At 42.4% G+C, this 71,794-nt stretch overlaps 4 protein-coding genes and 1 long non-coding RNA gene across 9 annotated transcripts in view; 2 read left to right on the top strand and 3 right to left on the bottom strand.

Moving 5' to 3' along the window:
* LOC8082203 (thiamine phosphate phosphatase-like protein) lies at positions 36,348–38,111 on the top strand. Of its 2 annotated transcripts, XM_002458059.2 has the most exons (4): positions 36,364–36,629; positions 36,762–36,886; positions 37,006–37,207; positions 37,524–38,098. In XM_002458059.2, exons 1-4 carry the CDS (start codon positions 36,471–36,473, stop codon positions 37,866–37,868), a joined length of 831 nt encoding a protein of 276 aa, XP_002458104.1. In that variant the 5' UTR covers positions 36,364–36,470; the 3' UTR covers positions 37,869–38,098. The 2 variants fall into 2 exon arrangements, with proteins under 2 accessions (XP_021311309.1, XP_002458104.1); XM_021455634.1 differs by having other exon boundaries at positions 36,348–36,886; positions 37,524–38,111.
* Positions 38,507–40,385, bottom strand: LOC110433462. 3 transcript variants are annotated; one of them, XR_002450888.1, is made up of 4 exons: positions 39,537–40,385; positions 39,370–39,441; positions 39,046–39,224; positions 38,507–38,944 (listed from the first exon to the last, which is right to left on the bottom strand). It is a non-coding gene; the product is annotated as an uncharacterized LOC110433462 (long non-coding RNA). The 3 variants fall into 3 exon arrangements; XR_002450887.1 differs by having other exon boundaries at positions 39,370–40,385; XR_002450886.1 differs by having other exon boundaries at positions 38,507–39,224; positions 39,370–40,385.
* Positions 42,503–45,714, bottom strand: LOC8082202. Its single transcript, XM_002455855.2, has 5 exons — positions 44,810–45,714; positions 44,663–44,715; positions 43,637–43,788; positions 43,416–43,564; positions 42,503–43,320 (listed from the first exon to the last, which is right to left on the bottom strand). Exons 1-5 carry the CDS (start codon positions 45,573–45,575, stop codon positions 42,884–42,886), a joined length of 1,557 nt encoding a protein of 518 aa, XP_002455900.1. The 5' UTR covers positions 45,576–45,714; the 3' UTR covers positions 42,503–42,883.
* On the bottom strand, positions 52,898–60,300 carry LOC8082494 (serine/threonine protein phosphatase 2A 55 kDa regulatory subunit B beta isoform). 2 transcript variants are annotated; one of them, XM_002455854.2, is made up of 14 exons: positions 59,930–60,300; positions 58,065–58,168; positions 57,877–57,972; positions 57,671–57,790; positions 57,145–57,306; positions 56,888–56,979; positions 56,019–56,137; positions 55,279–55,402; positions 55,019–55,142; positions 54,295–54,363; positions 54,095–54,186; positions 53,939–54,016; positions 53,681–53,748; positions 52,898–53,601 (listed from the first exon to the last, which is right to left on the bottom strand). In XM_002455854.2, the coding sequence occupies exons 1-14, from the start codon at positions 60,090–60,092 to the stop codon at positions 53,465–53,467; spliced, it is 1,548 nt and encodes a 515-aa protein (XP_002455899.1). In that variant the 5' UTR covers positions 60,093–60,300; the 3' UTR covers positions 52,898–53,464. The 2 variants fall into 2 exon arrangements, with proteins under 2 accessions (XP_002455899.1, XP_021313038.1); XM_021457363.1 differs by having other exon boundaries at positions 57,148–57,306.
* The window catches only part of LOC8082201, a 2,837-nt gene continuing 2,503 nt past the window's right edge, over positions 71,461–71,794 (top strand). The window contains exons 1-2 of the mRNA XM_002458057.2: positions 71,461–71,619; positions 71,751–71,794. The exon at positions 71,751–71,794 is cut by the window's right edge and continues 156 nt beyond it. Of these exons, the coding sequence (XP_002458102.1) occupies positions 71,769–71,794 (26 nt within the window). The 5' untranslated portion in view covers positions 71,461–71,619; positions 71,751–71,768. The remainder of the gene's footprint in view (positions 71,620–71,750) is intronic.

Here is a 71,794-nt window from a genome sequence, read left to right as displayed (position 1 = left end):
GTACCATCTCCCAGCAGCAAGCTACAACCTCAACATAGATGAGAAACATGCGATGTGTGAGTCGTTGAAGAAATTGAAAGTCCCATCTGGATTCTGCTCTAGCATACGGAGTTTTGTGTCAATGAAAGACCTAGCACTCACCAACTACAACTCACATGATTGTCATGTCATGCTGACTACTTTCCTCCCTATTGCAATAAGGGCTATAAATCCAGTATTCTTAAAGATGGCAGTCACACGATTGTGCTACTTTTTCAACAAGATCACACAAAAGGTAATTGACCGTGATGAGTTAGAATCCCTTCAGGAATTCGCAGTGGAAACAGTGTCACAGTTTGAGATGTGTTTCCCCCCATCATTCTTTGATATCATGGTGCACCTTGTGGTGCACTTGGTTCCACAAATACAGGCACTGGGTCCCATGTACCTGCATGAAATGTGGACTTACGAGCGTTTTATGTCAATACTAAATGGCTATGTATCAACTTGTGCTCGTCCCGAGGCGTCCATGATAGAGGGGTATTGTACCGAAGAGGCGATTGAGTCCGGTGGACCATTCTGTAATAATGTCCTAAAAGACCAGGTTGCAATAGGTTTGCCTCCGTCAAGACATGAGGGTAGGCTACATGGATGTGGGAGGATTGGACGAAAATCATTCATCCCACCAGATTATAATACAATACTTGAGACACATCACAGCATCTTACATCAGCTCTCGATAATGGAGCATTTGATTGAACAACACATGGATGAGCTTCGAGAACATAATCCTAGGCAAACAGAGGATTGGGTAATGAAGGAACACAAGAAACAGTTGTACACATGGCTAAGGGAGCAGGACATTCCATATGGGGAAACAATTGAGAAACAAACCATCAAGGCTTTGGCATCTGGACCATCACGCCAAGTCATAACATGGCAAACCTATGACATTAGTGGATTCACATTTCATACCAAGTCTAAGGACCAAAAGAGCATGACACAAAATAGTGGTGTTCGATGCGAGGCCGTAGATGACAAAACTGGTGATATTATTACATACTTTGGCTTCATCGAGGACATATGGGAACTAGACTATGGTACATTTCAGATCCCTGTGTTTCGATGTCAATGGGTTGAAGATAAACATGTTACAGTGGATAATTATGGGGTTAGAGTTCTTGATCTAAGTAAGGTGGGATATAAAGATGACCCATGGATCCTTGCTAATCGTGCTGCACAGGTTTTCTATGCTGAGCAGATCCTTTCTAAGAATGAGAAGAAAAGTACCGACAAACCGAAGCATGTAGTTTTTCTAGGAAAGCAACAAGCAGTTGGAGTTGACGGTGTATCGGATCTAGAGGATTTTAACCAGTTCAGTGATATATCCCTCTTTGTGGACCATCCTATGAAGATAAAAAATATTGAGTGAAGCATCCCACAGAGTTCTTTGCCATGGGTGCGCCCTGATGGACAAGGAAGAATAGTAGCGGCCTAGATTGTATCATGTAAACGCTTTGTCAAATGCAAAAATATCCTATTTATGAAATATATATCTTGATGAGTGGAACAAACTTTTATTCATGACTTTTCGAGTTGGGGACGTCTCGGGTTTTGAAAACGTGTGTGTAGTTGTGGAAATTTAAAATTTCAAAATTTGAGTGGTCCAAACTCTCTCAGATGAAAAGTTGACCCTTACACACAATGTGTATCTTGATGAGCTGGACAAACTTTGTATTCATGACTTTTGTATCTGAGGCTACCAAGGGTCCGGTCAAAGTGACTTTTCAGAAAAAATCCAAGATTTGACTTGGTCAAACTAGGTCAAACTAGGCACTAAATGACCTCAAATGAAAAACTTTTGAATACATGGGTGTTAGAGCTCCTCAAGATACACATTCCATACATAGGATATTTTGGCATATGGGAAAGGATTGGTAAACTCTAGTCACAAAGTGTTGAATGTGACACAAACTTTATGAAACTATATGTGAGACTTGTAGATTTAGAACTACACTTTTGAAACGCTTTGTCAAATGCAAAAATGTCCTATGTATGAAATGTATATCTTGATGAGTGGAACAAACTTTGTATTCATGACTTTTCGAGTTGGGGACGTCTCGGGTTTCGAAAACGTGTGTGTAGCTATGGAAATCTGAAATTTCAAAATTAGATCAAACTAGGAACTAAAAGTCCTCAAATGAAAAAGAGTTTTAGATACAGAGGAGTTAGAGCTCATCAAGCTCTACCTTTCATACAATATGCAATATGCATTTGAAATTTAAAATAATATAAAAATAATATATAGGTGTGAAACAATATAATTATATTATAATATCATTATACAATTAATATATAAACAATATAATTATGTTACAAATATAGAATATATAAACAATAATGTTAAAATATTATATTATAATATCAATATGCAATAAAAAATAGTTACCAAAAATATAGAAAACAATAATAAAAAATATTACAAAATGTTTTGTACAGGCGGGTGGTATTGACCACCGCCTCTAGAAAGCATTTCTACATGCGGTGGTCAATGCCAACCGACCGCCAGTAGAAAACGATTTCTACAGGCGGTTGGCATTGACCACCGCCTGTAGAAATGCTTTCTACAGGCGGTGGTCAATGCCAACCGCATGTAGAAATGCCGCCCTTATATAGGTCACGACCAGTTCCGAAAATTTCTAAGTCTCGAAGGCGCCAGTTCTATTCAAAGTGACGCCGGCAGGCTGCCAAAATTTCTCACCGCCGCCCTTCTCCTCCGCCACCAGTCGAGGTAAGCTCGCCGGCGTCACTCCTTCGCTGTTGCGCGTGGGGCGGGTGCGGCTGCGCGCGCGTGGAGGCTGATGCGGGAGGCAGAGAGCGCGGCGGCCGCAGCTCGAGGGCGGAGGCAGAGAGCGCGGCAGCCGCAGCTCGCCGGCGGCGACGTCCAGTGCGTCCGCACGCAGAGAGGCGGGGTCAAGGCGGGGCGCAGGGAGGCGGGGGGTGTCGAGCGAGGCGACCGGGGTAGCAGCGTCGGGGCCGCCTCGCGGGTGGTGCTCACCCGAGGCGGCGGCGGCGGCGTTGCGGCTGGTGGAGAGGGCGAGGGAGAGAGGGAGGGGGAGGGGCAGGGGCCGGTGGGCCGCCTGCCCAGCTGGGCCGGCCCACCAGCGGCCAGTTTAGGTTTTTTTTTATTTTTCTCATATGATGTATAAATATATTATTAATGATGTATTATTAAATGTATATGATGTATTCTAAATAAATGTATGTGATCTAATTGTCCTAAATAATTATTAATTATTCATTGTCCTAAATAATTATTAATTATTAATGGTCTTAAATAAATCTATTTGATGTTTAATTTTTCTTATAAATATTAATTGTCCTAAATAATTATTAAGTGTTCTAAATAAATATATATGATGTATTATTAATTATTAATTGTCCTAAATAATTACTAATTGTCATAAATAATTATTAAATATTAATTGTCCTAGATAAATGTATATGATGTTTTATTTTTATTAAAATTATTAATTGTCCTAAATAATTATTAATTGTCCTAAATAAATGTATATGATGTTTTAATTTTCTTACATACATTATGCATATCCTAAATAATTATTTTTTTTCTTATTTGATATATATGATGTATAATTGTCCTAAATAATTATTAATTGTTCTAAATAAATATATATGATGTATTATTAATTATTAATTGTCCTAAATAATTATTAATTGCCATAAATAATTATTAATTGTCCTAAGTAATTATTAATTATTAATTGTCCTAGATAAATGTATATGATGTTTTATTTTTATTAAAATTATTAATTGTCCTAAATAATTATTAATTGTCCTAAATAAATGTATATGATGTTTTAATTTTCTTACATACATTATGCATATTCTAAATAATTATTTTTTTTCTTATTTGATGTATATGATGTATAATTGTCCTAAATAATTATTAATTGTTCTAAATAAATATATATGATGTATTATTAATTATTAATTGTCCTAAATAATTATTAATTGCCATAAATAATTATTAATTGTCCTAAGTAATTATTAATTATTAATTGTCCTAGATAAATGTATATGATGTTTTATTTTTCTTAAAATTATTAATTGTCCTAAATAATTATTAATTGTCCTAAATAATTATTAATTGCATATATTTATTTATGTGTAAAAATAATAAACAATTAATAAACTTTATATTTGCTTTTAGTTTAAGTGTCTATGTATATACATTATTTATAATGCTAAGTAATTATTTGAATAGATTATCACGATGACTTCTCCAACCCCAAACCAAGCGTCAGGGTCTGACCGCATCGACCAAGCACCGGCAAAAGGTTCGGACCACACAGAGAAGGTGCAAGTATCACATAGCACCGAGCAAGCGCAAGGGTCGGACCACACAGAGAATGCAAAAGAACGTGAATCAAGTCCTTCGTACGAGACCTCCCCTAGCGACATTCCAGATCCTCGCATAGAGAGGAACGCTCGTCGTGAATTAGAACGTGACCCTGATTACATTCCAGAAGTAGATGAGGTGATGAATTACTCATCCATAATTAAATCTTTCTAACTTTTATTTCCCTCAGTATATGTACAAGAATGATTTATGTGTTTAACTTTTAACATGAAGAGGAGGTGTTATCTCAGTTTCATGAGCTGAAAGAGATCCTATCCCAGGAAGAATTCACACATGAAGGTGCACCCGAACCGACGACGGAGACAACCACCGAGAAGACCACCGAGAAGACTGATGATAGGAAAAGGAAACGAGGTGACAGAGGATTGAATCAGTTTTCAAAAGTCATATTTAGAATTACAGATGTGAGCCCGATAGGACAACCCCTAGCTCCTCCAGAGGCCTTACCTAAGTGGCGTAACGCACTTGGATTCTTAGTTAGGGACCATCTTGACATCACAGTCAGGGAGTGGGCAAAAGTGGACCAAAATGAAATCACAAGAATGTGGGACAAGCTGCTTACAAGGTTTGTTTTACCTCAGGGTTCAGAAGACCTAGTAAAGGAGTACACATTGAAGCAGTGGGGAATCATGTTTAGGAATTACAAGTCCGAGTTGAATTCTAAGTGGGCAAAGAAAGGGTTGGACCCGACAAAAAGGTATAAAATCACTGCTGGTCAATGGGCGGTGTTTTTAGAGCAGAGGAGTACCGAGGAGTTCAAAGCTTTGAGCGAATCTAAATCCGAGCTCGCAAAAAGGAACAAGTACCACCATCACCTAGGCACAGGTGGTTACCAGCGCAAGCTTGCCCAATGGGAGCAAGAGGATGAAGCGCAGAGGGCTAAGGGTCTGCCAGCGCTTCCTGACCAACTTGGTCGCAGGGGCTCGAGGTGGATTCATGCTCGTGTACCGGCAAAGGAAGCCAAGTCTGGCTTATCATTTTCTGACCCAATGGTCGAAGAGGTAGCGAAGAATATTTTCGCTGTGGCAGCTAAGCAGAAAGCGGGCGAATTTAAGCCCCAAAGGGAGAAAGATGTCCTTACTGTTGCTCTGGGTAACCCAGAGCATCCTGGTCGTGTACGAGGCATCTCATAAAAAGAAGGATGGAAAGAAGGATTCGGACCAGAGTGGGAAGCAATGTATAGGAAACGGGATCGCTACAAGGCAGTAATGTCTAATTATTTTAAGGAGGAGGCTAAGAGAGAAGTCGAAGAGGTGATGTCTAAAATCCTCTCCAATCCTCCTCCTGAGTTGATGCAGCGATTGGCGACCGCAATGTCTAGCCAATTAAGTGGCCAGCAGCCTCCTCAAATGCAGCTAGTCGTCGCCCCGACAACAACAGAACAAGCTTCGGTCGTCCCGAGTAGTATTGCCTCTACCGGAGACAAGGTCCGCTATCCAGTTGATGAGATCGATAGTCCTGTGCCTTGCTCCCTAGTCATAAGGTATGGTTTTAACAATAACCGTACAAGAGAAGTAGCCACAGGACTTGCGATCTCGGGGCGTCAATTCCATGGTAGTGAGATCCCTGAGGACTACTACAGGGTGGAAGTGTTGACAGTTGTCCAAGGATATGAGGACGACATGCTAGACATTCCCAGTCCCGAGGGCATTGAGAAACTAGGACAAGCTATCAAGAATTTTATTCTTTGGCCTCGACGGGACATCCTGCTGTCTCAGGTACCAGAACCATCACCCCGAGAAGTGCCGCAGACTCAGGAGTCGTCCCATCCCACATCTCTTCCCACTCCACCAACCTCTCCAATCTTGCATCCACAATCCCCACCACCACCATCACCAATAATGCCTCAACCACCATCCCCGCCACCATCAAAACCCACTCCCCCACCATCACCTAAACCCCAGGCTTCACCACCATCACCTAAACCCCATGCTTCAACACCGCAATCTTCCACACCACCGGCACCAAAAAATGATGATAAGACACCACCGCAACCAAAGAAAACAAAATTCTCGGTCCCCAAATTGGTTTCCCCGTTCGAGCCAAAGAAGAAGGCCGCTGGTACGGCCCTATTTCTGTCCAGAATTGCAAGGAGCCGCACTTTGAAACTTGTTGACTTAGCAGAGCATGAGAAGGAGGGGTCGAAAAGCTTTGAAACACGTATTGTCAATATTAGGCCACCAACGAAGGATGATTACAAATATGTCCCTACTAAATATGAGCCAGGCAGACCACTACTTAGTTGGGACAAACTCAAAAAGATCCCAGCTGGTATAAAAAGGATGCATGACTGGTATATGAGAGCAGCTTCTGTAGGCATTCACACGATCAATGTGATTATACCACCAACAGCATTCAACAGTGAGCGGACAAAGGCAATCGTTACCTTCGAGGACATGAGGCTAATGATGAACCTGTAGAGACTAGACGTGCAGCTGGTAACCGTGTTTGCATTGTAAGTGTCACTCGTACCATCTCTTTGTAATAATTCATGAGTTGCATCAATTTTCAACATCTAACATACAAGTGCTCATTGCAGAATGAATTTTGAACAACAAGAGATGCGGTACGGTTCAGATCCGGATAGGTCTGCCAGTAAAAGGGTTGCGTATCTGAGCCCAATGAAGATATGCGAGGAGCAGCACAACTTCAGAATCGGAGACAAACACGACTCCTTAGAAGGTTTGGACCCCGCTGAGCGTAAGAAGATAATAGATGAAAGTCGACTAGATTATGAATGTAAATACGACCTCTACATAGCCTTGGCACTGCTCAAGTATCAAGATCGAGAATGTGTTGTTGCCCCATACAACTTTGGGTAAGTGTCAATTTGTATTCATCGTCGTATTAGTAATTTCAATGGGCACTTGCATCATAAATTCGATTCTCTCAGGGACCACTGGATCTGCCTCCTCATTAATCCTAGTCTAGGACGTGTGCTAGTCCTAGACTCTGCAGACTATGATCCTTCAAGTTATGCAAAATTCATTACACACTTGGAACGGTAAGCTGAGTACATTAAATATTAATACCTACTTTTATAAGAGTTTCAGAATAACTTCAGGATTGTGTATTCGATACTATAGGGCCTATAGGTATTATAAGATCAAAGGTGGAAGGTGTGATTCATCAGAACCGGGGTAGCCATTGAGATTATTTTATAAATGGCCGGTACGTACCAAAATATCACAAGCTGTCTTTTATAAATATAATATGCATATGACGATGTTGCAACTAATAAATATCCACTTTTTTGTCATACATCAGTGCCATAAGCAACCAGTCGGATCGGTCCACTGTGGATTCTACGTCTGCGAGTTCATGAGAGAGACCGGAAGATATGTAACTAACCCTTCTAAGGTATTGCTCTAATAGTCGTTTATATTATTTGTGTCATTTTTTGTTGCTAAGCATGTGTTATATGAACTATAAATTTATGATGTTTCTAACTTCCTCTGCAGCAACATGAGTTGGAAAAGGCGAAGAGCGTGACTCAAGCTGTTCTATATAACATAGTTGAGGACCTCTGCACTTTTCTCTTGAGAGAAGCTATTCCCACCGAAGAGAAATATCACGACCCGACCAGCGTCCTAGCAAAGCTTGAGTTTATAGTGCTAAGAGATATTAGTAGGCTAAAGCTATCTCGATCGGGTTATTAGAGCAGAGGTTTCAGATGTGAAACCTCATATGTCTGTAAACAAAAAACTTTGATGTGTGATATTTGTAATTAATATAATTTTATGTACAAAGTAATGGTATATATAAATATATTGCATGTTGCATTGGTTGAATCTTGTAGCCTAACATAGTTTCAATATTAATGTATATAATATATATATATATATATTAAAAATAGGGTTTGCTGGAAAATAGGGTTAAATTGGAAAATCTTACCACAGGCGGTTCTGTTATGAGAACCGCCTGTAGAATCCAATTTCTACAGGCGGTTCTCATAACAGAACCGCCTGTAGAAATTGATTTCCACAGGCGGATATCATAACTGAACCGCCTATACAAATCTGTTTGTACAGGCGGTTCTCAGTTAACCGCCTGTGGAAACTTTTATTTCCACAGGCCTATAGCCACTGGCGGTTCGTCAATCCGCCTGTACAATGGGGTTGCGAACCGCCAGTATAGTATCTCTCTGTACTAGTGGTTGATGCAAAAGTAGATCTACAAACACAAAGGGCTAATACCCGATTTGATGTAAGGCGTGCCAGCCGATTTGACCTTACAATCGACAAAGGTGATAACTTGAATACTTTGGTCCCGACAACAGCGATACGCCCGGATGCCACGGCCAAGAGGTATTCACGCGGAACTTGAGAACTCGCCGAGTTTGACTCGATGAATTCCTAAGAACTCGTAAGTAAAAGGAAAATATGCAGGTTGACGAAGTCGTCGAAAAGTAGATACTGGAATAGATGTAAAAACTTGTGTTTGATTGATTGTGTATATATTCATTACATTGACACGGGGTCTACATTTATACCCTATTCAAAAGAGTTACAATCAGACACGACTAAAACTCGACTTCCAAATCGAACGGAATACGTATGTAAAGCAAACTCTAACAACTATGAAAAACATTAATTTATCCACCACAACCGATCGGCACACCATCACCATCCGACCGACAATTCCTGCGCCTCCTTTTATGTCCATCGGCAAATCACCTTTCGTAGCCATCGGCAACTATCATCATCGGTCATCGGCATAGGTCCACTACCACTCCTGGACTTAGCCACATCCTGTTGTTTCATCATCGGTATCATCCTTCATCGGCAACTCTTCTATCAACCAGTCATCATCTCATTCGCCTACCGATCTATACCTCATTAACTCCCAAATACGTGTCCAAAAACGGTGTCAACACATGCCCCCCAATTTCGGAGTATGAAATCATTAATGCTCCGAAATTCTCCTTAGTAATGATGTCTTTCCGTAACTACTCCCTCCCGACAGTAATTAATTGCCAGATCCAAACAACCTCAGCCTGATCCTCCAATATGCTCCTCGAATTTCTCAACTTTTCGAACCGAATCTCCTAAACATACGTTCATCGGCAACATTTCCGTTAGAGAAGACTGCCGATGAGCCGACCAGGAGATCTTGCACAGTAAGATATCTTCAAAATCATGACCGTTTGCTGTCAAATCACCTGCACAATCCCTTGATTACCGTGCGAACAGTTACCATATCCACCTGAACAACCTCGGATTTCACGGATACGGTGAAAAGATAAGTTAGAATTGCCCTTGCCTTCTTCGTCCTATAAATACTTCCTTCTTTGGCACTCTTCCTCCACCTTGTCATTCTACATCTACCAAACCCATCTTCCTGGCGGCGGCACTGCACGAGGAACCCAAGAACTCCAGCAAGGATCTTCCCCAACGATTCTTCGAGCCTTCGATTCCTTCCTCTCTTCGGGAAGAAATGGCCATCAACTCCGTCGTCCCTGAGGTCAATTCCGCATCCCTTTTTCTTTTTACCGTACTTTCAATTTTTGCACGGTTATTTACTTGGTGTCTTTTCTCTTTCTTTTCTTTGTTTTTCCAACATTCAAACCTTTAGGAACTGGCAGATAAAATTGTTATTCCCACTGATCAACCCAACTTTCAATGCCTTGGTCCATTGAGAAATCCAGATCCTACCGATTTGATAAATGCAGAAACAAACAGGATCTCCTTTAGAGCTGAGAACTTCTCATTAGATCTGTGGAAAGACACTTTTCGATCTTGGCCTAGTTCTACCAAGGGATGGAGAGATTGGTTCCTAAGAATCAGCAACTCGAATGAAGTCCAATGGGGTGAGCGTAAACTAGACTAGTGCATTAGGCTATCCATTGTTGATATGGAAAGAAACGAATCGCTATTGATAGCGGCTTCGTACTTTTGGTCAGACACCCTTAATGCTTTTCTGTTTGGCCATAGCCTTGCTTCACCTACCCTTGCCGACGTACTTATGCTCACTGGTCTTGAAATAGCAACTGCCGATGATAGTCACTTGTTCGATAGCAAGCCCAATCGCAAGGTAGACACTCGCAACATCGGCGGCTCGTCAGGGTATATTCAGAAGTATCGGAAAACAGGACCAGTTGGGCAAAAGGAACATGCCATTTTTTTGAACATGTGGCTAGATAAATTTGTTTTCTACGGCCGATCGGTCGGACCAACTTCTGTTTATCTATCGGCAGCAGAGAAACTAGCCGATGGTGGTCGATTTCCTCTTGGCCGATACCTGCTAGGATCCGCCTATCACCTCCTCCACCAAGTATCTCAGAAACTCTTGCTAGGCGAACCCATCGGCAACCTTGGTGGCCCTTGGTGGTTTATCAATATGTGGCTCAACGTACATATGCACAAACGCCTCAGGTTCAACCTCTTCGCACAACAGTTCCCTAGAGATATCACCGAAGAACATGAACTGGCTGACGAAGAATCGGCAACTCGCCCACCCCTGAATTATGGTGAGGCCGCTATAGTCTTACCCGACACTGGTGGCAATGAAGACCAGGTCAGCCGATTCTTCCAGACTCTGTATGAGGGTCTTCCTAAAGATCAGCGGGCATGGATGCCTTATGAAGATCCAGAAACCAGATTCCCGCTGACTTTCCACCCTTTTGATGACGCCCTCAACAAAGATGCTGATTTGATGATGGCAATTATCACTCCAAGGGCCATCCCAGTGAACACCTTCGGCAGTGGGAAGAGCTCCAACCCCACTTACGAGTTTTACAATCCGTCGACATTAGCTCGTCAACTGGCATTTGGGCAGCTGCCGATCAGACTCTGTTATGCCGATATAGTGAAACCCACGGAGATCATAACCAGTGGGCTCGAATGGATAAGGATAGCCCAGCTTCAACCAAATGTTGATACGACAAATATCGATCTATCGGCTTGGATCCCAGCCCTCTTCATGACTCAGGCGTACAAACAGTGGTCGGAAGAGTGGAAAGAACACCTGTTCTGCACATCGGCCCTGACATACCGCGGCATGATCGACCCTAACTATAAGGTCCCCGATAACACTGTAAGTCTTCAGCCGATATCTCAGTTCTTTTGTTGCTTCTAACCTTATCGGCAACTCACTCTTTTCTTTCTGAATAGGTCGACAACCCACCACTGACAGTCAGCAGGAGTGGAAAACTGATCGAACTCCTCCCGTCAGGTCCAATCTCTTTGATCGGTCACAACACACCATGTCTGGAAGGTTTAATGCATCGGAACGTGCGTTTTAAGAAGATAACCACCAAGCGGTCAAAGTCGTCCCCATCGGTTGCCGCTGCTACCTTGGCACAGGCTTTCAAGGTAGACCTTGTTGACGGTCCTTAAGTATCAAATTTAATTATCAAATAAACAAAGAAAAGGATCCAAATGAAATCAACATCTAGACTTAGGGTTTTATCTGACAGAATTCCACGAGTTTTGGTGTTTGTCTATTTCTGCAGGGGGTTATCAGGAAATACAGAAGAAAGGCCCACACGTCGGGATTACATAGAGATATTAACGTGCTGCGCAATTATCTTACATCTAGAAGACTTCAGAAGCCATGGGAAGGAAGCGGAGACCGAACGGAGTCAGGGACAGGGCGCCCGCCCAAGTCCTTAGGGCGCCCGCCCACCTTTTTCGGCCAATCACGCTCAATCTCGCGGATTATGCTCCACCGACCTAAAGGATCAAGAATAACCGTTCAATCAATGTCGGTTTGATCCGACGGCCTAAGTTCACTTGAGGGGACTATAAAACCAGACCCCCTGGCCCCTGGAGGAGGCACACCCCTTGATCATTATTCATTATTCATAGACAGAGCAAAAGCTAGGGTTTAGAGATGAGAGCTCTCCTCTCTTCTCTAAACTAGAGTAGATCTAGATAGTAGCGAGATGGAGAGCGAAGGAGGATTAGAGGAGAGGCCGGCCTGTCGGTTCTTCCTCCGGTTGTACTTCGCCATGATCAAGCTCTAATCAAGCTTGCTCATGGGATGACTCTGGTAATCTACTTCTAATTCATTATGCAATTACTAATCATGTATGTTCTGGTTCACAACTCTTTTGAGTACTTCTAATCTATAGGACCCTATAGGTTAGAGTTGTAGTATAGGTGTAAGCGTGGTGCTTAGACCTAGATTACTTGTGGATATCCCCTGACTAGCTGGATCGTGTGGTAGGCCGCGTAGGTGACAGTTACGTTGGTCCCCTGTAGTCCACCTCTCGTTAGCAGGACGGGTAGGGTTTATCGGCCTATGGATAAGCATCCTTTGTGGTGTACTCTTATCACGTGGTTCGTCCCAGACATAGACATACCCCTTTGAAGTAGAGAAACCATAGTTATCCTCTCTATTATGCTACCATCGCCCATATACTAGAATTGCTCTATTCTCTATTCCCATATTATCACTCACTGTTATCTTACCTTTAATATTGTTCTTATTCGATTCTATCATCTTTCCTATTTACACCTATCTATCTATCTTGGTTAAGTTAGAGCGTAGTTGGTTCTCCCGTTTCCCTGTGGATACGATAAAACCTTTAACCGGGTAAAAGCTTCAACGGTATCCGTGCGCTTGCGGATTATCTGTGTGCGTATAAATACCATAGTACACTCTAGTGCCATGCTGGGGATGACAACCTAGTATTCAAGTGGTATTAGCAAGTGTCAACAAGCATTTTTGGCGCCGTTGCCGGGGAAACGGTTGCTGAGTTGACTACGAACTAGTTTAATCATTTTATAAAAATATATATATATAACAAAAAAATATTTTCCTTTTATCCTTTGCCTCATCTCTACTATTCTTTCTTCTTGTCTAATCCTTGATTTCTGGTCTATTATGAATTCAAACATGTCTATCTATGAATTTCATAGACCTATGGGCACACATCTCGAACCACCAAAATCTTCAAAGCCTATCATAGCATCTAGTTTTGAGATAGACCCCGAATACATAGAATTTATTCAAAAACAACCTTTCTCAGGAAAAGGTGAGGAAAACCCATACACACACCTAAGAGAGTTTTATCGAGTCTGTGACCTCCTTCGCATAGAAGGCATGTCCGATGAGACCCTTAAATGGAAGCTCTTTCCGTTCTCTTTAACGGGAAAAGCTCGACATTGGTATAAACTCAAAGTAGGGAGTGTTCATGGAGATTGGAAGGAGTTATATAGTAGTTTTCTTTCTAAATATTTTCCAATCTCCAAACTGGTGGAACTTCGGCGTGAGATTCTTTCTTTTAGACAACTGGAAGAAGAATCTCTTGGCAAATCATGGGACCGCTTTATTAACCTTACTCTCACTGGCCCAAAACTTTCTATTCCAGAAGAAGTTCTTCTAATTCACTTTTTTGAGGGCCTTAGTAAGGAAGATAAGCAAACCCTTCATGCGGCCTCTGGAGGATCTTTCCACCACCTATCCGCTAGTGAAGCTTGGAATTTGATTGATTTAATGAGCGGAAAGTCTCCTAGCTTTTATATCCCTGAGAAAGAGAAAGAACCAGTTCCTAGACAAGAAGAAGAAGTTTCGATAGCCAGATTACAACCACTTCAATCCCAAACTTTAGCTGTCGATCCTAAACCATCAATACCCCAAAATTCTCCAAGGGAGGAAGGAATTCCGACCTTAAATCTTTTAGATGCTGATGGTTTAGACTTCTGGTTCTATAAGAGACCTTCAAGCAGGGATAATTCAAATCATTGCAATAATGTTTCTCTTAGAGAATGTCCTCATTCCTGTTATGAAGAAGTCGAGGATGACATATCAAGTGAAGGAGAGCTAAGCCATATTGAAAATTCTAACACCTCCCCTTTCCTGATCACAAGTTCTAAATGGCTAGAATGTGTAGAATGGATGGATAAGGAAGAAGCCTTAATGGATTCTGACTTTGGCTCAATTTCAAATGGTGAGTTCTTGACTCCCTTTGAAGATGAGATTCATCCAACTATAGAAGAGGACATAAGTGAGACCAATCCAAGAGAAACTCTGAACATTCAGATTGGAGACGAAGATAACATTAATGAGCATGGAATTTATTTCATAGCCACTTTGTTTACTCCATGCTCGTATGCAACATCTTCCCAATCTATTGGTCTCTCCGACATCACCACACTTGAGATCTCCAACCCCCTCTTCCTTTCTATTTATAAAAACTTTAAAAGGGCGGTTGTCGATGCATATGTGTATAATAAATATTGCAGATCTCGTTGAGTTGATCTAGATATAGGTTGGCGTCGGAGGGGAAACCACTTCGCCAACATAAACTGATGGTTTCCCAAGGACAAGCTTAGTGTCTTAAAATAAGCATTGATCAGATCGTAACATGAGCTTTTAATTATTTGCAACATTACCTTGTGTATTGAGCATATAAGGATAATTGTAAAAAAAAATATATTCCTTCACGTATTCTTGTCACTAACATTTCTAGGATTGGAGCAAGAAGATCGGATGAATGACAAGCACAAGGTATGTCCAACCAATCATCATACAACATTGAATTAAATTCATCCAAACTTGAATTTTGCAAAATTCAAGCTTGGGGGAGTACTTTACATAAAAACATCCTTTGCCATGTTGCTATGCTGGTTGTCCCTACCTTTGAGACATGCTCAATTTGTTAAATACTAATCACACTACTTCATCTCCACTTGAGTAGATCTCTATAAATGCTGTCATGCTACCTTTGTCTATTTACTAGCAAGTGTTGGTTTGGAAGTACTCGCCATACTTCCATTGGCATTTAAATTAAGCATGGTGCTTAGGTTAAATAGCCTTCCTTAATCTGATTAGACATGGAGTCTAGTTTGGTTATTGAACTAAAAAAAACTGCTTGAGTAGATATTGGTATATTTTGTCGGACTAACCCCTGCAGAAAAACTTTCAATATCGATTTGGGAAGTCCTGAGATAAACTCACATCAGAGACGAAGAGAGTGACACATGAAGTTTAACAATTTGCACAAGAAGGACATAGCTCATTCATCATAGAGAGATGATCCATGGAGGGTGCCACGAACATGATGCACAACCGCTAAGAAAGGAAAGCTTCCACAAGGTGATACTGTACCATCACTTTTCAAGCAAGGTAACATCCTAAGGTACTTGACTATCACTTTTATAAGCTTCTCCTTGGTTCTGGCGTTCATATAAATAAAAGAGACAAACGTGTATGATTTACAACTCTAGATTAACCAACCCAACTGATTCAACATGTTTAGTCCTTTAATCCTTGTTCTTAGTACTACCTCCATGATCCCACACTCCTAATCATATGAGCTAAAATGTTACACATTCAATCATTGAGAGATATAAAGAAAAAGACATATACATAGATAGATTATCTTTCCATAAGGTTGAGCGATCTGATCTGACAAATGTTATAAGTGCTACACTCATGAACTTATCATCCATCAACTTGTCTTGCTCACTATGCTTAAGGTTAGAGAAGAACAAATACACTTTTGGTTCTGTTGGTGTTTTCCACCAACAGGGCCCATGCACTTGATCTCAGCCTTGTCTCTATGAGCAGGTACACTACGAGCACAAACACACTGAGCAAGATACTGCTAACACCGCACTTCGAACTGCTGGGCAAACGAAGAACATGGGTGACACCGTATTAAAAGGTGCAGACGTCAAGGTCCGCACCTGAATCAAATGACGCACCTGAAGAATGAACACGGTGAGAAGTCTTGTCAAGAAGACTTAAAACATTGAACCCTCGCCGAAAGGTAAGATTGGTAGTTATCCATATTTATCCTTTCTGCATTCCCTTTTCCCTTTAATTATTTACTTGCCTTAAATAGATTATTAGTTAATCATGCTATCTTGAAAAGAAAATAAAAATGTTAAAAAAATACTAAGCCCCATGTGAGTATACGAGTGGCATAAAACCCATAAGTACCTTCACTGTGGTGGCATAAAAATAAAATAAATATTTCTTTTTTGACTTTATAAAATAAAAATATAAAAACAGGGAGTAATATTTATTGAGAAAGCTCAACGTGATGAAGGCTAGATATTTATGCTAACACTTAATTAGTTCCACAAGCTTTGTTGTCTATTTGAGCTCCACAGAATTTAAGAATCAAGAAGACTAGCAGATGGAGGACATTCTAATCGCTGTCAGAATGCTGCTGACTTTCAAATACACCTCTGCCACCTGCTAGCTACATCAAGAGAAATTACGTCAAAATTCAGCTTGGAGGAGAGCACCCCTATTTATCTCGCTAAGTATTTCTACCTATCTTTATACTTATATTATATTAGAATATTAAAATACATAAACTATGAAAAACCAAATAAAGATTTTATGCTTATATATATATATATCTTTTCTTAGTTTGCTAAATAAATAAATAAATAAATAAATAAAGTTTGCTATGAATCTTAATAATAAAACTCTAGCATGGATATGATGAATAGTTGCTCTGCCTAATTTGCAAATTTGAAGTTCTCTCTCAAGTTTAGACATAACTGTTATAATTTAAAGCTTGCTCTAGATCTAAACTTGTGGGATGAAAACTTGATCTGAAATCTAAGTTGTTAACGGATATGATATGGGAAGGTTGAGCTGCTGTTTATCTATTCCTAGAGATGCTAGAATTCTGGAGAATTTTAATCTTTAAAATATTGCATGATGAGTTCCTGTATGATGAAAGTTTAAATTCCTACCACAGCCATATATACATGCTTGCTAGACTTTGAGCCACACATTTATTTACTGCTTATGAGCATTGAGTATGGTCAAGCTGTGTAGACCCTTAGGAGCTTGTCATGTGGTTAAATCAAGATTTCACTTGCACGTTCACTCATATAAGCTACTTCTACTCCAGAAGTACCATCCACATATATTCACCCATTCCATCTCCAAAATCACCTAAAAATATTCTACTCCTAATCCAGGAGAGAATAACCAAAAATATTTCTGTTTTCCCCTTGTGAAATAAATGCCCAAGTTATCTTGTTACTACCACTTGCTATATTATCTCAAGAGATGAATGCTCTGAAAAAAAAGAAAAAGAGAAGAAAAAAAATATAATAATAAACAAGGAAATAAAAAGGAGCAAGTGCCCGGAACCTCGAAAGAAAGAAAAAGTGAGACGAGAGGTAAAAATGGATAAGTGTCCGACAGTAGAATTAGGGGTACAAGATACCCACCTGAGAGGAAAGAAAAAGAAGAGCATCTCATTCTCCTCATAAAGTTTCAAAAAGCAAGGAATGTATGTATCCCCTCATAAGAGCAAAAGTAGAATTAGACTTTCACCATTGTTATCACCATCATCACTATACACCATTCATTCGCCACACATGCACATCTTGATTTGGCTTATTGATTTGTTTCTTTGGATCCATGGTTTGACTATACAATAAATGTCTTGTAAGTATGTATACTTTATCTCCCACCTATGAGCTCCAGATATTAAAGCCTTATTAGAGTAGGGTGAGAGAGAAGGCAATGTCACTATGCCTTATACCACAAATACCACATATTTTGAGAGAAGGCATATACCATCACTGCCTTGGTAAGGATCCAGAAATACCACAAAAGAGAGATATGAGAGAGTCATACAAAGGAATCTCTGAGTTTTATTTGAAAATCTGCAAAAACTCCAGAGCTATAGCTGATCAAGAATAAGCAACATGGCACTTGACTGGACTGTTCTATCTTTTAACCACTCAAGACAGAAGTGACGGTTACAAGTCCCATGGTGAAAGGTAAAGTAAGTAAGTTTTAAGTCTTGACAGTTTACTCTAACTCAGAGATGAGACCTCATTTAAAAGCATGTGTACCGTCAATTTTTAAAGATATTGCAACAACTTATGATCCATAGCTGAGTCTATCCTTGCTCAGGGACGAGTAAGAGGTAAGCTTGGGGGAGTTTGTTGACGGTCCTTAAGTATCAAATTTAATTATCAAATAAACAAAGAAAAGGATCCAAATGAAATCAACATCTAGACTTAGGGTTTTATCTGACAGAAATCCACGAGTTTTGGTGTTTGTCTATTTCTGCAGGGGGTTATCAGGAAAGACGGAAGAAAGGACCACACGTCGGGATTACATAGAGATATTAACGTGCTGCGCAATTATCTTACATCTAGAAGACTCCAGAAGCCACGGGAAGGAAGCGGAGACCGAACGGAGTCAGGGACAGGGCGCCCGCCCAAGTTCTTAGGGCGCCCGCCCACCTTTTTCGGCCAATCACGCTCAATCTCGCGGATTATGTTCCACCGACCTAAAGGATCAAGAATAATCGTTCAATCAATGTCGGTTTGATCCGACGGCCCAGGTTCACTTGAGGGGACTATAAAACCAGACCCCCTGGCCCCTAGAGGAGGCACACCCCTTGATCATTATTCATTATTCATAGACAGAGCAAAAGCTAGGGTTTAGAGATGAGAGCTCTCCTCTCTTCTCTAAACTAGAGTAGATCTAGATAGTAGCGAGATGGAGAGCGAAGGAGGATTAGAGGAGAGGCCGGCCTGTCGGTTCTTCCTCCGGTTGTACTTCGCCATGATCAAGCTCTAATCAAGCTTGCTCATGGGATGACTCTGGTAATCTACTTCTAATTCATTATGCAATTACTAATCATGTATGTTCTGGTTCACAACTCTTTTGAGTACTTCTAATCTATAGGACCCTATAGGTTAGAGTTGTAGTATAGGTGTAAGCGTGGTGCTTAGACCTAGATTACTTGTGGATATCCCCTGACTAGCTGGATCGTGTGGTAGGCCGCGTAGGTGACAGTTACGTTGGTCCCCTGTAGTCCACCTCTCGTTAGCAGGACGGGTAGGGTTTATCGGCCTATGGATAAGCATCCTTTGTGGTGTACTCTTATCACGTGGTTCGTCCCAGACATAGACATACCCCTTTGAAGTAGAGAAACCATAGTTATCCTCTCTATTATGCTACCATCGCCCATATACTAGAATTGCTCTATTCTCTATTCCCATATTATCACTCACTGTTATCTTACCTTTAATATTGTTCTTATTCGATTCTATCATCTTTCCTATTTACACCTATCTATCTATCTTGGTTAAGTTAGAGCGTAGTTGGTTCTCCCGTTTCCCTATGGATACGATAAAACCTTTAACCGGGTAAAAGCTTCAACGGTATCCGTGCGCTTGCGGATTATCTGTGTGCGTATAAATACCATAGTACACTCTAGTGCCATGCTGGGGATGACAACCTAGTATTCAAGTGGTGTTAGCAAGTGTCAACAGACCTCTGATTTCCTTTGCTTACACCGATTCTGTTCCATACTCACATAATCTTTTCAGGATACATCGCTGCTATGGGAACCTCATCGGTAACCTCTATCTTTTAACAAGATCTTACTAATATTCTTTCATACTTTTTACTCATGAAATCTGGCTTTTTGTAACAGTAAACTGGCAAATCGGCAAAGACTAGAAGCGCCCAAACAAGTACCGATGCCCCCCAACGCAGCCAAGCCAAGAGAAAAGGTCCCAAGAGCACCAAGTCATAGCCAAAGCGCTAGAGGACAGCACCATCTTCTCCTCCTCGTCCAGCATCGTCGATTCATGTGGAATCGTCCCCTTCTTCACTAGAAATCCAGACACAGCAAGTACCGTCCCCTCCTCAACCAGTACCTCAGCCACAAGAAGCACCAACCGATGTACCTGAGCAAACTGCCGATCCAGTTGACCTGATCATATCATCGGTTGTTCCGCCAGAACAAACAAGCACTGCACCCCCTCAAGGTAAAGTACTAACTACAAAACTATCACCGATGGATTTACTTTTTTCAAATTATAATTACCCCTGTTATTTCTCAGTTGACATTGTTCCATCGGTAACTCTAGCCGATCGACCTATAGTACCGGCCGCATCTCCCCGTCAAATGCGTGAAATCGCTCTGAAGCAAGTAAGTTTCTGATCTTTGCTCTTTATTATCAACATTTGATTATCAAATAACTCATCTCTACCCCTTTTTCAAGAACAAGACTCTCCAGATAGCTTATTCTCCTTTGCTATCGACATCTTCAATGATGAGGGTGAAGAAGCAAGCTCCTCTCAAGCAGTGGGGATCTCATCAGCAGAAATCAAAGCTAAACTGGAGGACCTGTTGGCTCTACAACATCAAGATACCGCTCAACTGGTCGATGATTCTGACCCAGCCAAAGCTTTGTTTAAGACCCTTAGGGGTCAGATCCCAGCCGATGCAGAAGAAGCTCTATTTCAGGATGCACACTTGGAGAGTCGCCAGCTCCAATATCAGAAGGCTACTCAGCGTCTTGCCGATAGAGCTGCTTACGCTCAACTTTCAGAGGAAGTAATGCAAGTAAAGCGTATTGCCAATGAGAAGCATAAGAGCATTGGCATTCTGCAGTCCTCAGGAAACACACTGAATCAAAAGATCTCCGACCTATCGGCAAAAAGAGAAGTCCTACTAGCTGAGCTCAAACAAGTAGAAGAAGCCCTGACCCAAGCTCAACAGGAAGAAAGCCCGCTACCTGAGACGCTCAAGACTCTTCAGCAAGAATGAAACATCCAGGCTCGTAAGGCATTGCAGATGAAAAAGAAACTAAAGCCAGTAGAGGATTCTGCCAATGAGGACATCCGGGAGATAGAAGAAGCTGACTAGATTCGCCTGCGCGCCATATCGACCATTCAAGCCTTGCTGAATCTGTAAGTTCTTCATCGGCGGCTTGTTTAGTTCTGCCCTTAGAAACTTCTGATCACCCCTGTCTAGCCGATAGAACTGTTATCGGCACCTTTTAAAATATTATGCAGGGTTTCAGATACATTTCTTCCAGGCGATAGGAGTGTTATCGGCATTTAAACTTCTATGCATCGACCCAAATACTTGGGTAATACTTCTTTAAATATTTTCCATTTAATGCTCTGGAAAACTCAACTCCTTCGAGAGTTTCTAAAATATAAGCGTTATCAGGAGTTTCTGAAAAGAGACTCGCCTAGATCCAATCATAATCTCCCATGGTAACACCGCGTCGTGCCCATACACCAATTGATAGGGTGAAACTTTGATCGATCCATGACACGCCATCCGATATGACCACAAAGCTTCATTCAACAATGTGTGCCATCTTCTAGGTTTTTCCTCAATCTTTCGCTTGATGAGCTTAATAATCCCTTTGTTAGACGCTTCGGCTTGCCCATTGGCTTGAGCATAATAAGGAGAAGAATTTAATACCTTAATCCCCATACCGATTGCAAATTCATCAAACTCTCCCGATGTGAACATAGTACCCTAATCGGTAGTGATTGTTTGAGGGATACCAAATCAGTAAACAATGTGCTCATTCACAAAATCAATCATGTTAGCCGACGTCACTTTCTTCAAAGGAATAGCTTCAACCCATTTAGTAAAATAATCAGTGGCAACTAAGATGAACTTATGCCCTCTGCTTGATGGCGGATAAATCTGGCCGATTAAATCAATAGCCCATCCCCGGAACGGCCAAGGCTTAATAATAGGATTCATGGCTGATGCGGGTGCCCTTTGAATATTGCCAAACTTCTGACATCCTTGACACCCTTTGAAATATTTAAAACAATCCTCAAGTATAGTCGGCCAATAATACCTATTCCTTCCAATCATCTATTTCATCTTAAAAGCCGACTGATGTGCTCCACACACTCCTTCATGGATCTCACCCATCAAGCTTCTAGCCTCATCATCACCCAAGCATCTGAGTAAAACTCCATCTATCGTTCGATAATATAACTCTTCTCCAAGGACTACATACTTGGTAGCTTGAAACCTGACACACCTCTCAACCTTTTTAGATAGCTCTGTTGGGCATTCTTAACGTCACTACCAAAAGTAGACTTAGTTTTCTAATTCTGATAACGGCGCCAAAAATGCCAAACATATCCCTCATGCCAAGTTTTTATCCCCAGCATGACATGAGAGACGCGGTATTGAAATATGCAATTGCTCTTCTGAATAAATAATAAAATAAGATATGCAAGTGCACAGATTAATACCAATGTAGCATTTTAACCGGAAAGTATTCCAGGTATCGTTATTTATATTTTTACCACTAGGAAGGGATTGCTAAACATCAATGTTGATTATGGAATGGAATATAGAACTTAGTATCTATCATTGCATGTATAATTGAGAGCATTTATCTATCTCTTTTATATAGGGATAAGTGTCACATAAAAGATAGATAAAGTATGAATGGTGACAAACATAATTAATCTGATCAGCATAACTAGCCACATATAAATATGATAAGCACCTCAACAGATATTCTAGCAAGTCATTAGCATGGAATTAGGATGAACTACAAGAATATTTCCTAAGTTATTCTTAACTATAAAGTCTAGCATATCATAGTTAGTGCAATTATACTTGGCAATCATTGCGAGACAGGACTACGCCCATGCATAGTGATATTATCAAGAAAGATGAGAAACATAGCAATCACTCCCCTGTAATAATGTTGCTCTGCCAGCCCTATACACGAGAGAGGGACTATATAAGAATCAATGGAGCTGTCACTACCATGAACTACCCCGCGGTCTGGCATATAGGGTACAATCACAGATAAATACGGTATAGGCACCACGCCTACACAATACTTATCATTTACCTACTGTACACATGGATAAACGCTATACGATCCTAAACATGTATATACGTCCAATCTAACTAAGCCAAGCATATAACAATATAATTGCAAATATAAAGAAGTAGAGCAAATTCATAATCAATATATTGAAATAGAACAAAGTCATATTCATAACATTGAAGAACAATGATGAATAATTGAAGAAAAATAGAGGAATTACCAAGAATCCTCTTGATAGATCCGGAAACCAATCGAAGATTGTCTCCTTCTAGTTCTAATCCTATGTAGCTATGCTAAACTAGAGATCTATTGATGTGGTGGCTCTAGAGCTTGATCAGAGGCTTCTTCTCCCGAGATGGATAATGAATTAGGGTTTCTGAGAGATAGAGGTGCTCTCCTCCAGGGGCCAAGGGGTCTGCTTATATAGTCCTTCCAAATGAATGTGGGTAGTCGGATCAAACTGACATTAATCGCACGGTTTTCCTTGATCCCTTAGGTCGGTGGAGCATGATCCGCGAAGTTGAACGTGATTGGTTGCCTGGCCAGGGCGGGCGCCCAAGGGGGGAGGGCGGGCGCCCTGCCCCCGGGCCCGTACGGTCTCCCGTTCGTTCCCGTGGCTTCTGGACTCTTCTAGATGTTAGATAATTGCGCAACACGTTAATATCTCTGTGTAAACCCGACGTGTGGGCCTTTCTTCTATAATTCCTGATAACCCCCTGCAGAAATAGACAAACACCAAAACTCGTGGAATTCTGTCAGATAAAACCCTAAGTCTGGGTGTCGGTTGTATTTGGATCCGTTTCTTTGTTTATTTGATGATTATATATATATATATATATATATATATATATATATATATATATATATATATATATATATATATATATATATATATATATATATATATATATATATTATATATACTAAATTGTGAAAATTTCAGTCTGCCCAAAATTTTTCTGCCGCTCCTTCGGTCCGCGACCCCGAGTTGGCCCGCCCGCACTTCCGTCCGAATCTTCCTGGTGGCTTCAACACTGGCACAGACATCGAATACAATACAAATTAGATTTTCAAGACCAAATAGAGTACATACAAAATTAATACCATATCCACATCCACATCGAGACTAATACATTGCTAATCAAGGCACCAACCGTGTAGTAAAAAAACACAAATGGCCAGGGCCTCACCAGATCTGGACGACATCCTCGTTGCGGAGCCCGTCGCCGTCCAGCTAGAACCGCCTAAGCACGGCCGTGCGAGCTACCCCACGGCTGCTCGAGCGAGGCTCTAGCGAGATCTACCCGGTGGCGGAATCCCAGGCCCCTCGCGAGCCACTAGGAAAGTGCCCTCGCCAAATGAAGCTGGGGCAGTGACCCACACAAGCTCCGCCTGTTGCCACCGAGCGCAGCTCGCACACAAGATCCACCGCCGCCAAAGGTATGTCGGGCCCTTTCAATCTGTAGGGGACGCACCCTCGCCTGCCGCCAGCCGGGACATGGACTCGCGCTGGCCTGCCGCCGCCTAGAGCATGGCCTCGTGACCTGCCGTAAGGCGGTAGGGGTTGTGCCCTCACGTGTTGCGGAGATGCGGAGCACTCGATGGGACGAGACGCAAACAAGATGAGGAAATGGTTGGGCGGCGTGGTCTCTGCAGGGATGATGAAAAGTCTTAACTCTGATGAAAGTCTGAACCATGACCAGATACATCATACCTCTCCCCTGTGGAGACAACCCATATCTAGATTTTTTTTAAAGGGTCGCCGTTGTTTTCTCAGAATATTGCTCCATGTCGCATGATAAAAGGATACTGTGAAAAATATTGTATAGATATTGACTTTATCACATGAGTGCAATTAAATGATAAGCTATCGTAAAATCATATATGTTATTTATCCATAAACACAAACGATGAGTTATTTAATAGCATTGAATCCATATACATGTTGTCTAACTCAATTATGATGTGCCCATGAAAGGTTATGAAAAAACAACAAAAAAATTAATGAAGCAAAAGTATAAACGTCTCTTTAGAAATTGATTCTAATCTCTTTGGCATAAAATCACCGACGTCTATAGAAAATATAAGTAGATTCCTCTTCCTCTAACTACAGCACAATAGAAAATTTCTGTAAAATTTCAGTCCTATTTTTAGTTCATCCATTGTTTTGGTTTTTCTCCTTTTTAACTACTGCACAATAGAAAGTTTCTTATATACAGACTTATATATACCTAATAAAAAAATAAAATTTCTCACCTACTAATTTTGGTCCCTTCCATTCTTTTGACCTAATCTATCCTTAATAATAAAGCGGAAAAATTTTTGACATGTACAACCCAGAGACATCACACTTCATAGAGACAGCTAAATAGACAACACATATAATAAGTTATGTGTTTCGATGTCTGTTAATTCTTTAATATTTATATGTAGCAATGATCGAATGTGAATATGTTCATGTATACCACTATGTTGCTTGTTAATAAATGATTACCAAACATAAATATATTTATACATAATGTAATAAAAAATAATTTGTTCATAATCTATAAAGCATAATCTGACTACACAAGAAACTTCACTGTCGTTCACATCCGCAGGAAAGCAAAAGAGACCATGCCAGATTGCTCTACAATGTAGCATGGGATCAAACCACACCCCCATTTGCATCAGCAGCTTGTTGCATGGGATCAAACCACACCCCCATTTGCTCTGGGCAACATCAACAGCTTGTTGCACGGGATCAAACCACACCCGCATTCGCTCTGGGAGTATGAGCTAGGGTCGTCGACTCGTGAGGCGGCGACAACACTCTCTCTCTATGATAACTATTTTTGCCTCAGTGGATGCATAGATGTCATGGTCATCATAACATGAATTATACATTTAATAAAACATAAATAAATATACATAATTTTTATAATGTTTTATAAAAATTCAATAGTTTTTTTTCCCGTTGCAACGCACGGGCATTTTTGCTAGTTTGATACTTAAGGACCGTCAACAGGCTCTTTTAAGTAATCAATGATTTCTTTTCTCCAATCATCAGCACTGATCGCCGATAACATATTCAAGATGGGTTGATATCCCGAGGCGTGTTGAGCCAACTGATTGGCTTCTTCGTTATGTAATCGAGGAATATGCTCCAATCGGAAATCCTTGAATTCCCTCAACAGTCGTATGCTCTTTTCATAATAGGTTATCAACACTTCACTTCGGCACTCATAAATTCTGGCCAATTGATTTATAACAAGCATGGAATCACCGAAGATCTCAACAGCGTCAGCATGAACCTCTTTTAACAATTCCAACCCTTTGATCAGAGCTTGGTATTCAGCTTGATTATTTGTTGACGTGGCAACAATCGGTAAAGAAAACTCATACTTCTTCCCTCGAGGAGAAATTAGTACTATACCGATTCCTGCCCCCCGGTCACACGTCGAACCATCAAAGAAGAGCGTCCAAGGAACAATTTCCAAGGCATTCACTACACCACAATGTTGAGTTACAAAATCAGCCATAATCTGCCCCTTGACTGCCTTAGCCGATTCATAACGTAAGTCAAATTCCGACAACGCCAAAATCCACTTGCCGATTCTACCACTCATAATCGGCATTGATAACATGTACCGGACTACATCGTCTTTGCATATAACAGTGCATTCGGCAGATAACAAATACTGCCTTAATTTGATACATGAAAAGTATAGACATAAGCATAGTTTTTCAATTGTCGAATACCTTGTCTCAGCATCCACCAGTCTTCTACTTAGATAATAAATCACACTCTCCTTCCCTTCAAATTCTTGAATTAGAGCCGAACCGATGACTGTCTCATCGGTAGACAAGTATAATCTGAAAGGCTTCCCTTGTTGAGGTGGAATTAGAACTGGAGGACTTGTTAAGTAATTTTTGATTTCATCCAAAACTAACTGTTGCTCTCTCCCCCATACAAACTCTTGATCGGCCTTCAACTTAAGCAAAGGACTAAAAGCACGAATCTTTCTAGACAAATTAGATATAAACCGTCTGATGAAGTTTATCTTGCCGATCAATGATTGAAGCTCAGTTTTATTGGTGGGAGCAACTATCTTGTTAATAGCATCAATAGATCTCCTACTAATTTCAATTCCTCTCTGGTGCACCATGAAACCAAGAAATTGCCCTGCCGATACACCAAATGCGCATTTATTAGGATTTATCTTCAAACCATGCTTCCTTGTGCACTCCAACACTTTTCGCAGATCGACGAGATGTCTTGTAAAATCCCCAGACTTAACCACCACATCATCAATATAGATTTCCACCAACTTGCCGATGAACTCATGGAAGATAAAATTCATAGCTCTTTGATAAGTAGCACCAGCATTTTTCAAGCCAAAGGTCATGACAATCCATTCGAACAACCCAACATGACCAGGACATCTAAATGCGGTTTTTGGAATATCTTCTTCAGCCATGAATATTTGATTGTATCCTGTATTGCCATCCATAAAGCTAATGATCTGATGTCCAACTGCAGCATCAACCAGCAAATCGGCAACCGGCATTGGATAACCATCCATCGGCGTAGCCTTGTTAAGATTCCTGAAATCATGCAGACACGAAGCTTTTCATTCTTCTTGTAAACTGGAACGACATTGGAAATCCACTCGGCATACTGACATTGCCGAATAAATTTAGCTTCAATAAGTTTAGTTATTTTGGCCTTAATATCAGGAAGAATATTAGGATTACATCGGCGAGCTGGCTGCTGATGCGGCCGAAATCCAGATTTGATAGGTAACCGATGTTCAACAATCGATCGGTCTAAACGAGGCATCTCGGTATAATCCCAAGCAAAGCAATCTTTATATTCCTTTAACAAATCGGTTACTTGTTGCTTACACTCAGAATCTAACTTAGCACTAATAAAAGTAGGCCTTGGCCTATCACCATTACCTATATCTACTTCTACTAAATCATCGGCCAATGTAAACCTCTGGCCTAACTTTCCATCATCGGCGAACCTATCCATTAAAACTCCTCATCAGAATCGACTGCTTGGATCGGTGGAATTTTATAATCGGCAACTTTAAGAAAATCTTTCTCCCAAATCTCTCCTGAAATGCATCTAGTCCTTTCATAAGTATCTACCTCTGCCGATGCAATGACATACGAGGAATCTCCTAGGACAATCTCAATCTTGTCACCTACCCAGTGAACCAAGCATTGGTGCATTGTAGATGGGATGCAGCAATTGGCATGAATCCAATCTCTTCCCAACAATAAATTATAAGCACCCTTTCCACTGATGACAAAGAAAGTTGTCGGCAAGGTTTTGCTACCGATGGTCAACTCAACACATATAGCTCCCTTGACCGGAGACACGTTTCCTTCAAAATCCTTTAACATCATATTAGTCTTGGTCAAATCCTGATCTCCTTTGCCAAGCTTCCGATAGACTGCATATGGCATAATATTGATAGCAGCCCCACCATCAACAAGTATCTTGGTCATCGGCTGTCCATCAACCCTGCCTTTGACGAACAGAGCTTTAAGATGTTGTCTTTCACTGTCGGCAGGCTTTTAAAAAATAGCCATCATCGGATCCAGAGCCAACTGAGCTATCTGATCAGAAAAATCTACCCCCTCATCATCACTAAAGGGCGCAAGGAATTCCATTGGCAACATAAACACCATATTAACGTCTGCCGATGGACCTTTTTCTTTAGGATCTGACTGCTGCCGATCTCCACACTTAGTAGAATTCTCTCCTCTACTCAGTTCTTCTTGTCGCTCCCGTTGCAACCTCCTCTTTTGTGTCCTTGTCAACCCCTCTAGACACCATGGTGGCAGTTGTGGTTGCCTCACCGATTGACTATGGTTTTCCCTTGATTCCACCCGATAAGTATTAGCATCTCTGCAAAATATGAACTCATCGGGAACTCGCGCATCCGCCATCTCCTCAAGCTCTTCCTGGTTTCTTGGAAAATAAACAACACGTTCACCAAGCCTATCGTGTACACTAAGCCTACCCCCCAGCCGATCATGAACTGACGCTCTTCCTCTAATCGCCCACCTAAACGCCGATCATTGTTCTGATACGGCCGATTTGGACGATCATACCGATTATAGCCATTACACTCAGGGCAGTCTCTAACAGTTGGTAGCATGATGTTTTGCTCCCAACAATAGATGAAGAATGGGCAGTTCCAATGATCTTTATGCTGATTCCACTCTTGTCGGCGTCTTTCTTCCTCCCTGCGATGATGTTCCTGTTGGCGACGATACCGATCTTCACACTCCTGCCAGGTTTCCCGATGCCACCTATGAGTGATCACAATACCGGACCGAGGAGGTCTTCCTGAGCTGGTTCCTTCCTGGATCAAGCCTTTACCTTTGGCGTCATCGGCAGTAATCTGATGCTGAGGGTCTACCGATGCGCTTCTTTTAGTTGCTTCTGATGTTAAGACCTTGGTCTTTCCTTTAGCATCCAACATATTTGTAAGGAAAGGATGTAGATCAATCTTCATCGGCTTCTGGGCTTTGGAGCTATCAAATTTAATCCTCCCAGACTCTATGGCTGATTGTAGCTGTTGCCTGAAGACCTTGCATTCATTCGTGCTGTGAGATGTTGCATTATACCATTTGCAATACTTGATCTTCTTTAACTCTTCTGCTGATGGAATCATATGGTTAGGCGATAATTTAATCTGCCCTTCCTAAAGCAGAAACTCAAATATCCTATCGGTTTTGGTGATGTCGAATGCAAACTTCTCTGGCTCTTTATGCCCAAAAGGGCAAGACATCGGCTTCTTATTTTTCACCCACTCTGCCAGGCCGATGACCGGTTCTTCATCAGAATCTGAACTTGTTGCCTCATCGACAAATGACACCTTTTTGTTCCATGCTCTCTTAGGTTCAAAAACTTTGATATCTTGGTCAGAAATCCTCTACACTAAATGACTCAGACTTTCAAACTCTTGAGAAGCATACTTGTCTTTAATGTGTGGCAACAATCCTTGGAAAGCCAAATCGGCTAGCTGCCGATCATCCAGAACCAGACTATAGCATTTGTTCTTAACGTCTCGCAACCTTTGCACAAAGCTTGCAACGATCATTGCGTTGCCTCAACCAGACTAAATCGGTAATCTTCTTTTCATGAACTCCAAAAAAGAAGTATTTATGGAATTGCTTTTCTAGATCGGCCCATGTAATCACTGAATTTGGAGGTAATGAAATAAACCAAGTAAAGGCCGATCCAGATAAAGATGATGAGAACAGACGAACCCTTAACTCATCTCTACTAGTAGCTTCCCCACACTGGATGATGAATCTGTTGACATGCTCCATGGTTGACGTGTCATCTTGTCCAGAGAACTTGATAAAATCCGGCACCTTGTACCGATTTTGAAGCGGGATCAAGTCATACGCAGGAGGATATGGTGTCCGATAAGAGTAAGTATTGACCTTCGGTTTTATTCCGAATTGGTCTCTCATGACTTCTGCTATCTTGTCGGCCCAATAGGCATCGGCATCTTGCCGATGAGGAGGTTGTGGATCTGGTGCCTGTTGATAAGCTTCCACATGTCTCTGCGGTGTTTGATTTCTAGGGAACATGGGATTAGCCACTACCTGTTGACCACCAACTTGCTGAGCAAGATTCATCGGTGGATTGATCAATCCTTGATTCTGAAAACTAGGTTGCATTGGTCCCTGTTGAAATCCCGTAACCTAATGATCCTGCTGAGGCATCTGTGGAAAGACAAACTGCCCTGTCCACCCATTGTTAATATTCATCGGCATAGGTCCTGCCGATGGTTGATAATTGGGCATCATCATTGAATTAACATACCTTGGTTGTGTCATAAACCTTTGATGCGTCGGCATTGGAGCTGCCGATGTGTTAGGCATCTGGAACGTTGGTATTTGGGAATTCCCAGTAAAGGGTCTTGCAGTGGTAGTTATAGAATACTGAGGATTCTGAGTCATCGGTAATACTGGGGGTGCCGATGTCATAGGAGCCTTGCCTATCATATCAGCCACTTGAGATGTCCCAGAACAATTTGCACCAAAGTTCGGAGGTATACCATATCCCCACCAGTTGGGAGGAACTTGACAATTTTTAAACACAGACCCTGACATTGCCGATGCCAATAGATCTGTAGCAAGTTGAACTTGCCCCTCTGATACTGATGGATTAGATGTCATCGGTGTAGATTGCCCATTAGTCATCCCTAATGTGCTTGGAGGAGAAGTAACTTCTGTACCCGCAACGGCTGTAGTAGCCGATGGAGCCGTGACTGATGAGGATCCTAGCTGATGATAGGTCAGGCCCACATAAGATGGTGGTACTTGTCCTTCTTTGAAAGTTCTAGCAACAGCATTGAAAACTGTATTGGACAGCACACTAGATTGATTGATTAGAGCACGATTGATAGCACTGTCAACCATCTCTTGTAGTTTACCAGGATTGGCTTCAAAAGTGATTTGCCGAGGCATCGGCAATGTTTCCTTTTGGATCACCTCGCTGCTCCTGTTGATACTGAAGGATTTCAAGCATAGCTGTTTGTAGTCCTCCATAGCTTTTGTCATAGCTTGCTTCTGGTCATCTCTGAGATTGGCTTCTGTCACGGGAATAACGTTCTCCAAGTCGAAATCAGTGTTCGACATGTTGATCTTGATGATGAATCTGAGTCCCACTGGGCGTGCCAAAAGATGTGTTGATGCAAAAGTAGATCTGCAAACACAATGGGCTAATACCCGATTTGATGTTAAGGCGTGCCAGCCGATTTGACCTTACAATCGACAAAGGTGATAACTCGAATAATTTGGTCCCGACAACAGTGATACGCCCGGATGCCACGGCCAAGAGATATTCATGCGGAACTTGAGAACTCGCCGAGTTTGACTCGATGAATTCCTAAGAACTCGTAAGTAAAAGGAAAATATGCAAGTTGACGAAGTCGTCGAAAAGTAGATACTGGAATAGATGTAAAAACTTGTGTTTGATTGATTGTGTATATATTCATTACATTGCCACGGGGTCTACATTTATACCCTGTTCAAAAGAGTTACAATCAGACACGACTAGAACTCGACTTCCAAATCGAACGAAATACGTATGTAAAGCAAACTCTAACAACTATGGAAAACATTAATTTATCCACCACAACCGATCGGCACACCATCACCATCCGACCGACAATTCCTACGCCTCCTTTTATGTCCATCAACAAATCACCTTTCGTAGCCATCGGCAACTATCAGCATAGGTCATCGGCATAGGTCCACTACCACTCCTGGACTTAGCCACATCCTGTTGTTTCATCATCGGTATCATTCTTCATTGGCAACTCTTCTATCAACCAGTCATCATCTCATTCGCCTGCCGATCTATACCTCATTAACTCCTAAATACGTGTCCAAAAACGGTGTCAACAGATATAGAGAGAGAGAGAGAGATTTACTCACCGCATAGAGAGCACTAAGGTGTTTGTGGGTGTTGCAATGGGATGTTGGTCGTGATAGTAGTTCGGAGTTGAAGCCTTTGAGAGGCTAGACCTGAGTTGAGTAGGTGATATGGCTAGGATGAGTTCTCGAGAAGAAACTCAGGTCTAGCTACAAGGCTATGGCCTGGTTGTGAAGTTTTATATACTAGAAGGATACCATTAGGATGCACCAGCACCGTTGGATGACCTGAGAGTGGCATATATAAAGAAAATTGTGTTCGAAACCGTAACTCACTCTCCTCTCCAGTTCTTCTGCGCAGCTACAACCTCCCTCTCAAGCTCTTCGTCTCCCCCTGCTTCTCTCACCTGCAGGCACGTAGGTGCGTGTGGCCTCGCTCGCTTGCGGAGGTGTCGGCAGCCTAGACCCCGACCCCAGCCTTGCGACGGCGACCTCTTAACCTATGATGCACTGTGACCTTTTCGATTTCGATATATGATTGCTATGAATTCGAAGCATCTCCACAGTTGTCGCCCATGGCACAACACGACTAAGAGGTTGTAGTGTCATGCCTGAGCTAAGATGATAGTAAGGCGGCATAACATGTTAGGTCGTAATTCCGTATCCGTAGTGTTAATACCATATTAGCGTCGTGCCACCCTTTTGACCATCTATATTTGCCTTTAGAACGGGCATAATGACCACATATGTGAAAAATAAAGAAGAAAGACCCGACTAATCTTTTTAAACAGATTTCAACCTGACGTGGTAATGGGACAAACGTACGTTTAAGAATCATGGCGTCCTAATTTACGATCCCACTTTTGTAAAAGACAAAGACAAACTGAATATCAAACGAACTCACACACTTCCTCGCCCCTTTTTTTCTCTTTTCTGTTTCCGGCGAAGTTGTCGCCAACTTTTTCCAGTAGAGCATCCTTGCCACTGGTAGGCAATAGACGCCTCAAGCCGCTAGAACTTTGGACACCCTCAGCACTAAACATAAGCCACTGCACGGAACCATATGGAAATGCAATGTCAATCATTCATATGTCCTTCCCTCCATGCTGAGCCTTTGTTTAGTTTCTAAAAAATACCTAAAAAATTTTAAAATTACCATCATATCGAATCTTACGGCACATGCATAGAGCATTAAATATAGATAAAAACAAAAACTAATTACACAGTTTACCTATAATTTGCGAGGTGATTCTTTTAAGTCTAATTAGTTTATAATTGGATAATATTTATCAAATATAAATAAAAGTGCTACAATATCCGAAACCAAAAAAATTTACCAACTGAATGAACCAGGCCTAAAAATGTTGGCGCACGCGCATCTTTTTGTTTTTTTAATAGTACAACCAATTGTACTCTTGACGGCTTAACTATTTTATTAAAAAGAAGAAGATAAGCTTCGAGGACCCTTCTTTATAATAAACCCAGCTTTATTTCTTGTCAACGAGACACGTATCCGACAGCAAAAATAACAAAAAAAAAGTTAAGATGTTATATTTTCTCGAGTCTATTTTATCTGCCAAGTTAGAATGACACGATCTTCTAAATTATACTTTGACTATTTATTTGCTTTATATTATATTATTTATGTTTATAAACTTATAATCATTGGATAGTATAATTTTTTACAAATATAATCATATAAAGTTTGTATTATTATAGTTAAAAATTATTAACTTGGTCAAAGTTTTCAAAGCTTCAATCTTGATATGCATGTGTGGCTGTGCGCCAGATAAAATAGACAGGTAGTATTATATTACCTTTGTTCAGAAAAGAATGTAACTATGGTATCTATATCATTTAAAGTAGTTCAAGTTTAATCAAATTTAAAATGAACAGTATTCGCATTTATATTTATAAATCAGTTTATTATAAAATTATATTTTATAATTAACACTTATTTTGTATCATAAATATTAATATTTTTTCGTAATTTTTTTTAAAAAAAAACTTCAAAGCATGAATTTCTCAAAAAAAACAAAAATTGTATATGTCGTAGAAAAAAATACAATTCTCATTTTTTTGAGAAATCAGATGCTTTTAAGCTTGACCAAAATTACAAAAAATACTACTCAATTCATCCCAAATTGTAAGTCGTTTGACTTTTTTAATATCAAGTTTGACCACTCGTCTTATTCAAAGTTTTGTACAAAATATCACTCTTTTTTGTTGTGTATTGGTTTATTAATAAAAGTTCTTCAAGAATGACTTAAATTTGACTATATTTGCACAAATTTTTTGAATAAGACGAGTGGTCAAACTTGGGGTAAAAAAAAAATCAAACGACTTACAATTTGGAATGGAGGGAGTAACATTTATGATACCAAATAAATCATTAGATTAACTATAAAATATATTTTTATACTAAACCGGTTTGAAAACATAAATGTGAATATTATGCACTATAAACTTGATCAAACTTAAACTACTTTGCCTGGCAGTGATACCATATTTGTACTCTTTTATGGCCCATGGGAGTATATGTAATCCTAGAGGCCAACCTTGAGGGTACACATCAGTTCCTGCACAAAGCACAGCGCTGAGCGCACCCTATCCATCCATCCAACCACCAGTCCAAATTATTCCTGTGAACCAAAAGTTGAATGCGTTGCTTGGCAGCCATACATGTCATTTTATCACAAAATTGTTGGCCTGCACTTATCCTATAAGCATGAGACATGGATAGACCACAGATCAGCTTTCGGGCCGCCGAAAATGTTCATATGCATGCTTGACGATGCACGGAAGCTAGGGGCACATTGAACGGCTAGCAAGGTAATGGAGATGGCTGCCATTGCCGCAGAAGTGCTGGTGACGCGTGATGCAACAAGCAGCTTTGTAACTGGGTCTCTATGCTGTGAATCTGTGATGGACAAGATTCCACTCTCCTTCCCACTTCCCAGCAAGTGCAACGATTGCTTCCATCATGGTAGCTAGGTGGGAGTGGATTTGAATAACCCAAAATTCAATTGAACGCTAGTTGCTTCGGATGCAGTTGATAGGATCTATTTGGATTTAGATGTCCATAATAGTTTGATCCAACAACATCCAAAATTTATTGGATAATGACTGAAAAAGTCCAGTGTCCATTGGATTTTTGTTTTTATGGACTTGATTGCTTGAGAAATAGCTCAAACTTTAGTATCTAGTTTTAAGCTTTTGGGACCCTTATATATATTTAGTCACACCGATCTGCCCAAAATAGCAAGCAATCATACTGAGTCACGCAAATAAATATTAATTATTTTTGCTAAAATTAAAGGTGTAAATACAATTTTAAATTTTAGGGTCTGACCTTAAATGAGGCGATTATATATTAAACCATCTAAAAGGGGGAATACTTGCTAGCATTAGGTACCTAAAGCTCGTATCAAGCTGTATTATGACGCAGCCTACATTGGCATAGTGTACATTCATAGAAAGACAGGGCAACGAGTAGCGCGATAGGTAACAGAACGTGGTTGAGCATTCGCCGATGGTTGAGCGAGCAGGAACCTTTTTTTAGAAGAAGCTGAGAATTTTTAGAAGAAGCTGAGAATTCCAGCTTAATTATTGTAAGGTAATAAAGAGCTCAAATGGATATGGGATGGATTATATCATGCTAATAAAACCAAAAGGAAAAAAAAGGAAAGAATCGATATGGCAGCGGGCTTTGAGTACCTGCTACGAATGAATAGTCGAGAAGAGATGCATGAACGGGGTGGCATGGCAATACGAATCTGGTTGTCTCCGGCATCACTCTGGTTGAATTGACGCCTTCACGGAGTAGTGGAAGGAGGACGGAGCCAAACAGCAAACACTCGGCAGCAGAGTGCAGTGCCACGGCAAATGGCGACACATGTGACTGCTGACCACGACGCGACGCGCAAACCTAACAAGTCAGCAACCCCGGGCTATATATATATAAAGCAGAGGAGGAGAGGAGACGGGTGCGGCAGCGGCAGCGGCAGCGCTCCCCAACACCAACACGCCGCGAAATAAGAGCCGCGGAGAACCTCTTCCCTCCGTCCTCCTCCCCCTCCCCTTGCCATCCGCCGCCCATGGCGTCCGCCCCCGCCCCCGCCCCAGCCGTGGTGGTGGTGTTCGACTTCGACCGGACCATCATCGACTGGGACAGCGACGACTGGGTCATCACCAAGCTCGGCGCCGCCGACGCCTTCCGGCGCCTGCGCCCAACCATGCGCTGGAACCCACTCATGGTAACGTTCATGCCCACGACACGTCTCCTCTCCTCGTCCGGTAACCTCCCTCCAGGCTCCAGTCCAGGGGGGGGGGAAGTGGAAGACGTGCGCCGAGTCGATTCCGCCATTTCGGTTTGTCTTTTGTTCCAGGACAGGATGATGGCGGAGCTGCACGCCAGGGGGAAGACGCCAGAGGACATCCGCGACTGCCTCAGGAGCGCGCCGCTCGACGCGCACGTCGTGTCCGCGGTCAAGACGGCGGCGGCGGCGCTCGGGTAAGCTACGCACCACCGTGCCGACCACGTTCCTCACTGTAGCCATTTGCGTCTGGGGCCGATCGTTGATGCTGGCGTGTTGCTGCTGCTGCTGCTGCTCTGCTTGTTGGCTGTTGCAGGTGTGACCTCAAGGTGGTGAGCGACGCCAACACCTTCTTCATCGAGACCGTCCTGGCGCACCACGGCGTGCTCGGCTGCTTCTCCGAGATCGTCACCAACCCGGCGACCGTCGACGCCGACGGCAGGCTTAGGATCTCGCCGTTCCACGACTCCGCCGCCGCGCCGCACGGCTGCAGCCTCTGCCCTGACAACATGTGCAAGGTACTACCAAACAGTAGGACGCCGGATCGATCGGTTCAGAAATTCAATGTCAGCTTCACTCCTCCAACGCTCGCCGCACGTGGTCACTGCAGACAAAACAAACAGCGAGATCTATCTATCAAAGAAAAGAAACAGCATAAATTTATTGCAAGATGTCTGACTGCATGTGCTCTGCAATCTGAATATTCATATTGTACTTTCAACACTTCATTAAGTGCCCAGCGTGCTAAAATCTATGTGCATTGCTCATATCAAGATGCGAAAACTCACTGATAATTCAGCATACATAAACTAAAAATGTGCTCACCATGTGCAGGGCAAGATAATCGAGAGGATCCAAGCAACAGCCAGTGACAAGAAGCAGCACTTCATCTACATCGGTGACGGCAAGGGAGATTACTGCCCATCCCTCAAGCTGGGGGAAGGGGACTATGTCATGCCAAAGGAGAACTACCCCCTTTGGAATCTCATCTGCAACAACAAGCAGCTTCTCAAGGCTGAGGTTCACCCGTGGAATAGCGGCGAGGAACTGGAAAAGACACTACTGAAGTTGGTCAGCAAAATGATCGCCGCACCTGCACAAGCTTCCCAGTTTGACTACAGCAAATGCGAGATGAGCAACCCAGCAATCCAGCATCCAGCCCTCCGTGTGCCACACTGATTACTGATCAACTCTTAGTTCGCAAGTACAGGCTTGATTGCCTGGTAATTTTTATATGCCTCGATTGATAAGAGTCCCCATTCTGCATTCAGCATGATATGTCCTCAGTCTGTGTTCAGAGCGCCACAATTTAGAGATGAGTGTCTATGCTTTGTACTATGTCATTCAATAAACTGTAGCATGGCATGGAAGAACATGAATTGTGAATTAATTGATGCCAAAGTGGGAAACTATAGTCTCTAACTCTTAAGGCAAATCCAAATTTCTAATACTAGAATTTATTATGTTAATCTTCTGAAGTCACATAATAGCCAAGACAGTAACAGCATAAGCTAGATATGCTACAGAACAGGCAATATTTTCAGTGATAACAATTCAGGAGCCTGCCTTTGCTCTTTTTTTCACCGGTACAAAAAACTACCCACATATATGGAACTTCCTTCTGGTCTGATCAATCTTGTCCGTAAGGGCACTGTAGAGCCGACTGGTAGCATCAGAGATTGCAGGAAAAAAAAAGGCACGATGAACAGGCAGCAAACATGTCAAGCAAATTTCAATATTTTGAGCATCGGTCTTGCAACAAGAACATGCATATCTGACCATGCATCACTCCATCTTCTAAAATCTGGAAATAAGTATTGACAACAATATGACCTGGCCATAGATTCAGCTTGAACAAGTTTTCCAGCCTTCATCAGAATGTCAACCATGCAACCATAGTGTTCATTCTATAAGGGTAAAATCCCATAAGACATTGTATAAAGTAGTTCCTTCATTCATCAAGTAGCCCACACGACTACAAACTAACAGAAACCCTGCAGAAGAGATCCTATTGGGTTTCTTCCCAATGTCTATCATTTGTTGGAAAGCAATCAGTTCCTTGTATGGATGACCAGATTGGAACAACCACAGCTGATCACATTCCATGCAACTTCATCACATTTTGACTGATTGAATAGCATCTGAAGATACATTATGCTCTCACTTTATATGCATGCCAACTGGAGCAAGCAATGGAAACATTAAATTGTTCCAAACTGATTTGATCACCCACCCATGTAGCTGGAACCTGCAACCTAAGGATGCCAAATCAGAGCAAACACTCAAGGAGATTACCAAAGCAATATCATTAGACCATTTTCTTTCCTTGAAGCATTGAACTGAAGCATTCTATTACCTTATAAATTCATCAATTTAGCACACCTTGCCATAATCACTGTCCATGAGAACTCAACTTTTTCTTTAGTCAAGGAAATACCGATAGTTGAAATATCAGTATCTCCTTGCAGGCCACTTTTCAGAACATATGCTTGAACCTTATCTCCATGTCTCAAGTAGCGCCACATCTCAAAATGCCTACATAATTATATTGTTAGCTGAAAAGGGTACAGAAATAGTCTGCTTGAAAACTCTTCAAGCCTTTCCTCAGAGTATCTTCCAACATAAACTCTATAGATAGGTGTGAAAAATGTCAGTCTGCAGAAGATCAAGATTGTTGCACCTTGAAGTCTTGAACGGCACCAACTATCGCATCAAAGAACTATCCACAACAGCTTCAGGCTCCAGCACCTCTCTAACATTTTATGATCACCAAAGCATGAACAGGTTGAATTGAATTCCTTGCAACAGTTCAGTGTTCAGAATAGTAGGTAAAGTTAGTACTCGTACATGCTTATATCTCATCACCGGATTCCACATGGAACGTGAAAACAGTCCCTTTCCAGCATGACCATGACCATGCTGTGTTTCAATCAAGCAACTAATTCCCATCAGCGTCACTTCCCACTTCCAGCCCCATTTACCAGGGCATCCCACGATGCATCAATCACTGCATCAGTTCGCAGCGGCAGGCGAGACGGTTCTGTCAGCAATGTCCACCTCCCAACTCCCAAGTCCCCACAGCACCTGTAAGCCTCGACCTCGACCAGGGAGGAACCAAGGCATGGATCACCAAAACTCCTACTGCAGGCTTACCACATGACATGGGTACACGACGATGCACCTGCCTCGTGAACTCCAGGCCCAACACCACCGTACAGGCATTGGGCACCTTCCTGTGATGATCTGCTTCAAGAGGCTCAGAGCCGCGCGGCGGCTCCCGGACATCACGGCGGGTCCTGGCGCGCGACCACGTCCCCGTGCGGCATTCCATCAAACGCCCTCCGGTCATCGGCCAGGCCCAGGCAGGCAGGCGGCCGCACTCGCGTCGCGTCGTAGAGGAACTTGTCCGGCTCCCGGCTGCAGCCCGCATGGAAGTGGCGGATCGGCGGAGCGCGCGGCGGGTAGCACGGACCTGCATGGCCAGCGTAGCTCCTGCGACTAGTCGTGGGCATGGTGGTGCGCGGGGCGCGCATAGGCGTGGGTTGGATGCAAGATCACACCGTGAGCGTGAGGTGACGCGAGCATGAGTGGCGTCTGACGAGTGACGAGAAAGTTGCTGGCCTCAGGGGCTGATTGGTAGGCAAGAGTTGGTTCTAGCACGATTTTAATTGGGTGGTTTCGTTCTGCTTTGTTTGGTTCCTCACTTAGAATTAAATCCATGCATGCGACTATGCATAAGAGGTTGCTGTCATACAGTTTTTCCATCCGAGCTTCCCTCTTCATATAGGATGACTTGATTCATGTAGGACGTAGGGAACCTACATATCAAATACCTAAAACTTTAATCTATACATGTAATCAAACACTATCATATTTCATATTAGACCAATACCAAAAACAACCAAACACGGCCACAGCCACGTATATGAACTCAACTTAGCTCCTTTGATCCCACAGGTGGGTAGGTAGAGAATACCTAGGGGCGCGAGACAACTCTCTCTAAGGAACTCGGCAAAATAGCCCCGTAACTTCGGGAGAAGGGGTGCCCCCTCGCAAAAGGGGGTCGCAGTGACCAGGCCCGGGCGACTGTTTACCAAAAACACAGGTCTCCGCAAAGTCGTAAGACCATGTATGGGGGCTAACGCCTACCCAGTGCCGGAAGGTCAAAGAAGTTGGTGAACTGATGACAGGGAAGCCGGCGACCGAAGCTCCGGTGAACGGCGGCCGTAACTATAACGGTCTAAGGTAGCGAAATTCCTTGTCGGGTAAGTTCCGACCCGCACGAAAGGCGTAACGATCTGGGCACTGTCTCGGAGAGAGGCTCGGTGAAATAGACATGTCTGTGAGACCCTATGAAGCTTTACTGTTTCCTGGGATTGGCTTTGGTCTGCATAGCCTGACGATCATAGACGAAGGCATCTTCCACAACCAAGAGGCCGGCCGCCGGCCACCCCGGGTGTTGAAAGCTAGTATCGATGAAAACGCATCATTCCGCAAGGGAAAAAAAAATCTATGAGACACTATCGCGTAGAAACAGCCACGAGACGCCGTCTAATTGCGTTGCTGCATGTGAAACAAAAATCTAACTACTCGTCTTGGCTGCTGCAGGTGAGACCTGCGTGGGGCATGCAGAATGTCGCACGATGATTCCTATGTGAGTGTCGTTTTTTATACTTCTTGTTTGATTGTTTATCTTATTTAAATTTTTATATAAATAATAAAATACAAAATCATTATTAAATTGTCTCTAATAAAAAATAGGTTATAATGAAATATAAAATTTTTGAATAAGATGAGTAAAAGTAAAAAAAACGAGTGGGTGGTTAACCCTGTTCGTTTAAACGTATTATTTTTAGTGGGTGGTCTGTTTAAACTTATAAGTCAGAATTATGGGGTGTTTAGTTCAAAAATACAAAATATAAAATGTCAACTACTCGCTTTATTCTAAATTATAAGTTATTCTAAGAATATTGGAGAGTTAAAGCATTTTCAAATTTGACTAAATTATAAAGAGAAATATTAAGATTTGTAATATAAAATGAGTATACTATGAAAATATAATTAAGAAATAATCTAATGATACTTAGTTGGTATCATAATAATAATTATTTTATTATATAAATTTGGTCAAGCTTAGGATAGTTTAGCTCTTCAAGATTTTTGAAATGACTTACAATTTAGGATGGAAGAAATACTTTAGAATAATGAAATACAAAATAACAAAATTTTCATATCATCTAAAATGCAGAATTTATTATATTATCTCATGAGGGCTTCATGAGGCTCTTTTGAGTTTTTTTGGCCTTTTGAGGTCAAAATGCAAAATGAAGAATAACCACTTTTTACCAAAAATTTTGCATGGTATTTAGTTTTATTTTGTAAAATAATAAACCAAAACCTAAAATTTTTTAAAATAGTAGGGGGACTAAACACCCCCTTAGACATACTTAGAACACTAGCCTCGTCACCACATTGGCTCATCATTCACCAAAAGGAAGTGCTGGCTTTCAGTTGCTTACGTCTGACACCACATTCGCTAATCATTGAGCAAAAGGAAAAGGAAACGGGCTTCATAAAGAAAGTTCCTCGTCACTGCGGCCTTGTTTAGTTCCGAAATTTTTGACAAAATCAACACTGTAGCAATTTCGTTTGTATTTAACAAATATTTTCCAATCATGGACTAATTAGATTCAAAGATTCGTTTCGTCAATTTCGACCAAACTGTGCAATTAGTTTTTATTTTCGTCTGTGTGAAAAATTTTGCAAAATTTTCTGGGAACTAAACAAGGCCGCGTCAGCACAAAAAGCCACGATACACAGGAAAAGTTAAGATTTCATTACTTCCTACTGGTTCCGTGGGATGACAACAAAGTACCCATCTATTACAGAAGTAATAACTTGAAGCAAGACTACATTTTGAGGTCTCTACTATAGCATTATAATAACAAAGAACACGATATAGCTCATAGCAGACATCAGATGCTCCATGTCAAGTAGGGTCAGCTAACGGTTACTACTATATCCGAAAGCCTAGCTGGAGACGAGCCCTCTTGCAGATTATTATCCTAGAACAGGGTACTGCACGACATCATTAAGAAGCGGCATCTGAAACAAGACTGGCCCAAGCTCCAAAAAGGCGGTTGTCCAAGAAACTCTTCCAAGTAAGCATTAGCGGGTGATCTCGTTTCTATGCATCAGTCTGATTCTTCCATCTCATCATCAGACTGCGGGTTCTCCACCTCACTGCCACTGCTCATGCCATTAGCTGCTGACAGGTAGTCCTTCACTGAGCTGTCTTCTACCCTGTACTTCACAAACTTCACAGCTGCTGCATCTTCATTTCCACAGCTCTTCCTCTTCCTTATGCTGTTAGTTACCCCCTTCATTGACTGGGCAGCAGCCATAAAAGCATTGCCTGCAGTCTCCATCTCCTCCACAGCTTCATCCTCGCTGCCTTTGGTGTCCATAAACTCCCTACCACTCTGTTTATCAACAAAGAAAAGGTCCGCATCTGAATGATTCATGTTCCCATAGCCACTCTTGACCTCAGCATAAGCAAACCTCCCCATAATCCATGAACTGTAATCTCCAAACACTTTGAGCCCCTTATCTTCAAGGTCAGCTACCCACTCTGTGAAAAGCAAACATATACAGTTCTGCTTCAGTAAGCAGTCCACAAGACATGATAAACAAAAACCAATGACGTCGTTTCATATTTGGACATACTGAGAATAGCTTGGGGTGTGTTGGCAATTGGTTTGCTGAGTGCACCAGAGCCAGCTTGACAAGTAGCCCACTTGATGAGAAAATTGGGAACATTTGAGGTTGAGAAAGCGTTGATAAACGACATTGCTCTCCCTTGATCACCTTTCCTCCTGTCACAAGAAATGAAATGAGAAGATATTTCCACCCCCAGCAAAGTTTTGGTTTCAATAACTCTTTATCACCTGGCATCATTGACAGCATCAAGAGTGATAACCAATCTCGACACATATATAGGCAAGAGATCAACTCCAGCACTATTGTTAATGAAAGAATAATCCACCAGGATAAGAGAATCATAAAGGACATCTCTCAACAAGATTTCGTCATCAGCACTCTGAGTCACCAAGAAACCAAACAATATTACATGAGTCAAGAAAATTGATAGTGCCACTGACAAAACTCAGTCAATACAGGTCTTGATCCTAGTCTCCTATCTGACAGATGATACTTCTAGATTCTAAACAGTAAAAACTGAACAAGTAACCAACTACTCAGGAAAAACAAATAATAAAGTCAAAAAATTTGACCAGAATAGCAATTTTATACTACAAATAACTCAGAATGACCAAATACATGAGTATAGTACTGTATGGCTTGCAAAAATGAACATATAACCAAGGACAATTGGACATACAACCCCTAGTTTGTCATTTCCACAAAGAAAAAAAAAACACAATCATGATCTGAAACAAAAGGGTATACTAGGGCAAACCACAGTTCAGGCTTCAACCTGTTTGCATATCACAAAGATGAGACACAACTCCCATCTTAAGTCATGCTCCTTGCAGATGATGACAGCAAAATGCTATAGTAACACCAGCTTTGCGATACACAATAGTCATATACTGTTCTGTTCTCCTCTTTAGTTTCCACAAATTAAGAAAGACCCCTGATTCCAAGCACAGTTGAAGAACAAGGCAACAAGTTGCACATTTCTTATTTATTTCATAAAGGGAATTCATGTTAAATAACTAGTTTACAGAACAGGTAATGAAAAAGCATGATCATGACTCATGTTTCTTAATTCATGAAATGAGTTTATAAGCCATTTGCCATGTTTGTTGATATTTCTTATGGTCCATACAACTACCACATGCCTTGTGAATGCTTAATTAATACTATTATAACTTTGTTAATAAGAAGTGAATTCATAATAACACTAGCTTGCTAAGTCATGTTATCAAATTGCATAGTCAGGAAACACATACCACTAGAGAGTAAACAGGTAGCGGAGAGTTCAAGAGCATGTTGAGCAGGACCCCTGTTAAATCCATGGGCAAAGATGCCAACATAATCTCGAGTCACTACAAGTGATGCTAAAAGGGAGAGTAAGAATATGGACATGATTCTCTTACCGAAGAACTGGTGGTTCTGGAAGACCGGGATGGAGCTGACTGCCCAGATCTTGAGCTCCTTCTGCAGCTCAGAGCGAGGCACCCCTGTTGCATTCTGCACCTTGAGGCAGAGCCTGAGAAGGAACGCCTCAGCCAGCACCACCCCGGCGAGGTAGTCAACACTGCAACCTTCCTTCATGAGCTCCCGCCTGGCCTCGTCCCCAGCGAGCGGGAACAGCACCTGGAACGGGCACCTCTCCCTCGAGTGCCGCACGCTCCACACCTTGACGAGCTCGCCGAAAGCCGGCAGCAGCCTCAGAGCGTCGGCGCTGCCCCCCTCGGCCGAAGAGGGGGCGGGGCGGCTGCTGCAGATGCTGATGTAGCTGAGGACGGCCTCGACGAGGGCCTCGGTCTCCCTACGCGGCTTGTCGGAGTGGAAGAGCTCGGAGACGACGGGGGCGAGGAGGGCGAGCGGCTTGGCGGCGCCTGGCGAGGAGGCGGTGAAGGCGGAGAGGAGCTGGAGCAGGGAGCGGAGGTCGTCGGGGCGGTCGTGGAAGGAGAGCGCGGAGAAGAACCAGACGGCCTCGAGCGGCGGGTCCGGGTAGGCGCTGAGGACGCGGGAGAAGACGCGGTGGAAGTTGGTGAGGTCGGCGGCGCCGGGGGCCGGGGCGGCGGAGACGGCGGCGAGGAAGCCCGAGGCGGAGTCGCGGAGGAGTGACTCGAGGCTGGGGAAGCAGAAGGCGGCGCCCATGGAGGGGAAGTCCACCACGATGGAGCCGGCGGCCATGGCGCGGCGGGGGGCGAGGCGGATTGGTTCGAATCGGGGGCGGGAGTGACGAAACCCTAACCCTAGGCTCGCTCGACACGAGAGGAGTGGGGTTTCGAGGAGGTCGAGGGGAGAAGGAGGGGGTTTGGGTTCAAAATGTCGGGGTGGGGTTGGGAATTGGGGCCGTGGGTGGTTTTTGAAGACGGGAGAGGCGGGCGGGGGTGACACTGACCAATGGAGCCGCGTGGTCAGTCAGCGGGCGGGACAATGGCTTGTTCGATTGGACTGGCTTGAGCTGGTTCTGTGGTCCAGTTTAGAAATGGGCTACTATCGGTGAGGAATAGCTTGGGGTGAGTCGGGCCTGGGTTGGATTCTTAAGTACTCAATACATTTCAAATTGTAAGTCGTTTGACTTTTTTAATATCAAGTTTGACCACTCGTCTTATTCAAAGTTTTATACAAAATATTACTTTTTTTATTGTGTATTGGTTTATTAATAAAAGTTCTTCAAGAGTGACTTAAATTTGACTATATTTGCACAAATTTTTTTGAATAAGACGAGTGGTCAAACTTGGGGTAAAAAAAGTCAAACGACTTACAATTTGGGATGGAGGGAGTACTTGTCTAGATTCAATTTATTTTGGATTTTTACACTATATTATTTTCATTTTTATTTAATAAATATTGTCTAATTATGGAGTAACTAGATTTTAAAAAAAATCGTGATTTACAGATAAACTGTACAATTAGTTTTTGTTTCATCTATATTTAATGCTACACGTATGTGCCGTAAGATTCAATGTGACGGAAAATCTTGAAAAGTTGATTTTTTTGGGTGAACTAAAAATTTTTTGTTGTAGCTTTAGATTTATGTTTTTTGTAATTAATTTATAGCTGCAATTGTCTATGGTTCAATTGTGGTGAAATTTTTTTGGTGGTCTAATTATTGTATTCTTTAACTATAGTAAAAGTTTCATACTTGTTTCTATTTTTAGACACTTTTAACTATTTTAAACTATTTAACAAGCATAAAACTAAATAAATCTATAACTCAGTTACAAGTGATCCAATTAGTACGAAATTTTTACTACAATTCATTCATATATTAATTGTTTTATCATAAAAATTTTACCATAATTGGATCATAATTGCAGCTTCAAATTAATTACAAAAAAATATAGATCTGAAGCTACAACAAAAAACTTTGTAGTAAAACATATCATATTATATATTCAATATGTAGATATGCTCATATGGAGTTTAGAAAAATTGAATTTTCTATTTTTATGATTTACTATGTTTTTTTAAAAATAGCCAAAAAAAAAACGAAAAGACAAAACTGCCTTTGAAAACCACCTATAACTGAGTTAGGGAGATAAAATGAACAGTTTTAAAAGCTAACGGCGGTGGTTTAATCAATTTTGGAGTTTAGGGAGGAAAATTAGACTTTGAGGATAGTTCAGGGAGGTAAAATGGACTTTTTCCGCTGGCAAATGGCGCATCTTTCAAGAGCTAGCATCTCTGAGTGCTCGTATTCTGAAGGTGGTTTATTATCCTCATGGGGATTTCCTAGAGGCCAACCTTTGGTTCTACTCAGGGAGGCTCTTCAGCAAGGGTCAATCAGCAGACGCATTGGCATTGGCGAAACCACTTCTATTTGGAGCATGGACTGGCTGCAGGCAAAGCTGCAACAATTTTTTTTTTACATAAGCTGATAGTCAATATCCTTCTTAGCACTTGGCGCTAAAGATCTGCTGAATCTGTCAGCCATTCAACAACAAACAGTATTTTCAACTATGATTTTTCGGACAAGTGAACACAACCTTCTAGGCCTGGTATCATGGAGAGTATTTACGGTACGCTCGGCCTACAAAATGCTCGTAACAAGGTGTGTGCTAGTGGAGAATGCTGGAAGATCCAAATGGAAGGAGGAAGAAAAGGAGTGGTCATTTGTGTCGCAGGTGAAGGTACCATCAAATTGCGAGTCTTTCTTTGGAGGCTAGCAAGGCACTCGTTGTTGTCCGCGGATGTGCTTCACCACAGGAACATGGTTGATCATAGCCGATGCACTTTGTGTGGAGTTGCAGATTCCTGGAGGCATTCGTTACTTAGTGCAACATAGTAGATGTGTGTGTGTGCCTTAGAACGTGAGGATAATTGTTGAACACTTGAGTGAAATGCAGGAGAAAGATTCCATGGCGTGGTTGGCTACATTGATTAAATCGGTGTCCCATGATGATCTCACGAGAGTTGTAGTGACAATTTGGGCTATTTGGTATGGAAGAAGGAAAGGTATCCATGACAATATCTTTTAGAGCCCGCTATAAACGCATAGTTTTGTGAACAACTATATTGCTAAGCTACAAGTATTAAAGCTGTGCCCCAAGAGTATATTAAGGCGGGAGAGAAGACCAGGAGACCGCGGTGGCTTATGAAAGTGAATGTCGATGCGGCGATTTCAAAGAACATGGGAAGGGCTTCAGCAGTACTAGCTATTGCTCGTGATCAAACCGGCAACTTCCTGGGAGTATGGGGTCTGGTTCTGGATGGCATTACTGATCCTGAATGGGTTGAGGCGATTTCCTGAAGGGAAGGGCTAACATTGGCCTTTGATCTGATGCTGCGGACTTTCCAATTGGCGTCTGACAGTACCAAATGTTATACGAAGTATAGGAGAAATAGGCATGGGTCCGTATGAAATTGTGAAAGAGATAAAGGCAAGGAGAAATGACTTTCAATTTGTTGATTTCGTCCATGAAAGTAGATTGTCCAATGTTGATGCTCATAATTTAGAGCATTGTCATTAACAAGATAGGCAGGCATGTCTGGCTGTTATCGTTGCGGGGGGAGTCTATATTTCATATAACCAACTTCATCAATAAAGAGTGTGGTTTACCTAAAAAAAAATGTTAGCGAAACGGAAGGTCATCTGCACAAGGTGTTGCCACCCTTCGTTAGGTCGTTTTACCTTTCTCAGCATCAAACAAGATTTGTTAGATATAATATGAAATATATTTGACAACCTATTTTATAGATATATCTTTTATTAACTTTTCTTAGAGTTCTAGGGATAAACCTCTGTGTTAGAGCATCTCCAAGAGTAACTCATTTTTTCCTCACCAAATCATGTAATTTTGCAACTCCTAAAAAAATATTGCGGAAAAAAAGAAGGTCATATCCAAGAGTTTCTAATAATTCACTCCTAAAATAGAAGATAATTTTATATCAGGAATTCTATACTATTTCTAAATTATGGTAACCACTTTTATATATTATTATTTCTTGTACATTTGTATCAGGAATTCTTTCCTACTCTCTATTCTTTCCCACACCCTTTCACATTTAGAAGACAACGTGAGGAATAGTTATGTGTGCTACAAAGGCTATGCGTATTTTTACACACGATGCTGGCCTATTTGTCAGTTGTCAATAGATGGGGGAAGGGATATGGGGTACTCTTGAAGATGAGTTTTTCTATTTTCTCTAAAAAAAATATGGATGGGGAAAGGAGATGGGGTACTCTTGGAGCTACTCACAAACTTACTTTGGGATATCCCCAAACTTTCTTCCCCTACTTGGCTACTTTATGTCTTCGGCTCGCTGAAATTTGGTTGATGGTGATGTTGATTTGTTGTAAGAGAAAAATATTGTTCTTTCGCTGAAAAGATGAAAACCATTGTTTTTATTTGAGACTCACCATCATTTGAAAAGACTAGTGATGATACACTAAAGGCGAAATTTATTGATATCCACGGCTTCGGAATAAAATATGGGTCCCAATATCACTTAGGCCTTGTTTAGTTCTCCAAAAATTTTGCAAAATTTTTCAGATTCCCCGTCACAATCTTTAGACGTATGCATGAAGTATTAAATATAGATGAAAATAAAAACTAATTGCACAGTTTGGTTGGAATTGACGAGACGAATCTTTTGAGCCTAGTTAGTCTATAATTGGACAATATTTGTCAAATACAAACGAAAGTGCTACTATTTTTATTTTACAATTTTTTTTGAAATAAACAAGGCCTTATAGATTATGGGTGTGTTTGGTTTCCTAGCCAACTTCTAGCCTGGCTAAATCCTAGCCAGGGCAGGTTGAGCCTGTTCCTACCAAACCAACCTCTGATTATTTGGTTGTCTATACTATGTTAGCTGGGCTAGCCCTAGTATATGTTTGGTTGCCTAATTTATTTTAATACAGTCATTTTTTCTCAAAATTGGTAAGTTGCCCCTTTGATACAATGAGCATGAGCACATATGACACAAGGTTCATGCAAATTGGACACAACAACTAAAACTGAAAGTAAAAACTACAACAGCCTGTAAGTTTATCTGAATGTTCACAACGTTAGAATAAGGAACCTTACAGCAGAAAAATCTATACGAGAGTTGGTCTTTGATCACAACAGATAGTATGAAATTTAAAGAAGCAACACGTCACCAAGCAGGCAAGGTAAACTCTGAAAATCACGGTAGATTCAGAGTGACTGAACATTTAGGTCTGTTATTCTTCCCAATATAGTTCATGAGTACACGGATTTGAAGATCATAGGTATTGAATGAAATAGAAGAATTTTATACTACAGTGATCACAACTAAGAAACAAGAAACAGGACCACAACAACCGACCATTGCTAACTAGAACTGACAAAACTGAACACCTAATCTAGACTGACAAACTGAATCAAACAAACAGACCCTGCAGAAATAGTAGGACGGTGACTCGGTGAGTAGCTGGAGTACATCAACAAGCAGCAGGGTGAGCATAGAAGCACCACGGTGAAATCTGCAGGCGGACACCACCACCCCTTCCCGTGTCTAGGAGCTGCCGAGGAGAAATCTGCCGACGGAGCCAAGCAATGAGACGAACACTGCCGCCCCTTCCCCTATCCTTTCCAATGCAGGCCACTCCTGCAGGGCACTGACTTCGGTGTCAGTGAGGAAGAGCGGTGGTAGAGCCGAAGCTGAGGACACAGATCTCCACGACGAGCACGTTGTGGAAGTCGCGGGCAGCAGGGTCGTAGACGACGTGGATCTGGTCGGCGATGCACAGCGTGACAGTGGCGGCTTGTACGCATCCATGAGGTGCGCCTCAAGGCGAGCGTGACGGCCTCGGGAGCGCCTCAAGGCGATCGTCGGCGCTCGCGCGTGGTGGCAAGAGCTCCACCGTGGGCCGCTACACGGGAGCACCGCGGCATGCCTACCATGTTGGAATAGGACCTCTGCCTCCTCGACCACTAGAAGCTCCACCGTGGCCGAATCTGAGTGACGAGAGGAGGCCAGCGGCGGTCGGACCGCGTGGCCCGTGCGAAGGAAGTGAGGAGAGGGGCGGTGATGCAGTATGTGAAGTCCGGCGAGGAGCAGCTCCCGTGGGGAGGAGCAATAGAGCAAGCAGAGGCGACAGAGTCAAGACCAGGCCATAACGAGAAGGGAGCAACGGGGCTGGCTCGGGCCTCTAGGAGAATATCTGATTCGGTGATCCCAATCGGGCCAGGCTATGAGCATACGGGTGGCTGATGCTAGCCATGCCCGAGCCTATGGCCAACGAACCAAACAACCAAAAAGTTGGGTTACCAACCAAACACACTACAAGAACTCTCTGCTTGAGTTCCCAATGAGAGGCTCCTGAGTTAGGGGGAAATTGGAGACTTGGTGATTCATAATTTCATATGGATGGATAGTTTGCATGCATCAAGTAGACCTGGAGAATGCTGGAAGATCAATAGGTTCCTTAGAGCATCTCCAAGGGACTTTGCAAATAAATTTTACATTTGGTATTGTTTGCAAAGTCCCAAACTCATTTGCAAAGTCTAAAAATAGTCCAACTCCAAGGGACTTTGCATTTAGACTTGGCAAACCCAAAGTGTGGACCCCACTCTCGAATTTTTTTTTCACAGATCGCGCCAGCGCATTTTTTTCCCTTCGCGCCATTTTGACGTACGTCGTGCGTGCCAGTCGCCGTCCAGGCCAGGTTGCCGCCAGTTGACGCCCAGCCCAGATCTTCGCGCCAGTCGCCGCCCAACCCAGGCCGCGTTCGTCGTCCGTCGCCGTCGTCGTTCGCGTAATTTCGGCTCCGTCCACCTCCGTCCTCCTCCGAGGGAAGGTCCCCGTGAGGGAAGGTCCACCTCCGTTCCCGCGCCGTGGCCGCGTACGTCGTCGTTCGTGGAGGGCGGATGGGCGTAGAGAAATCGCGCGGGGTGGGGGCGGGGGACGGAGTCCGACGTGGAATGCCGAAATTGTAGATGCAAAGTGGTGGAAAGGTTTGCATATATGTAAAGCCTCAACCTCTATTTGTAAAGTTAACCAAATTGCAAACCTTATTTGCAAAACCATTGGAGGGGTATTTTCTACTCTTTTTTGCAAATAGAACAATGCAAAGTTTGTTTGCAAAGCCCTTGGAGATGCTCTTAGAGCAACTCCAAGAGAAGAGCTATCCATGTTATGTATTCTATATTTGGCTATTTTGGGAGAGAAAAGAGAGTCCAACAGCTATTGTATTTGGTTTGCTAAAATAGCAAGCCATCTATCCCGGAGTTCTCGCATGGTAAATATAGCTTGCATGTCCCGCTAGCCATATGATTTGACATATAGAAAGACTGTTGGAGATTTTTGTTTTTTTACATGATTTTCTATTTTAGAGGTTGGCTAAATCTTGAATTTAGCCATCCATTTTTACCAACTCTCTTGGAGTTGCTCTTATGCTTTGCAATGAACAAATCCTTCTTCTATTTTCTCCAAACATCCACCGCAAAACCTTCACTAGTTTCCTACTCCACTAATCACCGCTTGAGGCCGGATTGCAACTGAGATCCGAAGAGAAGGTTTCCTACCCCATCGATAACCCTTTGAGGCCAGATTGCAATCTCAGACCACGAACCACGAAGTTCCCCTGCCACATCTCTTTTTGGATCTAGACCAAGTTTTTCATTGACGCCTCAAGTCGAACCCTAATCCAACATGAGCGGTTGCCTGGAGAAGATGAGGACAACACAAACCAGAGCTGGTCGTAGAATTCCTCTATTAAATTTAAACAAGTTTACTTATGACAAAACCAATATGACTAGTAATTTGAAACGATAGAGTTGATACCACAATATATGTCATGCAAGAATTGATTCATCCTACACAGACAGATCGACAGCTTCCCACATGTTAAATAGAAATGATGGTAAACTAGACGATAAGCTGGCCTAATGCTAAGCAAACGAGTACCCCCTATCTCGTGTCCTTGAAAAAGGAAAAGCAAAATGAGCACTCACCTCCAGTCCAAGACGAACCTATGATGAAATGGCATGATAAAGCTGACAAGGACATGTTAACATGTTGCGTCTGCTAAAAGAATATACTAAACAACAGCAGAACCATTTCCAGCTATTTTAAAATGTACATACAATAGAATGACAGAGTATATTACCTATTCTAGGGTTCGCATTAAACATAGGTCCCAGCGTTCCTCGAAAATAAGGTTCCCCACATAAGAGGAAAAAAAAAGGTAGACCTGTATGTAAGATAAAATTATCGAAAGCTTCAACAGCCACCCTCTGAAGTTACAAACCCATGCCCAACACGAATACAACGGTGGATCATCGTCATCCCCTTAACATCTACTACAGATGCCCAAATGTTGTCAAACTAGGACCTTATCTTTAAATCTAAATGAACCTATGGGGGAAAGACAAGCATGTCCCCGCAAAAAAATTAATCAGAATCAAAGCTGCTTCCCGGGAATGATCGAGTCATTTCCTCTTGGACTCTGGACAGCTCTATATGACACCGAAAAGAACTGCATCCAACTGGCACAAGATACACCATCTCCAGCAACTCCTGGCTTCAATCCACCAGGGGCTAAACGTGTCTTTCTCACCGGGAGCAACCACCAAAAAAACTGTCGCTCTGTTCATTTCGCTTGTTTATGCATAGTACATGTACAAGCTATTGGCTGCAGCACACGCAATTAGGTTTTCAGATGGGTGCCAAGCCAAATGGAGCAACTTTGTGCTCAGATCATAGGAATTTCCATTGGCATCTATTCCAGTGCTTTCTCCACCTGCATAAGGTTTACACTATTAGTAGTTGCAGTGAAAACTATTCTTTTACAGCCTAACATGCCAAAGCTTGAAGCTAACCTCGTCTAACTGCCCTTGTCAGAGTACTTAGGGATCTGGTAGCCCTAGTTGGATTCTGGAGCTGCCTCCTGTTCACAAGAAAAGTTAACACAGATATGATTAGTTCCAACTTCCAAGCTACTACATTTGAGCGACAAACGCTCATGTATGCTACTCAAACAATTTAGCGTATGGAAATCAATTTACATGAAGAAACATAACATGCTTAAAGGTAAAATAGTTTTGCTTCCAACATTTTTCTTTAAAAAATAGCATTACCTTGTAGGGTTTCGGGTTGCTTCAAGTGTTGTTGCCTCACTGCTACCAGTACCACAACCAAACACACGAAAAATGTTGCTGAAGATGACAAATAGCTAGTTAGTTCCTGTTAATGAGGCCAAGCTGTATTACAACTGAACAAGCATATGACGCTACCTGTAGGAACCAGTTGCTACTCTTAATCCATCACCACTTTGACAACACTCAAATTTGTCGAAAATTGAGTCATTTTCATATAAATCACATAACTGCAGTTTCAAGCAACACATGGATCAGGTTTGCAGCCAGTGAAAATATGTGCTATTCATTGTCCACAAAGAACCATCAATCATTCATCATAACATGGAAGAAATTACCTTAGGCCTCAGATACTCATGAACCTGGAATGTTGCAACTGGACCAGAATTCATCTTAACATCCCAAAGCTGTAATAATAGACAAAGTATAATGTTGGAGAAACACATGAAACAAATTTTACAGTGATAATTTGTTTGTTTCTGGAGAAAGATAGCAATAGTATAATGTGGCTAATGGCATTATATCAAGTACAAGCATTACACGTAAAATAATCTATGCAAGGCAAATATGTACAAGTGTTCATCTCAAGCAGACCCAAAAACCAAGGGTGCATTTGGTAGGAATCCGGATTCTCCTAGAAACATTTCAGTTCCAGATTCTCCATAGAAACGTTTCTCTACTGAATCAGAATCACTTCGTGGAACCATTTGGCTAGCTTGTTGGATTCTTGAAACTAGAACAAGAATCAAGCCAAACCAGGTTTCGGCTGTTTCTCTTAGACTAGTACAAAAACAAGAATCAGTTCCAAGTGATTCTCCCTAAAATGTTTCTCTTTGTGGCATTTGGCAGCAATTCTAGTGATTCTACCGAGAATCTGAAACATTCTCGCAGAAGCATGCGCAATGAGTGAAAGATCTCCACATTAAATACATTAATCAAATTATGTTTTCCATAGATTATTGAAAAAACAGGAATCATGGTAAAAGACAACAAAGGGTTTCATCTTTTTGCCATGTCAGCTGCAAATTATTTATATTTAAAGTACAAGTTACATGTACAGACCTTCAGAGTCATGTAGTCGCGACTGAGAATATGTCTCCCATCCTTCGAAAACTTTATGTCCGAAATTGAAGCTATAATCTCTGTGAAAAATGATCTTGAACCTGGGGCCTCATGCTGCTCAAAGCTACAAGAGGACATGAACAGGTATAAAAATACAAGGAAACCTTTTTAGGATAATTGATAAGGGCAGTATCCACCTGATATTATCCAAGTTTAGTACATTGAATATAGGTAATAGAAAGTGTAAAATAAAACCTCACATTTGGGAATGAGTGTCACAAAGGGCTGATTGCCGCAGATCAACAAGTCGAATGGAGCCCTTAGAGCTACTATACGCTAATGTATTGCAATGAGTAGGGTGGAATTCAGCAGATGTTATCACCTCTGCAAGTCATAGAACAAAGGCATAACTATCAGCAGCTATAATAAAGATGCCACCAGAAGAAATTCAGAGTATATGTGATAAAAAACAATAAAGGAAAGCGATAATAGACCTGAAACCCCATGTTTGAACCAACTTTATTTGTTCACTCATGACACAACCATTTCAACAAGCAAAGAACTAACGTAGTTCAACATTATGTTATTCACATGCAAGGAAATGGGAACTGGGAAGTGTCCCGAGTTTACAAGCTAGGCAGGTAGGTCACACCTAGCCACCTTGGGTTCATTTCCTAGCCTTTTCTAAGATGCAGCCAGCTGGATGCCTTTTATAAGATCAAAGATACAGAAATCAACTTCTTCACTTAGGTTGCCAAAGGGTCTCTAGCCTAGTGGTTAGAGCACCTGGGTAGCATCTAGCATGCCTGGGTTCGACTCCCCGTGGGAGCGAATGTAAACAGGTCTGGAATATTAAAAAAAAAGGTTGGGGTTTCCCCTGCTGATGCTGAGTTCGGAAAAAAAAGGTTCACTTAAGTATATTTTCTTATTTCACACCTACGACCAAACACACACATAATCAGCACAGTTAAGAAATAGTTTGTAGGTTTCAAAGTTATACCAGTGAGATCTTCCATGTTTGTAGGCTTAACATCAATAATATTGAAACTTTGATTGCTGATTTCCAAATTCCAGAGATTTATCCGCAAATCATCAGCTGATATAAATGTCTCACCATCACTGTGGAAATAAAAGATTACAAAGAATAAATATCACTACCCCAAAACATAAAATGGCGGAGGTTAAGCTACAATACATGAGGTGCAAATCAGCAACATAAAACTAGCTAATTATAAAAATGTGGGAGATAAGGTGATTAATTGATAATATAATCAGAATAATGTTGCAAATCAGCAACATCAGCTGATATAACCTGCAGTTCAAGCACAAAAAAATCTAAACACTATATTAAAATGTGGTACACCTAATTAAAATATGAGTACTCTTAAAATATCATGTGGGGAGTGACTTAATTTTCCTTTGTACAAAATATACACTATATTATCATATTAAGAGTAATAAAGGTTTTCACTAAACAATTTCAACTAGCAACTATGAGTACTAGTTGAGGGATATCAGAACACCAAGACACATACCACTTTGCTTAGATGATCACCCTAAACCAAAGAGACCCTAAGGGATGCTCAAAACTTTGGTTTGGCACAGGGAGTGCAAACAATCTACTCATACTGTGGGGTCAAGATTCAGCATCCATGTAATTAAAATTTTTAAGTGGCCTAATTTACAAAACTACTGAATGCATCGGGTCGTGTGCAAAGACAGAGCAAATAGGCTTCATCTTCAGGAAGCAAATATTTTTGAACTAAAATTTCCATACCCAAATTCAATAGCTGAAAACCTTGAACGTTAGCTACAATACATTCAAATGCATATGTTGATATAAGTGACTGGTGTAGTGATGTGCAGGACCTGTTATTTGATATAGAATTTATATGGTAGTCATGTGCATGAGCATATACTCTTCGGCAGCTCGCGGCAAGACTTGTTTCTTGGCTTGTAACCTGTTTACAGTTTAGACTGGGTCAATGTAACAAAGACAGGAAAGATGATAGAATCAATTAAAATAGATTTTTCAGCTGCACAAATTCCATGAATTAGCTTAATAGTTCTAAATAATTAGAATATGTTATCACAAGGTGCATAAATGAAACTGAGTTAAGTACAACTACCACAGGCAGGCGAAGCAAAGGAAACCCGCCAGGTTTTAGAGCATTGCCATTTGAGAGAGATGGGCTCAGATAGCCCACACCACCAGGACTACCATTTGCAGGAGCAGCTGAACGGTCCAAATTCATCTCAGATACCTTTTTTACCTTCTTTTCTTGGACCTACATATCAAGGATTAATATTCAAACTAACAAAATGTTGATTACATACAACAATATTTCAATGTCTAGTACATCTTGCATTCTTATGTGCACACATGAGGAACTAAAAAAGAATAGGGTAAACAAAGCACAGTTCATCATTCCTTGGGAAGAAATGGACAACAGATACTTCAAGAAATATCTATGAGTAGCACATGAACTGAACATGCATTGTGTAGTTTCTAAAGTTTACAAAACATTCAAAGATGATCAGTGTTTCTAAGTTTACCACATGAATACAATTGAAAAAACTAAGAAATGATTTCGAGAGAGAGAAAAAAAAGGTTATAAGGTACTTCCATAATTATCTAGTGCCGATGCTTACCTTCCAAAACTTTATTGTTTTGTCATTTGTGGATAGAAGAAACAATGCACCATTTGCTGCTTGACACCACTTTATTTGGTTAATCTTCTCTTCAATTTCCAAGCTCTTAAGGTAATCAAACTAATTCCATAACAACATCATTTTATCAAATTTCAAGTAATTCAGAAGACAAGTAATACCACTTAACAATGCTTGTGAGAATATACCTCTGGTTCATGGCTTTGAAACTCAGTTTTGTAGCGAAATTCGGGATGCCTGCTGATAGAATAATCAGCTTTCTCAGCATCTTTTCTACAGGCATGCTAAAGGAAGAAAAAACAAACAGAAGATGCTTAGCCATCTGAATACATGGGAAAAAGTTTGCAGCCTTTGGTGTACAGTTCAATATGCATACATCTTTGACATCGGTCCTTTCAAATAAAACAACTCGTCCACCTCTGTCTCCAGTTGCAAGATGATGTCCTGATTTATTGAACTCTATTGCTGAGATGATGTCAACTGCAGAGAATGGAAGCAAGAAAAGGTAAGTTAGTTTGCAGCCATAATAAATGACAATGGTCTATAATTAAACATACAAGAAACAGTGGGAAAACATGTACAGTAGCAGGCTATCATCCACTTGTAATGGCTTTATTGAGATGCACAAAAATAAAATCAGCACTAAAATCCAAGGCATAAATGAAGAAATGCTAGTATGACTAGCACTGTTTTAGTCCGATAGTTCCCTTTTGCCAACAAGTAAAACCCGAAGGAAAAAATATATATAAGAACATAAGGTTCAGCCTAACTGAGATTAAGTGAAGGTTATTAAAGTGAGTGATTCAGATGTGACTCTGAAGACAACCATAACTGAAAACAGGAGTTTCAAAACTATGTGTTGGAATTACAGAATTTGAAGGGGGCATCCTTCAAAACGAGACTTTAGAACAGAACGATTGTAGGCTCGGGAGCAACCATGCTATAGATAACATTTGGCATCATTTAGAACAATAAGCTAAAGCCAAGTTAACATCCATACAGGTGATGATGAGCAGGACACATAGCTAGTACAGGTACGTACTGACTCAACCACAGAGTGTCAACTCATGCAAATAGATGTACCAGTTACATGGTATTGAGCACAGGAATCAATAAAATAAGTTGGATCAGACCCTCGTAGAGATGTAGAGTTATCCGCAGTTTGGCTTCTTTGGTGCACTAATAGATGCTGCCTGCTTGTATAGCTAGGGACCAACTCAAGCAAAATGACATGCATGAATACAGAGTATCCATTAGATGTTTAATTTATGCCAATAAAACTACCAATGACATGGTACCAATCACAAGAATCAAAGCAATAAATAAATTGGACAAAATTACATGCAGTTTGGCTTCTTGGGTTCAGATATAGTGATTTGAGTGCAGTAAGCCCACTAAATAGGGTAGTACAAAAATAATCAGCTATTGATATAATACTAAAAAGAATCTTTTCCCCCTATATATGTCCATTGTTATCTGAATATTACATAACCTAAGAAAACTGCACACCAGCGTATGCTCAACACATCAATAGTGAAATAGCAACATGCATCCCAAAAATGATATTGCTGGCTGATGCATACAAGGCATGAATTCATTTTCCAGAATAACTCACTAGTCAATTCACATTGACAAAATTCTCAGATAGTGACCATGTCCGATGTAGCATTCAACAACCCTACGTGTCACAAGCACTAGCATGTGCAGCATCACCCCATCTCACCAAGTCAGAACTAGATGAACACGGATCCTATTTGTTCCACATATATATAATGACAGCAAGTAAAGTCTGGCTAGCCAGCCAAATATGTAATTGCAACAGCACAGTAGCAAGAAATCACATCTACAGCACTAAGCAATCCTCCTTGGAGTACGCATTCTACCTCTCTTCCACCTATGGATGGCCTTAACTGTGCCACCGAATGGCACAGTGGCACTGGTACGCATGTACCAGTCAAGACTATATTTGCACTGATCTGGAAAGGCAGTAAATTCCACATCCCTAGCACCAAAGCATCGAGATTTAGCGCATCCCATCCGAAGCTACCACTGATTCATGGGTCGATCTAAGCAGGAACCCCTCTAACCAACACACCAGCAGCCGCCCATTCACGGCCCCTAGCCTCCGACCGAGTTCCGGGGCACAGAGGCACTAAGATCCAGCAGGTAGCAGCAACGAGCGAGTAACATAGAGGCGCAGGACATGGGAGTGGGGAGGACGGAGGAGGGATCGATCGGTACCATCCTGGACTTCCTCCCCGGCGCTGCGCTCGCCGAACACCTGGGAGAACCTCCACTCGAGCGGCTGCGTCGGAGAGGGCGAGGGCGGCGCCTGTGCCTGCGCCTGGGCCGGAAGCGGGGGCGAGGCTGAGGGCGAGCGCTCCGGTGCCGCAGCGCCGTTCATCGTCGTCGGGGGCGGGATCGGCTGCGGAGCGGGCGGGATCGGGGGCGCGGAGGGGGGGGGCGGTGCGTGGGCGAGAGCGAGAGGGGCGGGCTACGAGCGCGCTGCTGCGGCGACGACGGCGATGCCGGCGAGGGTTTGGGGTTTCATGCGGGCGGAATGGCCAATGAGAGATGGAGAGAGGCGAGGGAGGCAGCGAGCGAGATGGGGAGGGGAGGGAGGGGGAGGGGGAGGTGATGGTGGTGGGGGCAGGCAGAGGCAGGGGCAGCCGCGCCGATACGACAACGGAGAGGGAAGAAAAAAAGACAACGGAGAGGGAAGAAACCAAAACGATTTCTTTTCCCTTTTTCCTCTCTTCTTGTTCCTTCTGAGCCCTTGTTTGCCTTGTGGTGATTCCTTTTCTAGTCATCCTCTGGTGTCATTTCCGAGGGAGTTTGTTGCTGCGCTGCCGGTCTCCAATGCAAATTTCGGTACTTTATTTAGAATAGTGAATTATTTACAATCAGTATAAATACAAATTTTGAGAGAACTTTATAGAAGCTGACGGTTCTATTTTTATATATTTTTATATCAGTAAAAGATATTGGCTTATTGCATTGTCGTACCAGTTTGTAGCAACAAAAAAACATGCTGAAAATATCTGCACCATCCATTTTTGATCCAACGGTGATGCATAAACCGTTATAGTTTAGTGGAAGTTGGTAAATCGATAGTACAGATTAGTTGATGTCGTGACAGTAAGTAGGCCCATAGTGTGTACGGGGGGGACAACGATATCATGACGTTGGGTTCCTTGTTGTTTGCAGCGAGGAAAGCATTTCGTCATGGCCTTTTGCGTAAAGTATTGGCCGTTAATTTAATCTAAGAATGGCTTACAAACCGATTACAGCTGTCTGCAAAGCAACATCTACCACGTCTCTGACGAAAGGTGATAGCAATGTGCATGAGTGGGGAAAATTACCGACAGGATATACATCAATCAATTTTCTATACAGTAGACCATTTTCCTAAAATCTCTCAAGTGTTATCTTTCGCTCCAGTGACATTTTTCAAGTGTTCCTCCTATCCTTGACTGACATAATGTTTTTTTAGCAATTGATGTCAGAGAGGGGTGTTCTTCTGGACCGACCGATGGCTTAACGGCTCCGGTGTGCAAATGTTGGCACCAACCGTGTTCGGGTTAGACATATTCAGGGACCGACAACTATGTAGATGCTTGTTGAGTTTGCAGGCCTTTGTGATTTGCTTGATCAGGTGCATCTCTCCATGGAGCCGGATACCTTCGTCTGGGGCTCACGGCGGACAACACGTACTCGGCGGCGTCGGCTTATGGCGCAATGTTCTTTGGATCCTCCACGATGCTAGGCGCCAAGCAGTTGTGGAAGACCGCAGCACCGTCACGAGTATGCTTTTTCTTTTGGCTCACGTTGTATAGACGTTGTTGGACGTAGGACCGCAGATTTAGTCACGGGTTTCAAGATTCCAATGTTTGTATCTCCTGCGACCAAGCGCCAGAAACGATGGATCATATTCTGCTAGGTTATGTCTTCGGTCATTAAGTGTGGCACATTTGCCTGGTCAAGGTTCACTCGCAGGACATCATCATTGTGGACGAAGATCAGGCAATGCATTGGTGGCTCAGGAGCAGGAAGCTAGTTCTCAAGGCTCTTCGACGTGGTTTTGACTCCCTGTACTTCCTGATCGGATGGTTCCTTTGGAAACAATGCAATGCCCATACTTTCGATCAAACAACCATGTCAGCGTCAGTGCTTGCGGTGTCCATCTTGGACGAAGTTGCCTACTGGAGTTCGGCTGGGAATAGGTGGCTGGGGGCTCTACTTGCTTAGATGTGAGCTTCTCTGACAGGAAGCAAAGTCCTTTCGCCATGTAGTCCCTCCTAGCAATTTTTTCTCAGTTTGTCAGTCTTCAATTTTGTTTCTAGGTTGTTGTTTGTGCTTGGTGGTAACCCTGTTGTTACCTTGTTGTTTGTATTCTCAAGACTTTTCCACTTAATGAAAAACACGCCTTGGCGTGGTCTAAAAAAGTCAAAGAAGGGAGCGAATATGATACAAATAAGAAACAGAAATTAGAATTGGCCAAAGGGGGGAGAATAGTACAAAGATTTTTAAAAAATAGTACAGTGAGTGGAGTAAGATTAGAAGATTGAAGGGGAGCAAAATTTTCATCTCAACATGCATCCATCGCGGTGGGGGGAGGGGAGGCTCATGGGCATATGTTTGTTTATGCATTTGGTTGAGCATTGCATATAGTTGCTTGCAATGCACTTAATTATGTGATAAAATGCCTTTTGTGGTGCTTTGCTAGAACATCCTGCTCTGCTTGGTGTGACAAGCATTAGAAAAACATGTTAAACCCTTTTTACGCTCTAATATGTTTTTCTAGTGGTGTTCTAGCTTTGATGGTGGCACTACAAGGATGTTTTCACATTTGTGCACGCTCCAAAGGTAATATCTTTCATCCTACATACCCTTGTTGTACCGCTTAGTAGTGAAAATTCTCCCAAAACTTTTCAAATACATACATATATGTGCAAATCTAAACCCAAAACTTTTAGCACATATGTAGGAGGAGCTTTCACTACTACCAAGTTGAGTGTGTGTGACATTTATTCTAACCCCATGATTTTCATGCATGGAGAGTGCTACAAAACTCATATTAAAGCCTACAATATAACTTGTGCATGGAACCGACTTTAATTTCAGTCTTTTTAACACCTTTGTGTGATTGTCATTGTCGACGAAAGCTAGTCCGCAGTCTACCTTGGGGTATACCCACGGTAGTAGTTTATCGGTAGACAGTGTGCAAGCTACGAACTTGATGGTGACGCAAGACACAGACAAGGTTTTTATCCAGGTTCGGCCGCCGTGTGGGCGTAATACCTACGTCCTGCGTCTGGTTGTATTGGATTGTGTTGGGATAATCTGTCTATGACCTGTCCTCTAGGGGACCCCTGCCCCTCCTTATATATCGTGAAGGAACAGAGTTATAAGTAAACTATCCTATTTGGTACAATATTTTGTAGCCTTGCGGTGCACGCCGACTAGCGTCGTGCGCTGCACGCCTTCATCTTGTGGGCCGAGCCACCTCTGATGGTGTGGCCCATACCGGCCCATGAGGGTATACGGGTTTATACCCCCACAGTCATCGATTACCAAAAGAGAGGATATTGGTAGCATCAATTCTTCTAGACTAACATTTCATGTGAGCATATGAAGCTTAATGACTTAGTCCGTAAGGATTGTTTGAGCTAACATGTATGTCATGAAGGAAGATGGCATGGATGGATGGTGAAGGGCTCGAGGCAAAGATATATAACATAAGATTTTCAGTTTTACATGTCATGGTGAGAATAGAGGATGACCAGATTGATAGGCTAGATAGGCATACTATTAAGAGGGGGGATTTTGTTTGCTTCGTTGTTATCTAGAGCCATTTGTGAGGTAAAGCTTTGCATTCAATATATATTCAATTGGTGTTTTGAAAATCACGTGACAAACATTTTGAAAAATGTTTGACAAATGCTACTAAGGCTTAAGGGTGTTGATCATTCCTTGGGAGATCACTTGGGTTGTTAATGAAAGCCCTAGTTTGGTTTTAGTAATTGAGACAATTAATGGACTAGCCTATTGCTAAGTGTTAATTAAGCTAGGTTAAAGTCCACACCAAGTGATGAGCAAGGCAAGGAGTTAGGTGAAGGGTGACCATTTAGAATGATGCAAGCTCACACTTGGAGATGAAGATGAGGTGGAAACAAGCACAAAGGCAAAGGTATATGATAAGGTTTTGTTTTCACCGGCTGAGATGCAATAGAGTGTGTGGTCTAGTTTAGAATAGATAACTATACTATTAAGGAAGGAATCTTAAGTGCCACTATTTGTGAAAAAACTCTTCTTAACTAGTCAAGTACACATCGATGCTATGGTGGACAATAAACATAGAATCTATTCCTTCTTCTAAAGGGTTATAGTCCTCATGTGCATAACATAATTAGTTATAGATCCAAATTGCACTTTGAAATATGTTGTGCCTAAGTGACATAGGTGAAAGAGCATCTAGGCCCCTAATGATTTTGGTGATTAATGACAATGTTGATTACTGTAACTAACGTGTGTTTTGCAGAGGCAAAGTCTTTAGTGAGGTCATGGTCATGGTAATAGGTACTCGACGAACAGGGACGTACATGCCTACTTAATAGTGGAAATCGTTTCGGTTTTCAAAGGATGGATGGATATCGTCAAGACTAGACTAGGTCTAAGTGCCATATGGTGAAGAAGGGCACTTAGAGTAGTTTAGGACTTTGTTTTCCTTTGACCGTACTATTAAGAGGGGCTTTGATCTAGTAGCTTGACTTAGGCAAGGCTTTAGGTTTAGGTGTGGTGCACACTTGGTAAACCTAGCACTAGGAAGCTCAGAGATAGTCCTTAGATCGAGAGGAACAAACTTCGTTTTGGAACGGTCGCGTTTCGACGAAGTTTGGGTGCCTAAGTAGGCACCGAACGCTACACCGAACGCTAAGTGAGTGCGTCCGGTGAGGTCGTTAGCCGTTAGAGTGCTGAGTGCCTAGGGTTAGGCATCGGACGCATTGGGTAGCGTCCGGTCCTAAACCCAAGGAGGTCTACAGAGTGACCAAGGTCACCGGACGCTAGCACCGGACTCACCGGGTAGCGTCCGGTCCTAAACTCAGAGAGGATGTAAAGTTCCTCCGAGCACCGGACGGTGGCACCGGACGCTGTGCAGTAGCGTCCGGTGACCTATCAAAGACAGTACAGTTAGCCGTTATGAGGTCACCGGACGCTCGGTGCAGAGCGTCCGGTGCAACATAACGAGCATCCGGTGACCCCGTTTTCAGTGTAAAACGGTTGGCCGACCCTTGGACTTCGTGGGGTGTATTTATACTCCTCCACCTCGTCCATGGAAGGTCTCTTGCCAATTTGAACAGTTGAGAAACACTTTATGGAGCAAGAGAGAAGCAAGAGCCTAGAGAGGATTGAGATTTGAGAGATTTCTTGTGAGAATCCTCCTCTAGTTGAATTCCAAGAGTCAAGTGTGCATCCACCACTCTCTAGTGCCTTGTTTGGGTCAAGTGAGAGTTCTTTGCTTGTTACTCTTGGTGATCGCCATCACCTAGATGGTTCGGTGGTGATTGGAGGCACGAAGACCGCCCGGAGTTCTTGTGGGTGGCTCATGTCAAGCTTGTGAGCGGTTTTGGGCGATTCACCGCGACGGAGTGTCAAAGAGTCGGCCCATAGAGAGCACTTGGTCCTTGCGCGGACCAAGGGGGAGCAAGACCCTTGCGCGGGTGCTCCAACGAGGACTAGTGGAGAGTGGCGACTCTCCAATACCTCGGCAAAACATCGCCGAGCATTTTCTTCCACTACTCCTTTACTTTCTAGCATTTACTTTGTGTTTTTACATTCCTAGAATTGCCATGCTAGTATAGGATTGGAACTAAGTTGCAAAACTTTTGATCCGGTAGCTCTCTAGTCACACTAGGCACAAGGGGTTAAATTGAAGCTTATAGGTTGCTTAAATTTTTAGAGAAGCCCAATTCACCCCCCCTCTTGGGCATCTTGATCCTTTCAATAGGGTGAAAAGTTAATGGACCTATGGTATATTTTGCTCTTCCTTTTTCAAGTCTAGTGCATAGTGTCAACTCTCCAAAACATAGGATCTATTCCTTCTTCCAAAGGGTTATAGTCCTCATGTGCATAACATAATTAGTTATAGATCCAAATTGCACTTTGAAATATGTTGTGCCTAAGTGACATAGGGTGAAAAGTTAATGGACCTATGTTATATTTTGCTCTTCCTTTTTCAAGTCTACTGCATTCATGTTGCATTTCACGGGGAGTGTTAAGGTATAATAGTCAAGGTATTGCTATATTATTTTAGTATAGGGTTTTCCTCTTATGTCTCTCATTCGCTCTGTACATAGTTACTGCTAGGCCTTAATACAATTATCTAATTCATTCCTCATTATTCGCAACACATTCGATGTCCATGCTCTGGCCATTCGGGGCTAGTTGGGTGGGCAAGCTCTTATCCCTTAGTACATATTTCGTAGATCATCCATCGAGGTCAACCAAAATGCTAAGGAGGATACTAGGGACAGTTCGAACGCCACTTGCATCTACCCATTGGGTGAAAACCCTAGTTTGGTTTTGGATAATTGATGAAACCCTAGTACTAAGCATCTCCAACAGGACCTCTTACTTGACCCCCTACTCCTCTTTTAGGTAGTGGATGTCAAAAAACCAACTCCAGCAGACCCCCTACTACAGCCCACATATTTGTTGGCTTCCTATTTTTCCCCTCCTTCTCTCTATTCCTGTTAGGCCTCTACTCTTCTGCGCAAAAAATTTTACCGTGCCCGACTCTTCCTCCCGCGAGCGAGCAACGCTCGACCGCGACTCCCAGTGCCGCCAGCCCTTCCTCCCACCTCCGCCCGCCTCGGTAGCCACTGCCGCCCGCCCCAGACCCAGCCCCAGCGCAGCTCGCCGCTCGCCCAGAAGCGCCGCTCGCCGCTTGCCCTGAAGCCGCTCGCCGCGAATCCTAGTGCCGCTCGCCCCCAACCCTAGCGCCGCTAGCCCTTCCTCCCACTGCCGCCACGAGCCCCCGCCTAGCCACGAAGCCTCCACTCCACCCGGCCAGGAAGGTCCCTGCCACACTGTGAGTCTCTAGGAGCCTCGCCGCCCCGTGCGCCTCCGTCCGCCCCTGCAGGTGGAACCTCCTTCTCCTCCTCTGTCAACATTGAACGTATATGCAATTGATTTGTGTCTAGATTTATATAAATTTTTTCTTGTCAATTAGTTTGCAATGGAATTCCAAAGCACGTACACAGATTTGTTGTCAGGCAACAACACCATTGATTCGATTGCAATATCTGCACCTGTTCAATCCTCTCAGTCCAAGCCCCCAAAAAGAACTGCAAATTTGACACAAGAAGAAGATGTCCAACTTTGCATGTCTTGGGAGAGTGTTAGCACTGATCCTATCATCGGCAATGAGCAACCAGCCAAGGCATATTGGACAAGAATCACAGAACACTTCCATGCCAACAAAACCTTTGAGTCTGATAGGACTAAAAATTCACTTGAGCATAGATGGGGTACAATTTAGAAAGAATGTCAAAAATTTCAAGGATTGTTTGAGGATGTGGAGCGTCGACACCCGAGTGGAGTTCCATACCAAGAACATGTAAGTTTGTTGTATGTCAGTCAATTGTGCAATGTACGCTTGTTGTATGTTGTCATATGCTGATTCCGGTTAACCCATTGTTCAATTTTGATTGTAGTTATTAGAAGCACAACTTGCCTACTCCGGTGGAAAGAAGAAAGGATTTCCTTTTCTTCATTGTTGGCTGAAGGTGAGAAACTCGCCCAAGTTCCAATCAATTAATCCGAGGGAGAAGAGAAAGGCTAGCAATGTCATAGGAGAAGAAGATTTGGACAGCCCACAAGCTCATGATTCTAGTCAAATAACACAAGGACAAATGCCCATTGGAAGGAAGCGTGCAAAAGAACAGCTCAAGAACAAGGGAGGGGATGGTGGACCATACAAGAATTTAATTGAGGAGTTGCTTGTTGAGAAGAAAGAGGAAAGGAAGATGAAGGATTTGAGGTGGCAAAAGGCCAAGACAATGCAAGAGCGTAGGATATCAGTTGAGGAGAGACGGTTGATGTGGGAACAAGAGCAAAAGATTATGTTTTGTGATGTTAACACTTTAGATAGTATAGAGCAGAAGAATTATCATGTTGACAATGAGAGCACAAATCACAGCACAGAAGATGGCAGAGTTCTCCCAAAGCCTTGGTGGTTCTAGTGGTGGTAGCCATGCTGCAGAAGATGATAGTCTTGGTGGCGACACATCTATTTAAGCATTGTTTAATTATGTTCCAATTGTTGAACTTTATTTATCTATGTTTGAACCTTGTATCCTCCTTTGATTAATTATGCTCGAACTATGATGTTTGAACCTTGTAGTATCCTCCTTTGATTAATTATGTTCGAACTATGAGCTTTATTTAGTGGTTTAAATATTTTTGCTTGAATTGTACTGAAGAAATTGAGATGATAGAGATGCAACATAAATGTGTGAAAAAAATAGGTAGTCTATTGTAGGTAGTGCTGCTGGAGACGGGAACAAAAAAATAAGTAGTCTAACAAAAGGGTGCTACCTAAATAGAGAAGTAGAGGCTCTGTTTTAGGTAGTCCTGCTGGAGATGCTCTAACCTCTATACTAAGTGTGTGTATACTTAATGAGGTTGGCACATGCCAAGTGATGGAGCAAGTGATGATCATGGTGATGATGGTGATGACCACAAGATGATCATGTGCTCAACTTGAAAAGAATAAAGAGAAAAGCAAGACCCTATGGAGATCAAGACAAAGGTATTGCTTAGGGTTTTAATTTTGGTGATCAAGATACCATAGAGGGTGTGATCATATTTAGGATAGATAGCCGTACTATAAAAAGGGAAATTCTTTGGCTAAGCGGTTATCGAGTGCCACTAAGTGTCATTGTTCATGTGCATACTTTTAGAACTTAGTAAACTAACTTAACTCCTTCGAAGAAAAATGACTGTGAAAATGCTAACACACTTGCGCATGTTGGTACACACATGGTGGTGTTGGCACACTTTGAGAAGGAGGTGGAGTTTGAAGGGTAGAGAGGGGTTTGGGTTCCTCTCTCCCTCCCATCGAGCTTGCGAGGTGGGATTCGGCGCTTTTGAGAAAATGAAATGCATATTCTCTATTACGTCGATGGAAAGTTTGGAGAAGTCGCGGGAGTGTTTTTTATTGGAAAAACACTCACCGAACGGTGGCCTCGGAGGCACCGGATGCTACTCCTGAGTGTCCGATGCGCTCTCGTTTCTGGCAGAGGTGAAGGGAGCACCAGATGCTCAGCACCGGACGGTGGCCAGACACTACTGGCGCGTTCGGTGATGCTTGACCCGCGTTCGGTGATGCTTGACTTCAGCAGGTGCTTCTGCCTGAGAGCACTGGACGCTCAGGGAGCATCTAGTGGTGTGAGTTCGGTGATCCTGCACGTTTGACAACCTCTCTACGTACATGTCCGATGAGTACCGGACGCATCCGGTGCTCACTTGACCGCGTTCGATAGTTTGAATATGACCGTTAGAGATCGACGCGCGTGATTCAAATAGTAGGTACATGGCTGTGTTCTAAGCACCGGACGCATTGGTTGAGCGTCCGGTGGTCACCTGTTGTGCGTCCGGTTACCGTGTGTTCTGCCTAGTGAAAGAGCCAACGACTCTATTTGTTTGAGGGGCTTATAAATAGTTGTTAGCCGGCTTGGAACTCACTCTCTTGGCATTCTTGACTACTACACATCCTTGTGAGCCTAAGCAAACACCTCCCACTCATCTCTTTCATAGATTAACCATTTTTGTGAGATTGGGAGTGATTCCAAGTGTATTTGCTTGAGTGATTGCATCTAGTTGCACTTAGGGATCGATTTGGTTGCGGTTTTCTTGTTACTCTTGGTGGTTGCCGCCACCTAGACGGCTTGGAGCAGCGGAGGAGCATTGGCATGAGTTGGTGATTGTTCGTGGCCATCTCCCGGTGATTGTGAGGGGTTTTGTGCCTACCCCGGCGGAGAGCGAGAGGCAACTTTAGTGGATTGCTCGTGTCATTGAGCTACCTCACTTGTGGGTAGGTTCTTGCGGTGTTCTAATGAGGACGAGGTTCGTGCTACACCTCTTAGCCGCCGAACCACCAAGTGTTGGTTGACACAACGGGGACGTAGCGACTAAATGATTATAGGTTCGTGCTACACCTCTTAGCCGCCGAACCACCAAGTGTCACTTTAGGTAGCTCTAGTGACATAGTTCTTGTATGCCTAGTGATTATAGCAACTAGAATTGTTGGTTAGGTGGCTTGCAAACACCCCATTAGAGCTAGAGCAAAAAGCTTTGCTTTGTAATTTACTAACTTCTTGCTCTAGTGAGTTTGTAGAAGTTTTTAAATAGGCTATTCACCCCCCTCTAGCCATATTAGGACCTTTCAGTGGCCTTTTGATGTCGTGGTTCCATTTTGGGAATTTATTTTAGGTGGTGGATTTGACATGCATGAGGGTCTGGGAGCTTGAAGTCACCCATGGAAGCGAGACCTTGGATGGGATCATGGGAGGTGTAGCTTTACTAAACATTAATATGGAGAAGGGAAAATGGGGGACTTAGGGGAGATGATTTATTAGGTTGAAGGGGAGTCTCCACACATAGCATCTCAACGCAAAGTGGATTGATGGAGGAGATCGACCTCTTGGAAGCTACTGGGAGAAAGAAGAAGCTAAGGAAGCTCCTTGCCCCAACTCCAACAAGCAATATCGTGGAGCTGCTCAACGATGTCCTTCTCTGCCAATGCTCTAGCCATATTTAGTAAGGTGATGGGGGATTTCTTATTTCTCTTCTTCTTATCTCTTTTCTTGGGTGGGGAGGGAATAAGAACTAGTAGGAGAGTTGAGACGAGGAAATTGGTGATAGGATAGATTTAGCATGATTAACACGTGGGGGCGACAAGGGTGTCTACCATGTGATTTTGCTACACGCCAACCCCTATGTGATTTTTGTGCTAACAAGATTTTGAGATGAAACATATGTTGGATTCAATGATCCTTGGGAGGAAGAGTGATTTTGTTTGACCAATGTTGTTTTGCATTTTTTTTGTTTGGCAAAACATGGAGTTTGCCAACTCATAAATGAATATGACAAAGCTATAAAAAGACTCCATCTCCAACCGTTCCCTGTATTTTTTTTTTCAAAAAATAGAATTATGGACCCATTTGTTGCCCGCACTTTTTTCCCTCGCGCGTCGCCGTCAGTTCGCGCGGTTTTTCTTTTCCTTCTTCGCCAGGTCACGGCTATTCTCTGTCGCCGCCATCCGCGCGATATTGCTGGTCTCGAAGACGTCAACGAAGAGTCTCTGATCGCCGGCGATTGCATCCAGCCGACCACTAAATGGTGGGTGACGGCGACACCACGGAGCAATCGCGCGGGAACTCTGATGGCGGTGTATGGGAGAAGGAGTAGGTGCTTGCAGGAGAGGTCTCTCTGTCACACAAAAACACCAATGCCAAGCCTCGCGAACTTTTGCATATATGCACTGTTTGACCCTCCGTTTGTCAAATTGCAAATTCGCCAAAACTAATTGCCAAATCGTTGGATAGTAACTTTTGAACTATTTTCTAAAAAACAAAAATGTCTAACTTAATTACAAAACCGTTGGAGTTACTCTAAAATTAGGCTTGTTGGTTTGCAACAGTAACCTCTAGATTTGCAAGCTGCAACACTCGAGAAACAGATCCCTAATCTCTGAACCAAAACTACCAGAAGTGACGATACTACCCTCGACCATCAAGGTCTCGACCAACCCAGACGCACCCACCCTCCCCCACCGTTTTCCCCTCCCCATCTCGCCCGCCGTTCTCGCCCTTCTCGATCTCACCTCGCGCCCGGCCGCCCGCACCTCTCCCCTTCGCTTCACCAAGGTGAGTTTCCGATCCTCCACCCTAGACTCTGACCTCTTCTCGTCAGATCCGTAGCTTCCCCACCCCGTGCGTCCAGATCTGGTTCCTTTCGGTTTGACTCGGTTTTACCCTTCCTGTGCGGGGTGTCGTAGGGTTTAGGACCGGCGGCGATGGCGGCGAAGCTGGCCCAGCTGCG

The sequence above is a fragment of the Sorghum bicolor genome, chromosome 3, assembly GCF_000003195.3.
Source record: "Sorghum bicolor cultivar BTx623 chromosome 3, Sorghum_bicolor_NCBIv3, whole genome shotgun sequence".
NCBI lineage: Eukaryota > Viridiplantae > Streptophyta > Magnoliopsida > Poales > Poaceae > Sorghum > Sorghum bicolor.
This window is presented reverse-complemented; position numbering and strand designations above follow the sequence as displayed.

Coding starts and splice junctions, on each gene's coding strand:
- LOC8082203 (XM_021455634.1), top strand. CDS start 36,471: ATGGCGTCCGCCCCCGCCCCCGCCCCAGCCGTGGTGGTGGTGTTCGAC. Junction 36,887..37,005: donor ACGGCGGCGGCGGCGCTCGG/GTAAGCTACGCA, acceptor TGGCTGTTGCAG/GTGTGACCTCAAGGTGGTGA. Junction 37,208..37,523: donor GCCCTGACAACATGTGCAAG/GTACTACCAAAC, acceptor CACCATGTGCAG/GGCAAGATAATCGAGAGGAT.
- LOC8082202 (XM_002455855.2), bottom strand. CDS start 45,575: ATGGCCGCCGGCTCCATCGTGGTGGACTTCCCCTCCATGGGCGCCGCC. Junction 44,716..44,809: donor CCAGAACCACCAGTTCTTCG/GTAAGAGAATCA, acceptor TGGATTTAACAG/GGGTCCTGCTCAACATGCTC. Junction 43,321..43,415: donor CACACCCCAAGCTATTCTCA/GTATGTCCAAAT, acceptor TGCTTTTCACAG/AGTGGGTAGCTGACCTTGAA.
- LOC8082494 (XM_002455854.2), bottom strand. CDS start 60,092: ATGAACGGCGCTGCGGCACCGGAGCGCTCGCCCTCAGCCTCGCCCCCG. Junction 56,980..57,144: donor TGCTTCGCCTGCCTGTGGTA/GTTGTACTTAAC, acceptor AACTGTAAACAG/GTTACAAGCCAAGAAACAAG. Junction 54,017..54,094: donor GTAGCAACTGGTTCCTACAG/GTAGCGTCATAT, acceptor TGTCATCTTCAG/CAACATTTTTCGTGTGTTTG.